The sequence below is a fragment of the Cannabis sativa genome, chromosome 9 (assembly GCF_029168945.1).
Source record: "Cannabis sativa cultivar Pink pepper isolate KNU-18-1 chromosome 9, ASM2916894v1, whole genome shotgun sequence".
Classification (NCBI taxonomy): domain Eukaryota; kingdom Viridiplantae; phylum Streptophyta; class Magnoliopsida; order Rosales; family Cannabaceae; genus Cannabis; species Cannabis sativa.
Window position 1 is genome coordinate 11,316,502 of NC_083609.1, and position 72,089 is coordinate 11,388,590.

The 72,089-nt window shown below is 30.6% G+C and overlaps 1 protein-coding gene across 1 annotated transcript; it reads right to left on the bottom strand.

Annotated features, from left to right (window-relative positions):
- Window positions 1-767: 767 nt before the first annotated feature.
- On the bottom strand, window positions 768-4,287 carry LOC115722121 (ATP sulfurylase 1, chloroplastic). Its single transcript, XM_030651245.2, has 5 exons — window positions 3,367-4,287; window positions 2,026-2,431; window positions 1,619-1,879; window positions 1,436-1,522; window positions 768-1,286 (listed from the first exon to the last, which is right to left on the bottom strand). Exons 1-5 carry the CDS (start codon window positions 3,870-3,872, stop codon window positions 1,143-1,145), a joined length of 1,404 nt encoding a protein of 467 aa, XP_030507105.2. The 5' UTR covers window positions 3,873-4,287; the 3' UTR covers window positions 768-1,142.
- Window positions 4,288-72,089: the final 67,802 nt, after the last annotated feature.

Sequence of the window (72,089 nt, forward strand, 5' to 3'; positions counted from 1 at the left end):
TCCATCATCTCAGCCTTAAGGGCCAGAGCACGCATCATCTCGACCCAGATGGCCTCAATGTGTCATCTTGGCCCAAAGTGGGGAGTGCCTCACCTCAGCACGTGCTTCACGCGACTTACCAACATGATCTCAGCATGTGTTCCTCGTGACGAAAAGAAGCTACACGTGTGGATAGAAGATATCTTCAACTTTTATCATTTTTCTAGGTATTTATTTTGAAATATGATTGTTGTTATCATTTTCTATTTAAAAACCTAACCCCGACCATAATTAAAGGAATGTGCATTTGGGGTTAAGAGATTTTAAACTCTAAGAAAGTCCTAGATGAAAACCTATATAAAGGTGATATCGATGGTAAAGAGGGACAACTCATTCTCACAAACCCTCACTCTCATTCTAAAAACTCACTTGAGGACTAACTCTTGAAAAACATAACTCTAGAGAACTCTCTTTAAGCATTGAGATCAATATCAACCCAAGTGAACTAGCGTTGAGATCAATAAGAACCCAAGTGAACTAGCCTATTACCAACAAAAGGAGGTGAACCATGATAAAATTCTCGAGTTCATCTTTGTCAAATTTTCTTTAAACAAACCGGTTTACTTTGATTAACGATTGCTTCTGTTAATCTTGCTTGATTACAATCTTCTTAAATTCGTTGACAAAAAACAGCGTCAACTTTTTCTCCTTCAAAAAAACCCCAAAATTTTATTTGGAAAGGAGCTTAAACAATTTATTAAAAAAAATAGTTGGTGGGAACATTTGCATTTTAGTAGTAAGTCTTGATTGATGTAGACCACATTACACACCCTTATGAACAGAATCAATTGATTGAGCATTCCATATTGAAATAAAAGAAATTGCTGCACAATCAATCGTTTTTCCATGAAAAGCAAACCCCAATATATGATACAATGCGCCCTCATGCAGAAATGCACTAGAGTGCAAGATGCAATTTTTAGGCACTAATTACAGATGAGGCAAAGTATTGTTTCTGTACCAGAGCCTCACATGCTTATTTTATTAAGAAAATCTGGACACAAAACTTGTGGCAACAACCTGAATTACACAAAAGGAGAATATTAGCAATTAAGGTTTCTCCCAATCAGATGGCATTACATATTATGTTGCAACAAAGATATCTAAGCTGGAACAGCTTGCGGGATGACTTTGCCGTTCTCTGCCGGAGCAGCCAAACTATCGTAGTATTCAACCAGCACCTGCCAACCACCGGGACACATGAAACCTTCTGGTGGATTCTCTTTGTTCTTCGCAAGTGTCCGCATCTGTAGATACGCAAATCCATTTTCAGAAGCAATACAACTTTCATACAGAAAAATCACCATAGTTGCATAATATGCTGCTAATGTTTTTTCCATGACTAACCGAGTAAACAATAGAATTGGCTAAAATAACAGTTTTAAGAACAAAGTACCTTGGTGCCAGATATGAAGATAAAGTCCTGATGTCTTGATGGATCAAAGAAGGCCATTTTACCTTGAGTTTTGTCATATGCAGCAACCTGCAATGGCAGCAGATTAGTGATTGTAGAGGATTTGAAATTGTGAGAAGTGAAAAATATTTCAAATATATCATGGCATTGGTATCAGATGTTCACCTTGAAGGGAAGAATGTTAAGCCGCTCCAGTCCAGGCGCCATGCTCAATACTTTCTTTCCATGGTCAGCATCATATAGATCTCTTTTCTCAATTGGATGTCCCATACCTGCAGGATCACGACCTACAATGTAAAAGTTCGCACCTGCATTGATCCTGGCCTTTGCATGCCATTGCACTTCCGTTGGGCCAGCATAGTGCATTGGAGAGGGGAATATGGACACCACAGTCGTTTCTGGATCAAGAACACCATCCTCCAAAACCTGAATGCATATTTGATCAGAACAAAAATCAACTACACTAACATTCAGATTGATGCAGACTAAGAAAATACCATAGGTAAATTTGAATGTTAAAATCTCAGGACGCGCTAATTCAAGAGAAATAACATAGTTGACAAAAAGCAAACCTTTTCATGTTGCTTCATACGCCAACTAAGTGGAACATCATCTGCCTTAGTATACCCTCCCAATGGATGGAGCAAGAGGATAGGATTCTTGTAACCCATCTCAAGAAGTCGGCGACGGGTATCAGTCATCAGCAAAGCATGGCCATTGTGCACAGGATTACGAAGCTGGAAAGCAAACACAGCATCAGCATTGCGCTTTGTGAATTCCTCACGTAGTTCAGCAGGAGACAACCGAAATCGATCGAGGCCGTCATGGTACTTGATGGGTTCTAAAACCTCAAGATCACCGCCAATTAACCAATTCCCAACGTTGGTAATAGCCTGATCAACGTAAGGCAAGCCAGGGGCAGTAGTTCCCCAAGTTCTTGCTATCCGTTCTTCTTTATTGTGCTTGTAGATCTCAATACTGAGATGATCAAATAATCAAACCATGTTGTCAATAGAAAACAAAATGAAACTAAATAATCTAGGAAATAGGTAGTTAAGAACATAAAATAGCCCCATTAAGTAAAGCACAAAACCATTGTTCATTCTATTTTCCAACATCTTCATATTAATAAAAAAAAAAAATCAAAACTAATGTTCATCCGAAGACTCATGGTACCTCTAAAAGATTTGGTTGACAAATAAAATTTACGCATAATGAATTAATGATAATCAGAGAAGTTAAAAAATATTTATATAGATATACATATTACCTATACACTATATATTAAATACCAATTATTGAATTGTGAAAGTATGTGGAAAAAGTCATTACAATTTCAAACATTTTATACCCCACCATACAGAAGTCCAGATATAAAGAACACAAAATCATATTTGAAAATGACCCATGTAGAAAGACTAAAACGCTCCCTACTTTTTCTTAGTATCTTTCAACTAAACTTCAAACAATAGACACCCGTTACATTGAATCTTCAACATTATACAACGATTCTTAACCAAGCTATAAATTGAGACTCACTATTAACAACCGTGCACGTTTAATGTGCTGTAAGACTACGATTTAGACTAGCATATCCTCTATATATAAAAACAAAATTCAAGTTCTTTATCATCAAAACCTGAGCCTCATAATTTGCAGTATTTATTCACATAAAATTCAATATAAGTATACCAATCTGACATCACCAAAATTAACCAAAACAACAAGACCAAAAAACTAATTCTATAAATTTCTTCGAAACGAATCTCTCCAACAACTTCATGAATCATGACAAAAAGGTTAAAACTTAATTTAAAAAAAAAAAAAAAACATCATATGAGACATAAACGAATTGTTCTTTAAAAACTTGTGTAATAAAAATGAAAACTTTAAATGAGACATAAACGACTTACTCGTTGAGAATCGCCACAAGTTGATCGTCCGAGTCAACAAGAGCGACCCGGGTCGACTCGCCAATACGGCGTTTCTGAGAATCATCGATGGCCAAAACAATCGGCACCGACATGTTCACTGCCGACCCGTCATCGAGTCGGAGCGAGTTGAAATGAAGCGTTTGGAGGAACTCGGATTCTCTCATGAACCCACGAAGAGGGCTGGCCCAACCTTCGCTGAGTACATGGACCCATTGGAGATCGATCCGGGAGAGCTTGATTCTGGGCAAGTCCAGACCTTCTTTCTTCTTTTCTCTCCTTAGAGACTCATCAACGAAGAGCTCTACGAGCTTCCCACCGTCCGGTTCGATCAAACCGCAAGAAACGCGTAGCCTCCTCCCAACCCGCGACCCGGAACAACGGGAAAACGAAACTTTGAGACTTGGCACGAAATGGGTATTGAATGTTTTTGGAAGAGCTTGAGATGGGAATGGAGTTTTGGCGAAAAGGGTCGCCATGGACGCCATTGGAGGTGAAGACCAAGGCCTGGTTTTTTTTTTTCTCTCTTTATGTGTTAGTGGCAGTTTTAATGGAGAAGGGGGCTTTTATTATTAAAGTGGAGAAGGGTGTTTTGGCAAATAAAAAGATGGGATTAGACCCTAATCTGCAATTAATAATTAATAAATGAATAATAATGTGCAAATGTGCTAGTGGTATTCTATTTTCCTTTGCTAAGGGATGTTCTGGTTTTCTTATAAAGGAAATTAAGAGGATCATTTGTTAAGGAAATAACAATAGGCCATTTGGTCTCTATTCAAAAGGATGAACCTAGACGCCTATTTGTATTTTAGTGTGCTTTTAACAACTTGGATTGGAAACAACTTGAAAAGCTCACTTTCCCTCGAAAAAAAATAAAAAGAAAACTGTCTATATAAAATGGAAAGGATACCACTTTAAGGTTAATAATGATATTTTAGAAGTGCAATTATTGGAACTTTGATACAAATGCATTTTTTCTTTTTGTTTGATAAATTTCAGTTACACTCCTAATGGGGTTATGGCTTGCATTTTTGTATAACAAAGCATTTAAGAATAACTTTACTGTTATTTCTATGTTTGTACTCAATACAAAGTTCACCAAGATATTAATGCAGTCTTTTTAGGGATGGCAATTATACCCGCAGGTTCGGGTGGGTTGACTTTCGGGGGCGGGGGTAGGTGTGGGTTTAAAGATTCATACTCGAGTTGGAAACGGGGCGGAGGCGGGAGAATAGATACCCGCCCCGATATGATATATGTATATATTTAAGTTTTAAAATCATAACTACTATAATTAAAATAACTTCATGTTTTAAGCTTTCTTTTATTATACTTTTTTTTAGTGTACACACTATTCCACTTAAGTTTATTATTTTACTAAGTTTTTATGATTATTTTTTTTAATTCTCTTTGAAACATCACTTTTTTTTTTCAAAATATATATATGTAATGGGTACCCAATGGGAATCTTTCCCCGTCGAGTAATCCCCGCCCCGCCCCGCTTTAATTTAAACGGGTATGGGGATAAATTTAAGAAGCGGGTATGGGGGTAGGGGAGCAGCACCCACCCCGCCATGTTTACATCCCTAAGTGTTTTGTTCTTTTTTTTTTATTTGAAAAATTAATGATAAACATATATATTTATTGAAAATTCTACAATGTCCTTCCTTAACAGATGCACCGAAGTACTATTATTTGTTTCGATATTTCAAATAATTTTTTAGAAAAAATTTTCTCAAAATTATGTATATTATTATTATTATTTAAAATATTTTTTAAAATTTTAAGAAATTTAGAAAATTTTAACACATTTTATCACTCTCTTTTTTTTTCTATTTTATTTTATTGCAATTGTAGTTTGCAATTGGCTTTTTCTATCTTTGTACATTTAAGTAGGAGTGTTCATCTGATCCAATCCGCACTTTTTTGGTCAAACAACATCCAATCCGCACTAAGTGCGGATTTCATATTTTGGATCCAATTCGATCCGCATAAGAGTTTAAATCCAATCCAATCCAATCCGCAATAGTGCGGATTGGATCGGTTATTTTTTTAATAATAAATTATTTAATATTTCATAGAAAAAAATTAAAAAAAAGACTACTGTTTCTTAATCTCTAATAATAATCTATTTCCATCTCTATTTATATACAAATTAAACCAATATACATATATATCAATATATATATATATACTTATCTTTAAATTTACACTAAAATATATATGTATCTAATTACTAAAATAAATAAGCTAGTATATATATATTTAAACTTTATGTGTATGTGTCTATGTAAATAAGAATTATTTTTCTTGTGTTTTTTATTACAAAATAAATAAAATGCACCAACTCAATATATTACTAAAAAAGATTAAGAAATTAAAAGTTTGTGTCTTTTTTTAATTAATATATATTACATATTATAATTTTTTAAAAATATATATAATTAAGTGCGAATTGGATTGGATCGGTTACTTTTTGAGGTCAAACAACATCCAATCCGCACAAGTGCGGATTTTAGATTTTTCAATCCAATCCAATCCGCACAAGTGCGGATATCCGCATTTTGCGGATTGGATTGGATTGGATCGGATACTTTGTGAACACCCCTACCTTTAAGCATGTGCTTTGATTTTTTTTTTTTTCTAAATTTATATAAAACTTCATTTAATGAGAGTTCTACTTTGAAATTATTTTTTAAATTATATTTATATTCTCCATTTTATTATTTATTTTATTCCTCATCAATCTAAATTGCAATATAAAATAGAGAAATAATAGTTTAGCATTCGTTCCAACATCACTCTTTATAATTTTTTTACATTATTGTTATACTATGTTATTTTATATTTTTCTTCATATTTAGATATATTCTCAACAATAATATAATATACATAGTATATATATATATATATACTAGTATATATATATAAATACTAGTTGGGTCCGTGAGCCCATAGTTTAAATATTTTTTCAATAAATTTGCAATATGTTACTTTTTTAGACCATCTCTAATGAGAGATGTAAAAGTTGATTTATATTTGGTACAAATAATGATTTTGTGATATTTTTGTATCAATTTTTACTATTATGCTCCAATGTATTATTATAAATTTTAATGCAAAATTTAATATATGATTAAATATTCATCTAACAATTCATTAAAAATATAAAATAATAATGCAAATAAACATGCTAACTAAACTTTTATAATAAAATATTAAAAATAGCATAATAGTAATTATAAATCATAGCATTCATTGTAATACAAATTTTGCATTATACTATATTGTGATCTAAATTTAGATCACTTTTTGTTATGTGAGATACTTGCATCATAATTTGACATACCATGAGTAGACTTTTGACAAAGTATGCTATATTTTATATTTGCATTACTTATATTTTGTATCTCCATTTGAGATGTGTTCTTAGTCTTCATTGTTTTTTGTAAATTAACAATGGCCAAAATTATTGATTAATTTTGTGGCTCTTAAAAATATTTAGAATCTTTTACACACATTCTATTTTTGTAAAATCGAATACTTTAGATTTTTTTTTAAGAGAGAAATAATTAATACATTAAATACCTAATTAATTTTATAAAATAAATAATGCATAAGGTTTTTACTAAGTTTGATTTTTTTTTAATAATGAAGTGTACATGTGTAAATAGAACTTCAAAATTATTAACAATTTTATTACAATTATACATTATAGATAAATATTGTCTCAAATTAATTATACATACTAATAAATTCATTTATTATATGGTATGATTATTAGTATATATATATTGGTTATATAATTATCAAATGCAAAATATTCACTTCAAAGAATAAAGAAACCTTATTAATTTAAAATTATATTTATAATTGAGAAACTTTGATAAAATAATCACCTCCACAAATATTTCACATAAGACAAAATGTCAATTAAATGACAAACTTATTTAGCATTAATCTTAAGAAGTAGTATAGTGTAATGTGGTACTTGTTTTATCAATTTTTTTTTTTTTTTTTTTTTGTAATTTAATATGTGTTGAAGGCTAATTATGTAATTCAATTAGAGGATGTCCAAAAATATTTTCATTTTTTATGTATGATATAAATATATAGTTTTCTTTTTTTAAAAAAAAAAAAATTAACATCTTATATACACTAATTATACATGTATAAGCAAACTTCTATTTTTTTTTAATAAAATAATAAATAAACCATTTCCTAATTAGATGTAATTGAGTTAGATGATTATAATATAATATTTTATTTTTGAAAGCATAAAAACATATTAATGGGTTTGTTGTTCATCAAAAAAAATTGTAATTTAATATTTAATGAAGGTTAATTATGTAATTTATATAGAGAAAGCTTAAAAATATTCTCACTTTTATAGTAGTTATAGATAAATTTATGTGTTAAAGATTGTAAATTTATAAAAGTGCCTTAGATTTTTGTATTTCAAATCTTTAACACTTTTAAAGATTACCTTGAATAATAAATAATCATCAATATATCAATCAATATATATATAAATATATATATATTCAATGGTTACATTTTTATTGTAACCATTTGGTTGCATTTTTTTTTACCTGTAATAGCAGGTTACCAATAAGTAAAAATTTCATTTTTAGAATGAATTAATTATAATTAACTATTTTTTAATTAATTAAATAAATATTTAAGAAGACCTTTTTTAGCAATTAATTAAAATTTATAAATAATCTTTTTTATTTATATATAAATCCCTTAGCTTAATTATTTTAATAATTAAGCTATTTAATTATAAAATTTTAATTATGAAATTATATGTGTATAATTTTAAATTATTAAGAGTTTTGTTATAAAAATTAAAATAATTTAAGTGTAAAAAAAATAAATTGCTAAAAGATCCTTATTTAATAATAAATTGCAAAAAATTAATTAATAATTATACTTAATTTAATTTTAAAATATAATTAATCTTAACTAAAGTTTTAAAAGGAAATAAATTAACAGGTTAATATTAGGTTACAAGTTATTTTTTATTTTTTTTATTTAATTTCCAAATTAATCACAACCATTTAATAGTGATCGAATGGCTAAAAAAAAATGTGACCATGATGGTTACAATAAAAATGTAACCATTGGAACCTCCTCCAATAAAATATATATGAAAATTATAATTATAATTCGGCGAAATATATGTAAATATTATAAAATATTTTTATCAATTAAAATATCAAAAATAAAATTCATATTTATTTTTTATTTTCAAATATATTAGTATTCTAAATTAATTATTATTTTTGTGATAGATTTTAATTTAAGGACTAAAATATAAGATTATTTTTTGAAATGAAATAAAATAAGGGTTAGAATGTAAAAAAAAAAAAAATTACACCAAATTATTTTAGATTCAAAATTCAACACTATTAATGGGATAGTATTTGGTGCAGACCAATTCAGTGCATAATTTAGTGTACTATTTGAGTGAAATTGTGTGAAGATTCTACACTAATTTGGTGTAAAACTTTTTTCTTGCATTCTAATCCTTATTTTTAATTTATTTTTAAAAAAATTTATATTTTAGTTCTCAAATTAAAATTTATCACAAAACTAATAAGTTATTTATAACACTAATATATTAAAAAATATAAAATTACAATAATAATAATATTAACATTAATCAAAATAAAAGAACATCATTATTAAATTAATCATATGTGGAAACACTACAATAATTTAGAAAATTAAATTATGTAGGTGTGATTTTATTTAAGTTTTTTTTTAAAAAAAAAATGTGTAATGTTTAATTGATTTATTTTAAGATTTTAAATTTTTACTAGTAGTCACTATATAATTATATCATAGATTAGTTATTTTAGGTTATTAATGTAAATAATATAAAATCTTAGATTTTCTAAGTAAAATATTTTTATTTAATGTAAATAATATAAAATGTGAATCTACACCAAATTAGTGTAACTATTAGAAATATTCGGATGAAAATATATTCATGGGTAGATTTACTTTTGTTTGCACAGCTCATAGTAAAAAAAATTACATTAAAAATTAAATATTTTCTATTTAATTTGATAATTATAGAATAAAATTTTAAAAAAATCACACGAAATTTAATAAATTATGATAATTTTTACTTAAAGTAGATTTGAATATTTTTTTTTTTAACAACTAACTTCTCACGCAACAAAAATTTTAAGTCTGTCACTAAATTTATTACTTGTATATTAAGAAAATTAAATAATAAGTTTACAAAAAAATTAAAGGAAAGGTCTCCAATCTCCAAAAGCCGCCGGGTACACTAAGTAGTAATTCTGTAATTGTATATAACAAAGTAAAAGATTTAAGTTCCCCTCAAAAAAAAAAGAAAAAAAGTAAGGATTTAGCCTATTAAAAAAAAAAAAGTGATCTAAGCACGTGCTTCAAGTTAATAATCAAATTTATCAAGGAAACACAACCGGAATAACGTCACTTTCACAATCATTAGTGGACTAAACAATCATCCCAACTTAATATTATTTGTCCACCAATAATGCCCTTTAATAATTAAATTAGCCTTAATCATAGCTTAAACCATCATATAATATAACATAGTGAAAGTGATTATCATGTATTCTAGAATTGCAAGTATAGTAAAAACAAACTAATATTTGAGAGTTATTTTTTTTTTTAGGAAATTACATTGTATACTCAATTTACTTTATTTGTTTTAAATTTTATCTCTAGTTTTATATTTTTTTAGATATACTCACTTTTATAGATGATGTTCCTATTAGACTCCTTAGGTTATGTAAATTATATACTAGACTTAAGTAGAGAGTGAGGGTATATTAGACAATCCACTAAAAAAAGTGGGTATATTTTAATAAAAAAATAATATGTAAGTATTTTTAATTAATGGATACAAAAAAGAGATATTTTTCAATTTAAGTAGAGAGTGAGAGTATATTAGGCAATCCACTAAAAAAAAGTAGGTATATTTTAATAAAAAAAAAACAATATGAAAGTATTTTTGATTAATGGATACAAAAAAAAAATATTTTTCAATTTATCCCTTATTTTTTAAGGGTAAGTTTTGCGAGATTCGCTATCGCAAAGACAACTATATACTCCTTTGAGACATAGTCCATCAAATCAATTTTAGAAGAAAAGTCTTATTGTTAATTTCTTGGATTATTTACTCCACATGAAATTTTTATTTTTTTTACTTTTTTTATTGTGGGGCGGAATTTTTATCAAAAATATTTTATTTTTTTTTTCAAAATATTGTGTAAGTTTTATATTGTGTATTGTGTTAAGTTTTTACTACTGCTCTACGGTTGTTTTTTAGTTGTTCTACTTTTGTTTTTAGTTATTCTCCTTTGTGTTCTACTGTTATTTTATAAAAACACAGTATTTTTGAAAAAAAAAATTCATGTGACAGTATTTTTGTAAAAGTTTTCAGTATTTTTGTAAGTCTTCCTAACTTCTTATAGTAATTAAATTCTATGTCCAAAAATATATGTAAGAATATTTTTTTTTACATTTTTTTTGTGGTGGTGGTCGTTAATATCATCTCTGTAAATTTTTAAAAATTTTCGAGTAGTTTTATGTTTAAAATATTTTTTATTTAGTAAGAAATTAAATATTTTATTTGATTTGATTTATAAAATATAATTTTTTATTTAATAATTAATTAAAATATTTTAATTATGGTCAGTTTAATTAACAAATATTTCAGTTACCTGATTTAATTTCTAGAATTAATTGTTAAAATATTTTTACAATAAATGTGACAGAGATTTTGATAGAAGTTCTCACATACATAAATATAAGGGCTCGGTCCTCGAGCTCAATACTCATTCTGTGAAAACAGTAAATCCATCTAAAGATAGTAGAGAGAAAATGAAAACTCAATTATCCACACTAATCAATTTCCTTTTCTTTTACACATTTAAAGTTCGTGTGTGATTAAAACTCAAAGAATCAATAGATGGAGATATTTCGATCCTTCAAATAGTAACATGTATATGTTTGTGATAGTCAATAGTCTCGTGATCCGTAAAGGGAAATACTGGGTAAGTTGTGCAAGCCCACATCGCTTGAGAAAGGTCAAGTGTGATGATTCTGAGACTTTTTTTTTTATGAAATGATTCTAAGACTTTGTAGGTGTTGAACGAGATTTTTGACAACCAATAATTAGAGTTGTATGAAGTAATTAATGAATATTAGAAGATGAAATTTTACGTGGTCGGGCATTAATGAGCCTTAGTCCACGAGTCACTGTATTAATAAGAATATTTATTACAGAGTGTTTTTTCGACCGATCCCCTTTTCTGTATATCATTTAGGTATTTATAGGCTCATAATGGTGGTAAAAAGACCACTATTATTGTGTTTGATTGCACTATGCTTTGCACAATTTCCCAAATTTGATCTTAGGATATGATTGCCTACTTTGATGATAGATTTTAAGCTATTTATAGGCGTTTGGTGGGATTTGACTTATCCTTCATTTATGACTTGATGGCCCATTTATACAATTGTCGATTGATGTATTGGGTCTCGTGAAATCACAAAATGATGGGCTTTAACCCTTAAACACGTTTGTTAAAGTAAGGTGTCGAATGCTTTTCCCCATGCCAAATTAAACGTGTGTACAATATTTTGATACTCGAGTGACATGTTATGGTTCATCAGTTCTCTTGTACCCTTCTTTGGGTAGACTTCACTTACAGAGAGGAAAAGACAAGAGATACTCGTTGTCCAGCAAGACCCACCTGGATATAACTGTTATATCTTTACTCCTCTACAATAATAGACTCCGGGAGTAATTGATGTGATATTTCTTGTTAGGTGGGTCCTACCGCCATCTAGCTCACTCCTGGTTTGCAATGTATTTTGGGAGAAATTCTAGGCAACATTTACCCCCAAGTATTTTTTTTGCAATTTTGCAAGATGAGACATGTGATGTGCCTCTTGGAGTGTTGACGTCACGCTGTGCATGACCATTTTAAATGCTGCTCATTATTTTCTCTCATTTTTGATGAAGACGATTCAATTTCTTAATCAATTCTGATGCCATTAATTGTAGGATGCCAGAGGGGCATTGAGTAGTGTAAATGTCCTTTTGTGCTTGTCCATATGCCAACTGCTTCAGTTGTTGCATCACATGGTTTTCAATCTTTGAATTAGGATTGTTGGATGATCGACGATCCATGTTGCCTTGACTAGTCTATAAAAACCCCTCATTCTTCTTCTTCAAAAATTCTACTCTCATATTTCTCAGAATCCTCAAACCAGCCAAAATTCTAGGCAGCCCAGATTTTCTTTTACTCTTTCTTTGACATTATAAAGCTCGATTTCACTGGCGTTTTGCACTAGCATCTACAACTGCTCGATTTCACCCTATTTGTATGTTACTAGTCGCAAGAATTTATTCTTTTCCTTGTTTTATTACTGCCACTTCATTTGATGATGCTTGCATGAACATGTTGTTGGCATTGTATTAGTGATTTTGAGGGTATTTCCCAAGGCTGTCTTCAGTTTTCATCTTTAGACAAGAGATTCTTATGTTAGGGCTAGTAAAACTTGCTCTTTTCCTTTTCCATCCTCTGCACCATTGCTTTTCATCATGGTGCAGTTAGCACCCGATGTGTAGCATATGAAATTTCTCTATTTTGGGATATGCTAGCATTTTGAGGGGGCCTCTTCTCAGTGGTTAGGGGACCCCATTATATTTTTTATTTAGGGTTTGATATGAGGGCTAACTGTTGGGTTAATTCTTGTCTTTTTAAATGAGCGACATCTTGAGCGATCTCCATAAACACAATTTCTGTGCCTTCAACAAAGAGATCTTAGAACTTCACTCAGAAACTAGAATGTCGAATCTTGAAGCTCTTGCCCCACCTTCTTCTCAGGCCATGGTATCATGGTACCCTGTGGTGCCAGTATCAGTAGTGAAGCAAGGTCTAGTTCCAGTCATGAACTATGTACACTGAGCCACCAGTTGGGAGGCTGAGGAACTGCATTCGCCCATGGGTTGCATTCATCACTTGGGTTCCATCGCTAGTAAAATGGAATTATGCCTTAGGATCAATGGGTCGTCCACCGTTTACCCTAGGAGACTAAAACTCTCAATCATTACTACGGTAGTTTTAGGGCATGGAGCAAAACACATCTCATGTCTGAATAGATGTTGAAAAAATTATTTAAATTTAAGTTGAAAAAATAAATTTCAACTGAAAATAATTTTCTATTTAATTAATTGTCATGAAAAAGAAAAATTTAAGTATCATGATGAAAATCAACTTAGATATTTAATTTTTAATTTAATTAAAAATATTAAATTCAAGAAATAAATAATTAAGTGTAGAGAAGGCTTAATTATTAATCTCTAGTTTAATACTAGGAAAAAATATACTTAACTTAATTGTACCAAAATTAATTATTTAAATAATTAATTTCACAATGTATAATATTTTCCTATTTAATATTAGAAATAATAAGTAGTCTAGAAATAACTATCTAGAAAATATCTTATTTCAACTAAGTATCTTTTCAACAAAAATTTGAAAAAAATATCTAATTTAAGTTGTTATAGAAAAAATCTATAACTTAAATATTTTCAAATTTAAATTTAATTAAATATCAAAATTAAGTTGTAACCACTTAATTTGAAAAATATTCCATTTTAAGTTTAAAACTAACTTAAAAAATATCTTAAGAATCTTTAATAACTATGCCTAGAATTCCTCAACTTAATTTTAAATTTTAAAAAAAAAATATTCAAATTTAAGTTAGATAAGAAAAATCAGTTAATATAACTAATTTATAACTTAAATAGGAATATTTAATTAAATAAGCTTCAGAAAGAATCTAGTTAGTTAAAATTCTTTATTTAATTAAATATAAGAAAAATACAAATAGTTTGTCTAAAAATAATATCTAAAACTAAGAGTGTTTTTCTTAAAATTAACTTTAAAATATTAAAATGAAAAAAAAATTCATATATTTTAAAAGTTAATTATGTTGCTAATCAATTTTATTAGGTTAAACTAATTTAATTAACCTAGCACAGTTGTTCAAATCAGGCAAATGGGCCTTCACAATTGGGGTAGTTCATGTGAGGGGGAGCTGGGTTCAGTATGTCGTACCCACTTCTATTGGCCCCCAACTCTCACACAAGGCCCAAAAGAGAGGAATTTAACCATAAAATAAATAACTGTTATTAATTGAATAGGTCCAAAAACTAAATGGACCTAAATAAAATCTATCATGGTGTGACATTTTATTTAGCAACAACCTATATGCATCTATATAATAAAATAAACATATAGGCTCACACAGGCACACATTTGGATGGATCCTATCATGTTGCTAGGTCATACACAGATGAAAGAAGATTGTAAAATTTACCTGTTACAAATTATTTACTTGACCTATTGACAATTGAACCATGAGTTAAAATCAGATCATTAGATCTGTCAACAAGTTAGCCATAGCAATTTAGATCAAGCAATATAGGTTTTATAAAACTTACACATAAGCTAAAACACATACTCCTGCAACAAGGTTAACTGGATAGTTGGATGTAGGATTTATTTAATTTTAAATAATTAAATTTCAAAAATTAAATAATTAAATAATAAAAAAAATATATATTTTCGAATTATAAAATAAATAAAATTAATAAAATAATATTTAAAATTAAACCTACAATTCTGAAAAATTAGGTTTCAACTAACCTAAATATCATTTCAAAAATTTGCTAACTACTTTTAAAAAAAAATTATTGTTATTTTATAAATTAAATATTCAATAAAAATTAAAAAAGATAAATAAATATCTTTTTCAGATTTTATGATTTAATTTAAATAAATAAAATAACAAAATTTAAAAGTTAGCAAAATATCTTATTTCTATTCAAAATATCATGATTATAGTTATCTTATTTTAAATTTAAATAAGGTCAAATTAAAAAAAAAATATTTAATTTTAAAAAAATTTAATATCTGACCTTAAATTTAAAAATAAGATAAGATATAATCAAATTTAAAAATAAGATAAAAAATCAAGCAAAAAGATAGATTTTTACTTGTTTTCAAATTCAAATTACACTAATATCTAAGATTAATTTTTAAAAAATTCAAATTAATTTATTTATGATATTAGATTTGAAAATTAAAAAATAAAATCTAAATACAAAACTACACAAAAAATCGGAAGTTAATTCCATGAAATAGCATGAAAAAACGAAGAAAAACGAAAAAATTGCGAGCTGTACGGACAGTATGCATTGCATACTGTCCGCGCGCGCAAGGGAAGGTGCATGGCCGAGGTCCCTCGGCGTAGGAGGCTGCATGCAGCCTGTTCCGCGCGCGCAGGGACGAGTTTCAGACAAAAACTCGTGTCCTGACCGAGAAAGCTTGGTCGAGCAGCTGTCTGAACGCGTGTTGTCTGAGGGTTACCCCTCATCCGCGCGCATAGGTCAGTTGCATCTCCCTGATATTTTTCGAAACTTTAAAAAATCATTAATTCAAATTAAATCGAAATTGAGTTCTGTAAAAAAGTAAATTGCTTAATATTTTTCATACTATCCAACAAAAATAATTCCAGAAACAAAATTTCAATTATTTTTCACGAAAATTCACAAACATCAATCAATCATCATATAACACACAACACAACATGAAAACCATCCAAAACACAAACATTCGTTTTAAAGTCCAAATTTCTTGCAAGCAAATCAATTACCATGGCTCTGAGGCTAGTTGTTGAAATTTATTTTACCGGAATCTTAGATCTACTCACAAGTATGTTGTTTAACACCCTAAATATGAACTTTCTAAAACGATAATTAAACACATATAAAGTTAAGAAAACCTTACATTGATGCAGCGGAATAATGTCTCCTTCCACTCAGATCTCTAACCCTTGTATCCTTTCTGTCGCAGAGTATTATCAAGATCTGAGCCCGAATGCCCTTCTCTTTGTGTGTGATCCTTCACAGTCTTCCAATCTATGATTGAGGTACCACTTGCTGTGTGTGGGCACTACTCTATCACTAAGGTTCGAAATTGAGAAGAGAAAAAGAGAGAGTTATAGGGTCGGCTATAGAGAGAGAAGTGGAAGGCTCAGTTTTTCTGAAAAAACAATTTTCTGACAGAAGGCTTGAAAAACTTATTATTTGACTGAGCCATCACTTTCTATTTATAGGCAACTACTAGATTTAGGTTAGTAATTATTTGGCATTAAAATAATGAAAATATTAATTGAAAAATCTCATCCAAGTGGCTGGCCATAGGTGTTAATGGGCCTTACTCGGATTTTGCAGTTTTCACAATTTTTATTTCTATTTTCTCAAAAACGCCAATTTTCCAATTCTAACCTTTTAAATGCCAAAACTAATTATTTAATAACTAAAATAGATTATTAAATAATATTGTCATTTAATTTAATTATTAATTAGACATATAGAGTCTCTTAATTAATAAATAAACCTAGAATATCTTTTCTTTACAATTTCACCCCTACTTAGTGAAAATTCACAAATTAGACATAGTCTAACTTTAGAATTATAATTGATTAATCACAAATCAATTATTGAGTCTTACAAGCGGTATAGTCTCAACTAGAATGGGGACCATGGATCTATATGCTGAGCTTCCAATAAGTGAACCAGATTTACTAAGTAAATCCCTACTTATTAATTCCTCGTTGAATCCACTCTTAGAACTTAGAATTGCACTCTCAGACTTATATAGAGCATATTATATGTTCCACGATATAGATATGCTATCTCATTTAACCATTGTTATAATCTTATTGTGATCAAAGATCCTCTATATAGATGATTTACATCGAGATGGGATAATTTTACCGTTTTGACCCCTCAACGTATTTTGCTCCTTAAAACACTTAGCTACCTATAAATGATGTTTAGTGATCTAAAAATTAGTCACTTAAACAAGAGCTCATCCATTTACTATTATTTAGCTAAACTCGAAGGGAATCATCACTTGACTTCTATACACCAGTAGAAGCTATAGATTCCATATTTATGTTCAGCACTCCCACTCAATCATACTATCATGTTCCCAAAATATACGTATCATCCTGACCTAAAAGTAGGCTTAACTAATAAATCAAAGAACATGAATAACACTCCTGAGTTGAGCCTAAGCATATCAGGATTTAGATTCTTTTAATCTTAATATCAACTACTGACATTGACTTGGAAAGATACAACGGTAAGTTTATAATATCTTAACTAAGTTTATAAGCATGTAAAATTCATGCAAACATAAATCACTTCAAATTTCTTATATTGATAACTAATCAGATTGTAAAGGGTTTTATTTAGGGCACAAAACTCAACACACTCCCACTTGCACTAACATAAAACAAACTGTGCAAATTAATCAATTTGATGTCTTGATCTTCAGATCAAGTATAGTATACATGAATCCAACCAAACTTCTCGAAAATAGTTCATAAAAATAATATGAAACATCCTTTACTATATGCATTACTCATCAAGGGATACTAAAATCCTTACTGGTTAAAGTACATCTGAATAAACAGAAGACATATCTCTCATATTTTAAAATATGGAATTGAGATAATACAACGTAGACTTTTCTTCAGTAAAATAACTTTCTGGTAATTTCGAATTTACAAAGTTATAAATCTTCTCTGGTAGAGCTTGAATTATTATAGAATAACTCTTCCACCCCCAGAGTAACCACCATCTCAAAATTTTGAATGAGTTGGGGTAGATATAAGGATAACTGATACACAGTTCCTTAATATCTAACATATATATCACTTTCATAAATCTTTCTTGAATATTTTCTAACGTTCCTTATTTGATTACATATCAGATAGCTCCCACTCAATAGCAGATGTCTGGTTAAATTATATTTTTAACCTCTTATTGTTTGGAGAAATATCTAGTTGTGACTTATTGTATTAGTCTGAAACTATGAGTTTCTTTAAGACTAAATCATCAACATAGCATACTAGTATTTGAAGTGAAAAATACTTGCCAAAGATTATGTAATCAAAATTAAGATACCATAAAATGTTATGAGGATTAAGAAATCTTGGCTCAAGTCATTCGAATAGACTGAACTAGAATTCTTTTATCTTACCCTCATAATTCTGATAAGTTATTTCTATCCACATGAATGGTTAGATTTTCTTTTCAGTAGTGTTCTTAAGTTCTTATCACAAGTGTCAACCTAATGAAGATGGGTAAAGAATTTTAAAATTCTCCCACTCAATTAAGGCAGTGTGATACATTATCAAAAAACTTTTATAGGTATCATTATTTACTACAACAGTAAAACTAAATTGGAACATACAATCAAGATCAAGGATTTATACTGATAATAGCTAATTCATTATATTACTTCCATGTTTAAAGAAAATATGTGTTGCATAGGGTATTGTGGATAAATTCCACCCCTAAGTATATAGAGATTATGATCCACCCCTAAAGGTTATAAAGATCATGATTCTCTAAGTGTTATAGAGATTATGTGGAGTTGAATACAATCCAGAGTTAATTAGATATAAAAGATCGTTGAACTGCATAGTTTTCTTAACTTTTCTCCACCCCTATCAGATCAAAAGATCCCTTTATTAAACAAATTCTCAATAATTGTATTGGAATTAACAATTATTAATAAACATAGAAATAATTCCTAGTGTTTATTTAATATAACTCTATGAAGAGTTGTAAATATTATAGAATTTGTATCAATAATAAAAACACTTACACATACAAACATATAAATATAATGTGGTAATTGTGGTTTAAGATAAAGTAAATGAAGCTCAATCTCATAAATTGCAATTTATTTGTAATAGAAAATAAAATATTATTAATAAAAAAAAAATGTATTGTAACATTATGAGAAAAACAGGGATAAAAATCTCAAACTAAGATTCGAAATCCAAATTGTTTTTAAACTAAAACAATTAATTCAAATATAGATAAATAAATGAGCTTCATCTTCATCTTGGACGATTTTTACCCTTTTGTCCAGCTTTCCGATCCAACTCACTAAGATAGCATCTGAGTTCAAGTAGCTTGGCCTATAAGAAGAAGAAACAAATAAACAAAGTTAGTCCAGAATTAATAATCCAATTGGATAATAATTCACTAAAACTCTTAAAGTTTATAGAAAGAAATACCTTGTTTCTTTACAAGAAGTTTAGGACATTGGGGTTTCTAATGACCTTTCTCATTGCAGTAGAAACGCTTTCCTTTTAGAGCATCACCAGAAGCAGCAGCCTTTTTGTTTTTCATGGCTTTGGCTCGCTTCTTGGTGTTTTTTCACTTCTTCTTAGATTTGGGTTTTGAAGTAGAGGCAACATTTGCCTCAGGTTTAACCGTCCCATTACCATTGCCAGAATTTTGAGGTTTACCCCCTTTCTTCTTAGGGCCTCCAATCAAATTTTCATATGTCTAAAGGTCATTGACTAACTCATTAAAGTCTATGTCCTTTTTATTCATGACATAATTTGATGTATAGGGCAGAAATGATGGAGTCAGACTATTCAAGATAAGGCTTACTGGAGTGTGATCCATTTCAGCACCATGATCCTGGGCTTCTTGGAAATAACTTGCCATTAGGAGAACATGATCACGCACATTTTGATGGGGTTCCATTCGTGCATTGATGTATTTCTTAGTCGCTTCAAAGCGAGACTGAAGAGATGCCTTACCGAATAGCTCAGTTAACTTCGTCATAACTTCAGCAGCCTTTTCGGTTTTAGAAAACCGAGTTTTAAGGGTGTCAACCATGCTGGAAAGCATGAAGTATAGAGCTTTATTGTTAGCATTCTGCCAACGCTCGTACTTCTCTTTAACATCTTTGGTTGCATTGTCACCCAACACTTCAAGAGACGGCTCAGTTAACACAAACAAGGCACTTTCTCCTATGAGAGCAATATTAATGTTCTCATTCTATTTCAGAAAGTTAGATCCATTTAGCTTATTTTCGGTCAAGAGTGATAACATGGGATTCATCATGGTTATACAGGATACTACAAAATAATAAATAGATATCAATAATGGTTTAACACAAAATCAAATTCAGAAATTATAAGCACATAGCATGTAGGAATGATAAGAGAAAATACTAAAAAATACAATCCTAAATAATTTCCAAGGTTTTCATATATAAAGTGCCTTAACTCAACCCTAAGACCCTAAGTCATAACTAAGTCTCATTTAAGCCTAAAGCTCTAAGACTGATAACTCTCTCTCTCTCTCTCTCTCTCTCTCTCTCTCTCTCTCTCTCTCTCTCTCTCTCTCTCTCTCTCTCTCTCTCTCTCTCTCTCTCTCACACACACACACACACACACACACACACACACTATCTCTCTCACACACACGCCCACTATAGCTTCTCTTAACACTTGAGATTTTCTATCTTTGATTCCTACTTTGTAACCTTACGAGAGCTATATCAGATCCCACCTATAGTGATCTGAATAGTATTATCTCTCGGTATTAATACAACTAAATGGGAAGTAGGTCATTACCTGCTAACTAAGGGGGCTGAACCTCAATAAAAATCCTTATGTTTTTTTACTTTCTAGTTCTAATTATGTAACATGTGGCAAGCATCAGTTTAATACGACTCTGCTGTCAGTTGATCAAATCTGAGGTCAACAGTTTGGTGCTTTTGTTGAGAGCAAGTTGATATCATATCTGATCAAACGCCATGGTTAACACAAGGAGAACTCCAATTGCATCATCTGCATCATCGAGTCTTCTTCAAGCCCCTCTAACTGTAGATCCTAATGTCCATGTTCCCACCACGACTGGAATTCCCATGAACATTATAGATGTGGCCAATCTTGCCACATCCGCAAGCACCTCGAATATGGCTACTACAGCTAGCAGTAAATTGAAACTGTAATGCATAGTGAAACTTAAAGTTTTTAGGAGATACCATTATAACACCTGCCTCGAGCCATTCTCATTCGAAGCACCATCTTCAAACACTTTCCACACTTCATGATCTATTCCTATTCTGGAGTAGTTTACTCCTTCCATTAAGTAGTCGTCTAAAGTCTGACCCTTGATGGTTACTCGAGGATGATATGTTGCCCAAATTCAATCAACCACTTTATCAATCTTCTCAATGCATCCGGTTTTTATAATACTTGTTGTAGAAGTTGGTCTGTCAGAACTTTGATGGGATGCACTTAAAATAACGTCGTAATTTTCTTGAGGTGTGTACCAAGTTGAGTGCGAGCTTCTCAAGTGGAGGGTACCTCGATTCTGCTCAGTAACCGTTTACTTATATAGTAAATTGGTTTCTAGTTTTTCCCCTCTACTTGAATTAATACTGACTTATGGCATTTTCTGAGACGGCTAGGTAGATTTACAACACCTCTTTAGTTATTAGTTTTGCTAATACTGGTGGTGTTGAAAGATGTCTCTTGATTTTTTGAAAAGCCTGTTCGCATTTTTCGTTGCACTCAAACTTTTTATTACCTAGAAAAATATTGAAGAATGTGAGACTTTTATCATTTGAGTTTGAACTAAACCTGCTTAAGGCTGCCATTCTTCCTGTTAGAGACTAAACCTCATTTTTCTTTCTTGGATAAGGCATTTTGAGCAGTGCTTTTATCTATTATGGGTTATCTTCAATTCCTCTTGTATTTATAATAAAACCAAGAAATTTTCCTAAGGACACCTCGAACGGTATTTTTAGGATTTAGCTTTATATTGAATTTTTTCAATATTACGAAGCATTCCGCGAGGTCTTCTACATGGTCCTTTCTCTTGACTAATTTTACTAGCATATTATCTACATATACTTCCATGCTCTGACATATCTAGTTTTCGAACATACCGTTCACGATGCATTGATATGTGTTGGAATTTATTTTACCAGGATCTTAGATCTACTCACAAGTATATTGTTTAAACACCCTAAATATGAACTTTCTAAAACGATAAATTAAACACATATAAAGTTAAGAAAACCTTACATTGATGTAGCGGAATTAATGTCTCCTTCCACTCAGATCTCTAACCCTTGTATCCTTTCTGTTGCAGAGTATAATCAAGATCTGAGCCTGAATGTCCTTCTTCTTTAAGTTTGATCCTTCACAGTCTTCCAATCTATGATTGAGTTACTGCTTGCTGTGTGTGGGCACTTACTCTTTCACTAGGGTCACGAAATTGATGAAGGGAAAAGAGAAGAGAGGGTTTCGGCCAGGTATAGAAAGTGGGGAAGGCTCAGTTTTCTGAAGAGAGAAATTTCTGTCAGAAAAGGTTATTCAAAGATGTGTTTTTGACTGAGCCATCACTTTCTATTTATAGGCAACTACTAGGTTTAGGTTATGAATTATTTGGCATTAAAATAATGAAAATATTAATTTGAAATCCCACAAATAGTGGTCGGCCATGGTGTGTTAGTGGGCCCCACTTGATTTTGCAGTTTTATCAAATTTTATTTCTATTTTCTCAAAAACGCCAATTTTCCAATTCTAACCTTTAAAATGCCAAAACTAATTATTTAATAACTAAAATAGATTATTAAATAATATTGTCATTTAATTTAATTATTAATTAGACATATAAAGTCCATTAATAAATAAATAAACCTAGAATCTCTTTTCTTTAATATTTCACCCCTGCTTAGTGAAAATTTACAAATTAGACATAGTCTAACTTTAGAATTATAATTGATCAATCAAGAATCAATTAATGAGTCTTACAAGCAGAATGTTCTCAACTAGAATGGGGACCATGGATCTATATGCTGAGCTTCCAATAAGTGAACCAAATTTACCCAGTAAATTCCTACTTATTAAATTCTTCGTTGAATCCACTCTTAGAACTTAGAATTGCACTCTCAGACTTATATAGAGCATATTATATGTTCCACGATATCAATATGCTATCTCATTTAACCATTGTTATAATCTTATTGTGATTTAAAGATCCTCTATATAGATGATCTACATCAAGATGAGATTTCTTTACCGTTCTCACCCCTCAATGTATTTTGCCCCTTAAAACACTTAGCTACCTGTAAATGGTGTTTAGTGATCTAATAATTAGTCAGTTAAACAAGAGCTCATCCATTTACTTCTATTTGCTAAGCTCGAAGGGAATCATCACTTGACTTCTATACACCAGTAGAAGCTATAGATTCCATATTTATGTTCAGCACTCCCACTCAATCATACTATCATGTTCCCAAAATATACGTATCACCCTGACCCAAAAGTAGGCTTAACTAATAAATCAAAGAACATGAATAGTACTCCTGAGTTGAGCCTAAGCATATCAGGATTTAGATTCTTTTAATCTTAAGATCAACTACTGATATTGACTTGGAAAGATATATATAACGGTAAGTTTGTAATATCTTAACTTAGTTGCAATATCGGTCCAGTCCAATGTATACTCCATACATTCGAAACTAGTATACTTTACTAATGTCCTGGAAAGAACATAACGCTTACTCAAAGTGTAAGTACACATCATCGCTGATTATCACATTAGTGTAAATCCAAAACACTGATGAAACAGGGACTTAGTCTTTTGATTCATATGATCACAATCACATTCCACTGTGTTGACGATACTGTAATTGTGAATAAACATATGATCTGGATTTAACTGATTTTGTGTGTGAATGTAATAAACATATTAAACCATTTAGCATGTAAAATTCATGCAAACATAAGTCACTTCAAATTTCTTATATTGATAGCTAATCAGATTGTAAAGAGTTTTATTTAGGGCATAAAACCCAACAATATATTGCTCCAGCATTTTTGAGTTTGAATGTCATGACCTTGTAATAATACAGCCCCATATTTGTAATGAAGCTTTTGTGTTCTTGATGTAAAATATGCACCTTAATCTAGTTGTACCCAGAATATGCATCCATAAAGGTCATCAACTCGTGTCCTACTGTTGCGTCAACCAGCTGGTTGATATGTGGCAACACAAATCAGTCTTTTGGACATGCTTTATTCAAGTCGAGAAAGTCTAAGTAGGTTCTCCATGTCCCATTTGGTTTAGGAACGAGAACGGGATTCGAGATCCACGAGGGGTAAAATGCTTCTCTCATTAAGTTATTTGTTAACAATTTTTCAACTTCACCTTTCAAAGCATTTTGTCACTTGGAATACAAAGGACGTCTTTTCTGGCACTTCGATGGATAAGAGGTATTAATGTTGAGATGGTGGAAAATAACATTTGGATCAATTCTGACCATGTCTGAGTGGCTCCAAGCGAACTGGTCTTGGTTTGCCTTCAGAATTATGATTAATTACTATAGTTCTTCCCCCAAATCCTTTCCAATGTTAACACATTTGGTTGGGTCATTTAGGTCTAAATATATTTCTTCCAACTCTTCAATTGGCTTGAGTTAGTTGTACTCATCTTGGATTCTAGGATCTAAGTCTTCCATCTCGCCTTCCTCGTTCTACTCTACCAAAATTACCATTAACTGGTGGTTTGCCCTTCGTTTCTTTAATTCTACATCATTACATTATCTGGTTGTCAGCTGATCGCCTTTCACTATCTCGACTCAGGAATGAGTTGGGAATTTCAAGGATAGGTGCTTTATCGAGCGTATTGCCCGTAATCTTGTTAATGCAAGATGACCCATTAGTATGTTGTAAACTAAAAGGATATCCACCACTAGGAATTCTTTTATTTGGGTCGCTAACAATGGCAGTTCTTCCATAGTAAGTGGGAGTTCAATGGTGCCAAGGCTCACAACACTATTTGCCGTGAAGCCACATAAGTTCACCATACAAAGTCTTAATTTGGCCTCTTTTAGACCCATCTTCTTCAATGTTTCTTTATAAAGAATATTAACAGAACTCTCATTATTGACAAGAACTCTTTTTATTCTTTTGTTCACGAGCTAGACTGTGATAACCAGAGGATCAAAGTGAGCAAATCATACATGTGTTGCATCTTCCTTAGCAAAGATTATTGGTGGTTCCTCAAGCTTCACACGCTTGAGTGGATCTGGTGCGAAAGCTAATTCTTGATTTTATACTTGATTCATATACCATTTTTAGGCACTATTGCTGGCTCCCGTGAGATACAACCCTCTAGAAATAACCAAGATGTCCTCGCCCTCAACTAGGGGAGGTTGTACACATTTGTTTTGATTCTAGGTTGTTGGACTGGTTTTGTTTATTCCCCCTATTTCTTACATACTGCCTTACATAGCCTCATGAAATAAGTCCTTCGATCTCGTCCTTTAATTGGTGAGTTTCCTCAATAATATCCCCAATGTCTCTGTGGAACCGAAAATATTTGTTCAGATCTTGCTTACTTTTTGAGTGACTCATAGGTTCGGGCCTTCAAAAAGTGACCCGATTCTCATTTACGAGATAGATATTCTCACGAGTTTCATTTAGCTGTATAAATAGTGTACATAGGAACATACTTATCTTGTTTCTTTTGTTTCTTCTTAACTTTTGATGAATCTTTTAATTCATCTTTCCTTTTTCCATTCAACCCATTCTAGCTCAAATTATCCATTTTTATTCTTACAGTACTTGCAGTTGCAGTACTCGAGCTGGTTTTATCTCCCGAACCCGATTTGAGCATTTTCATCTCGTTCTAAGCTTCTTCTTTCCAATTGAAGACTAATGCTCTATCATTGAATTCATTGATTGTTCTGACTAGGGGAACCTGCAGATCAACCCACAATTTACCTCTCACAGTTTACAGATCAGTGGTTATTCCAGCCTTGAGAGCTGTTAACTGAATACTATCATTCAAGTTTCTTACTTTTGCTAATTCTGTAATGAATCAACCTAGATAAGCCTTTAACTACTCTCTTGGCTGTTGTTTGATGTTCGTCATCAAGGATCCTTTTAGCCTTCTGTCTCTCGTAGCTTAGAACTGTTTCTTAAATTCCTCGGATAACTGTTCCCATGAGGTAAAGGAGTGGTTGGTGAATTTATCAAACTAACTGCTCACTGCTACAGTCAGAGATGTTGGGAATAATATGCAACGCAAGTATAGACATTACTTGCTTGCATTATAGTGTTGAAGTTATTCAGATGTGCAACCAGGTCAGTTGTTTTGTCATACTACGCGACATGTGGATTCTTGAATCCTTAAGGAAATCGAGAATTGATTATATCAGGATAAAAAGGTTCTTTCTCCTCATCAAAATAATACCCTAACTTTCCTGTATTCCCCATCTTGGTATCACTTGAAATTATCCTCCAACCGAATCACTCTCAATTGAATTGGATCCCTGGCTAGCTGCTCGAATTGTTGCTGACGAGCTTTATTCTAATTTAACCGATCTTAAAGATCTAGAACATAACAGTTCAGATGCTCCCGTAAGTTAGGCTATCTACAGTTTAAGTGTCCACGAAGATTAGGGTTGCATCGCCTTTCATTCCTTTGGTCATAATTGCTAACCGACCTTATTGCAGAGTAACATTCTAATTGATAACTCTGAGAATTCCTCATGCTCTCTCGTTCATCTTGATAATGGTGACATGTATCTTCCCCATTCCATGTTTTCCTTTCACATGCATGAATTCTGGTCGATCTACTTTAACTAAGCACCCTTGACCTTGACCCACTAGGACCAGTGCTTGATCTTATTTCTTGGGGTTCCTCTCGCACTGGCATCCATCTTTGAAAGAGATTTGACACACGTCCTCAACTTAAGTAGGTATGCATGCTATCTTTGTCATTTTAGTTTGGTCTTTGTGAGTGTCTTGGTGGATGACCTAACCCAGGTCGTCTCCCTACACCCATCGCATCATACTGAGTAAACCCCTGGTCTCGAGGTTGTGTTTGCCTAGCATCTTTGTTCATGCGAGATGACTCTGGGTTGTTGGGTTGCACATTCCCACAATTTGTGTTTTTGCGGGAGGTTTTAGGATTGTTGGGTCAAGTTTCTCTATTGCTGATGTTTCCTAGATTTTAGGGCCTCCTCCATTCAATGGAATATCCCTTGTATTCCCTGGTTGTTCATCCTGGGGATTCGTGTGATGTCCATGGTTATCACCTCTTGAAGTTTCCCCATGTCTCCTATCCTTGATCCTCTAGGTCTTTCCCAAGGTCGCCTAGTGGATGTGTTTGGTTGGTTAGGAGGTGCATTGTTGCGTTCAGCCCTTTCAGCCATAGCCTTGCATTCCAACTTAACATTCCTCTGATTTGATTCGACCAATCTTTGAAGGAGTTGTCTATTTTCCAATTCCACTAATGGCACGTATCTGGTGGGATTGTAAGCGTCCTCACTACATCTTTCTACGATTTCACCCCTGGTTTGTTCAAATCCTCCACAATTCCCCCCACTCCCGAGCGAGGAGTCTTAGTCGCATTTGTCCTATGTGAATTTTGATGGATGCTGAGTTATTTCTCCTAGTTGAGTATCTTCGTTTTGAGGAGTGTCGTATGCCATGGATGGAATGTTCGAATATATTTCAATGAGGGTATTTTTTTGAGTTTTTTCTCACAAGCCTTTCAATTAAAGCACCAAGCTGTTAATACAAATTTTGTTAACCAATAAACAAGCCTTAAAGTAATAAATATACTTTAGAATAAGCAATTAAAAATAATAATAACCATAATAATAAATGACAATAAGGTTTTTAATGTGGTTTTGAAGTTAATTCTTCATACTCCATGAGTCGATCTTATTTTTGAGATTTTATGAAGTGTATTTGAAATACAGAATACAAGATATGATTTATGAATTATATTCTTTCTCTCTAAAAATTGGTCGTCCCTTATATTCCAAGTTCTATCTCTATTTATAAGAGTTTTAGGGTGACAGTTATTCCCTTGGGATCTCATTCTTGTAACCGTTCATAAAACGTGGACATACTCCATGTTTCATATTTACATCACACAGGATAATAATAAATAACTACTATAATCGCTCTTTGTCTTTATCTATAGAAAATTATGCTGACTATACTTCTTTATCTTGCAATACAAACAATCCTCTAAGGTTGTTTTATTCTAAAGGTAACTTTTTGCGCCTAAGTATACTCTAGTTAGTACTTCTAACATCTTTCTGTGAATGTTGAGATAAGCACACGTGAGATACTATCATAGTGTGTGAAAATTTCGAGATGAATTATGATGGGTAAATTTCTCTTAGTCTTTCAATATACTCACGAGTATGTGGGTCAATAAGTTGCAAGCTCTTAATGAATTCATTATCTACCCTTTCCACCATACTATCGTTCTGTTGGGTACTCTGTGTATCCCGAGATGGACATTCTACGTTGGTTGTTCATCTCGCTGGTATTACGAAACGGTAGTTATTATTCACGACTCGTCATTTTCTTTAAAAAGACGAGTTCAAATATTTCTACCAAACATATTGTCTGAGGTGAGTTTATTAAACATATATTTACTGCTTTCTAACACGAGCTGGTTTATTTTCTAGCTTTTTTACACGTGTCTCACTATACTATTTGGTCGAAATATGAGTATAAAAATTATTAAATATACTTTAACCATAAATATTAATTTAAAAAATTAAAGTATTAGATTATGATTCAATGATAGAGAAATTTAAATTTTTAAGTTTAATTTAGGTACTTAATTAAAAAAAAAATTAATAAATATATTTTTTTTTATATTATATAAAAAATATGTATATAAAAAATTATTTAAGTCAAACTAAATTTTTTTATCTTTTTTTTTTTTGTCGATTTTTTTTTTCTTAAACCGGTGGAACAACCCAACTTGTATAATGCAAAAATAAGATTTTTTTTTAATTAGATAAAAAAATTATTTATAAAAACTTAAATTTTTCTAACACTACATATTTATAGATAATATTTATTAAAAGTGTACTCATATAAGTGTTCTATATATATATATATAAGGTTTGATTTGTTTATTAATTTCAAAAAAAAAAAAAATCTATAAATAATTAACAATATTCTATAATAATTACTAAATTAAATTATATTTGTTCCTTAATTATATGCTTAATAACAGTAATAATATAAGTAGTGCTAGACACTCAAAATGCCTTCTATATTAACAGAATATATTTGACTGACAAGTTTCATGGTGCATTCGATGAATCTTTCACATATTCAATTCAAAGATGCACAAAACACCACCAATGTTGAAAAAATCGATACCACTTTCCTCTCAAATTATTGTTTAATTAAATGTAGCTCTAGAATAATTGAACATTACCCATATTAGGGCTACATTCATTTTCAACACTTGTTAAGTGTTCAAGACAAAATTTTCCTACTCTTTCTCTTATATATTACACCTTATTATATATGATATGACATATTACCTTACGTCCCATACTGATAATTCCAAATATACCATGTAACACGTTCATGGCTAACGCAGCAAAAGTTCCATTCCATTCAACCCAAAATAATAATTATAATAATATTAAATTATTAATATATATAACTTTAAAAAACTCATTCATCTAAAAATAAAATGAATCAAATCTTTTATTACATATTTAATAATATTATTCGATCCATACCATTTGCACACACCAGTCAAGTGTTAATGAACGTTAAATATTTTTGTTCAATAAATATTATATATATAACTTTTTGAGAGAGAGGGTTGAGTAAAGTTAATGGAATGTATGTTCGGATGCTCACGAGAACTGAAGTTATATAAAAATTATTATATTTAATATTTAGAATTTATTTTATAACTTGATATCAGATCGGACAAAAAAGCATGCAATCCTTAAGACAATGGCCAGCTCTGATATTTTACCGAATAATTAAAATATTAGTATTTTTCATTTTATAATTAACTGCATGCAATAGAACAAATTTTGAGTGGAATCATATTTCAGCACACCTTAAAAAGATATGTACTTTATATATATAAATATATGTATGAAGCTATATATTCTCTATATAGATCAATGTAGTGGTTAACCACTTGGGGTTAGCTCAAGTGGCCATAGGTGGGTGTGTGAGTGTTGGAGGTCCTGGGTTCGAGTCCCAGGTAAAACATGATGTAATATATAAACGCTTGAATCAAAAAAAAAAGATCAATGTAGTGGTGGTTGTAAAGAAAATCACATTATCTAGTGTCTAGTGAGCTAGGCGAAGGATGGGGCCGGCTAGGCCCTCGCCCAAGACCTCCACTCTAGTATAAAGGCCCAATTATTTTTCAAAGTACTATTTTTAAATTTTTATCACTTTTTCTAGGAAACTTATGAAAATACTAAAAAATAGGAAAAATTTATAAAAATACTGAGACACAGAGATTTTACAAAAATATTGCGTTAAAGTTTCAAAATTATAAAAATATTGTGTTTCAGTAAAATAAAAAAAAATAACTCAAAAACAACTCTAGAACAACTTAACAAATAACATGAAAACAACTATAAAATAATAATAAAAAAAAACTACAAATCAATAAAAAAAAAACAAAACATTCATATAAAAAATCAGTCTGCTATGTCTATGATGAGATATACTGTATTGTGGTGATATTAATACTTCCTCTTTGAAATAATTATTAAATATGTTGGCTTTCCCTCGTTGAAATTTGACGTTTACGAGGAAATTACATTGTATATTTATTTTATTTTAATTATTTTAATATTTTTAAAATATACCTACTATTATAGATGATGTCCACATTAGATTCTTTATGTTAATGTAAATTATATGCTAAACTTAAGTAGAGAGTGATGATATATTGGGTAACTCACTCATAAAAGTGAGTATATTTTAATAAAATATAATATAAGGCTATTTTTAATTAATGGATACAAAAAAGAGGTATTCTTCAACTTATCTCTTTTCAATATTGAGGTGCATCTAACAATTTATGTTCTTAATTGTATATCTTTCAACTTAAATCAACTCATGCTAAAAAACATAACGCTTAAAAAAAGTCATGCTTATACTCAAAGCCGACCCTGAAATAAAGTGGGCCACAAAAAAAAAAATATTTTTGAAGCCTTATGTTAAAAAAAAATGATATTTTTCAAAATCAGTAAATAAATATATATATATATATAATTTTTAAAGGAAAAAATAATTTTTGAGCCCATAAACTAGGTGGGCCTAAGCACAGGCCTAATCTGCCTATGTCTAGGGCACAACTAAATAAAGTAATCAGATCATTCTAAGAAAAAAAAAGGAAAAAATAATTAAATAGAGTAAGGAAATAAATCTCATACACATACTGTAATGGATATTTTGTATACTTCATTTTCTTTAACTTGTGATTGTTTTAATTTCTTCTCCTGAGGTAAAGACAGTAGCCTCTACCATAAATTTTCTGTATATATATATGCAATGCAATAATCGAGAAGTATTAATTAGATCTGGAATACGTACTTGACAAATAGTGATTGATAAATTATATATATAGGGAGTGATTAGGTTAGTTATTAGTTAAGCCGAAGAGGGCGATCAGTTAATAATATTAGTATATGATTCAGACTTTTCAGAAGAAATAGTAGAAATTTCACTGCTCATAAACGGCGCCACCGTAGCATGCATGCCAGTGTAATAATAGGCAACTATTGAAGAATAACAGTTATTTCTGGGCAAGAATTATTAATTTAAACACTGGACATATTGCTGAAAAAATAATTCACTGTACTTATTAACTATAATATCTCTCGCTATAAATATATTTGTTACTTAAAAAAATAAGATATGTAATAAACTGTATTTGTTTGTATCTGTATAACCACCAACATTAAAGCACCATATATATGAAGAGGATAATTAACAGTAATTCTTGTTATGTTTTATTTTCTGAATTTTTATTTTATACACATATATTGAGGTGATGTATGTCAACAGATTTAAGAACATCGTAAACCAACAAAATCTACACAAGCAAATATTGATCAAAGTAATCCAATTTGTAAAATAGAGGATTTACAATAAGGAACACACATTACTAAGTCAAAATTCGCGATGATTTCAAAAATGAATTTTTTAGAGGACCGTCACTAATAATATTAAGTGACTGTTTTAAATCGTTGGGAAAAATTGGATTTTTTTTACAGTTTAGAACACTCAAGAGGAAACACTACAAAAAATAGTTACTTTTAGTGACAATTTTTTAGTTAAAATATAATTGTTTTGTGACTAAATATGACTTTTAGTTACAACAAAAAGTTACTTGTTACTAAAACATAGTATTTAGACACAAGTTGTCACTAATTTAGTTTTAGTCACAACAAGTATTGTGACTAAAAACACATTTAATCACAGCAATATGTTATTTTTGTGACTAATATTTTCAGCCACGGACTTTTTAGTCACAACATAAGAATAGTGATTTGTAATTAGTCACAACTATTTTACTTTTAGCCACAAGTTTTGTTGTGACTCAAAGTAAGATTTTTTGTAGTGGAAATCCACGATAAATTTATGCGTTTATCGCGATTTTGAATAGTCGGTTATACCCACTGTCGGGTATTACCGACGGTGTTATACCCTAGCTAAATCTCTCTCATTTAGTCTCCTTCCTCTCATTTAGTCTCTTCTCTCTCTCTCTCTCTCTCTCTCTCTCTCTCTCTCTCTCTCTCTCTCTCTCTCTCTCTCTCTCTCTCTCTCTCTCTCTCTCTCTCTCTCTCTCTCTCTCTCTCTCTCTCACACACACACACACACACACACACACACACCAACGAGGCCGATACCCCAAGATCTCCTTCTCTCGTCTCTCTCTTGATTTTCCTTTGAAGCCCCAAAGACGAAAGCCATATCCACCACCAAAGGCGGCCATCCACCACTGAGAAACCTCATTCGGAGCGACATATAACCACCAAGAAACCCCCATTTGAGCGATACTTTCTCTCACTCTTCTCTCTATCTGTTCGCTCCACCACCGACCATTCCAAACCACAGTCGTCGTCCTCCTTGTGGCCACTGGTGCCCACCACCTCCTATAGGTATATATTTAATTCTTTATTAAAATTAATTTATATATATTTTATATATACATACATATTTTTTTTATTTAATACATAATTTTAAATTTAATTTTTAGATTAATTGTTTAATTTGTTTTAGATTTAGGTAATAATAAAAATATTTAGTTTAGTTTAATTTTTTAGTTTTAGATTTAGGTATTATAAAAAATATTTTGTTTGATTAATTGTTTAGCTATGAATTTTAGGTGATAAAAATATTATTTGGTTTAGATTATTTGTGCAGGTATTAATTAGTTTTTATATAAAAAAATATTTAGTTTATACATTTATACCTATTTATTTAATTAATAGATAGTTAGATGAATTGTTAATTAATTATTTTTAGATTTGGTATTTAAAAAAATATTTAGTTTAGATTAATTATTTAGTTTTTGATTTAGGTATTTTGAAAAATATCTAGTTTAAATTATTTGTTGTCATGTAATAAAAAAAAATTATTTAGAAATTTTGTTGTTAGGCAATAAAAAATATTTAGTTTAGATTATATTAAATATTTAGGTATTAAAAAAAAATTAGTTTTTATCAATTATTTAGCTATTAGTTTTATTTCCCTTTAAGTTTTTATTTAGTCGTTTTGGATTTTTTTTTTGTTTAGATTATTTATTTTTATTTAAATTGTTATCGAAACTTTTTTTATACATATATATATTGACTTTTTTAGCCATTGTCAAATTTCATCGAGCTCCTTCTTCTTTTTTTGGCGGTCTTTCGAGAGAGGCTCCTTATTATTGATGATATATATATTTTTAGTTTATACATATTTATATATAGATGTTGATAAAAGCTGTAAAATTTAGAATTTAATCAATATTAATTTTTATTATTTTTTAAGTATTGAATTTTTGGTGTTGATTGAAAAGCGCAAAAAGTAGCTAGCTTTATTAGAGAAAGTTAAAATCACTAAAACCTTAAAATTCTTTATAAAGTGGAGTTTGAATATCTTAGATATTCATCTGTTGCAAAATAGATACCGCGATGAATTGTTCTACGGTCAGATGGGTAGATAATTTTTGTATTAAATTGTTAATGTTATTTTATTTTATTTTTATTATTTTGTGTACGTTTTGTTTCTTATTTTTTGCATATTTACAATTTTTAGAAACGTCGATTACAGTTGTTATGCTACCGAAATTTTTGTAAAATTATGATAGATTTCACAAAAATACATAAATATTAGAGAACAAGCGTTATATTGGGGTAAAATGGCATAATTTTTTTTTTTTCATATTTGTAAATATTTTGATTTGAATGCATAATTAAATATTTTGATTTGGTAATTTTTTTAATTAATTTTTTATTTTTAAAATTATAAAAGTAAAAATATTTTTTAAAATCATGTTCTATAACTGTTTTTACTTTTTAATTTGTTAATTAAAATCTAAATTTAAAAAAAAAAATCACTTTCAAAATTTTTTAATTAATATTTTGCACTCCAACCCAACTTAGACCTTGGAAACTGAATCTAAACCCGACCCCAGACTTGGACCTGTCGGTCTCGACCTCGGACCAGGCCGCGCGCGAACCCGTCTTAAATAAAATCAACAAATAAAAATAAAAATAAAATTTACAAAATATATTTTTGTTTTTATTTTTAAATTTGAAAAATAAAAGTAGTTATAGAAAATATTTTTATTTTTCAAAAACAAAATTTTATTTTTATTTTTGTGATTAAAAAATTTAAAAATAAAAATTTTATCAAACGCCATCTTAGATAAGTAAGTACTAATCAGTAACTACAAAGATTTAATTCTTCATTTTAATTTTAATTTAATTTATTTTTTTTTACTAAACGAGGGAAGTTTTATCTATCATCCAACAATTTAAAACCTATCCAACACTAGTATAATAAAACAAGCATGCTCCTCTATTTACAAAATTCAAACCATTGTCTAACTATGTAACTTATCTTCTTAGGTAAAAACAATCTTGACCTATTTTTTATATTCTCTTTAATTCTTTGTACAAGAGTCATTATGGTTAAACTTTTTCCATTCCATAGACTTTATTTTTTTTCTGTTTTTTTTTACATCATAATATAATATGATTCATGAATGAATAATTTTGAAAATCAAACTTGATAAAAATTATAAAATGGATTTTAACCCACTCAACCAATAATGTAGTTATTAGGGCTGGGTTGTACTTTAAAACTATTTAGCTGCCTCATTCAAATTCCATCAACTCCGCCAATCATCATATGCAACCAATTGTAAGATATCTTTAGTATCGAAACGTAAGTTACTCAATTTTAGTTTGGCTAATTAGGATTTTTAGCTCCCGAACTTTGACATATACCAAAGCATGTCCATGAACTTTTCTGATCGTTAAAAATTCCCTTGAACTATTGAGATTGTTAGATTTAAGGACTTTTGTCTAATTTCATTCAGTTTTACTATTTCAGTGATTGTTTATATACTAAATCATACTCTCCAGACTTTGATATCTACTAAATCATGCCCCTCGAACTTTGACATGTACTAAATCATGCCCCCTAAACTTTCATCCATGTTAGATTTTTTCTTACTAAAATTAGACAAAAGTCCTTAAATTCAACAATCTTAATAGTTCTGGGAAAATTTTTAACGACCTTAAAAGTTCAAGGCGCATAATTTAATACATATCAAAGTTCTACAGAAAAAACCTAATTAGCTTTTTAGTTTTTAATCTTCACACAGTAAATAATAAAGTACTTAAGAAGTTTGGAATAATATTTCATGTCAAATTGACACTGGCTTTTCTTTTTATCAAATCAATTAGGACAACTCAGTTATTTTTTACATTCTAGCTACTAATTCATGTTTTATAACATGAAGCATGGAGATAAAGAATACCCTACATATAAACCTAAAAAATATAAAAATAAGAAATTCCATTTTTTTTAATTTATTTTTTTTTTAATCATGATGAGAGGACATTAGTAGTACAGGGCACTCAAATATTTTTATGAAAGAGTCAAAAGAGTCGTAATTAAGAGATAATGTTTAGTCAGTCTTACTCTTACACACACATCACCACTATGCTCTGCTATATCTTTGGTTTGCCCCCAACAACAAACACCTTTTGCCATCTCCAATAAAAATATAATGTGAAAGCAAAACTCTTTTCAAAGTTTCATGCACTTTTAGCTGAAATGATGCTGCAATTTTGCTTTCTTTCTTTTTTTTTTTTTACATGCATGATTGAGGGTTTTAAGTAGACCCAGGAAGCTTTTTTATTTTATTTTTTTGGTTTTGATAATTATCATTACTTAAAAATAAATGTATATATATATTGAAGGATATTATTGAGCTTTGAAGAATATTCATATTGATGAAATATTTAGCTCTCTTTTTACATTCTTTCGAAAAGGTGTTGTTGAAGGTGAAATATCAGTCAAAAGTAGGATAAAAATATACTGATCGAGCATGATGAGGTTGATGGGGCCTAAGAGATATGCCATGCTAGCCCACTATACAGTACCGAGGAGGAGATTAAATGGGCCCCAACAACGAGCCCACTAACTTTATGAGGCTTTTGTAGGCCCAATACGACACCTAAAAGACAAAAAACTGTTCTTGAATTTGTCGTCTTTTTATGACCAAATTAGCCTTTGGTGCTTGGCTTTCTTTTTTGTAAGGGGAAAAGTTCAAAGGGATGGTGGATGACGGCGATTAAAGAGGGTTTTGTTGTGTGAAAGTACTTTTGTGCTTTGGTTTTGAGTTTTTGAATGTTTTTGCTTTTTTGGTGGCTGATATAAGCTTCGCCTTTGGATATGCTCAACATTACATAGTTTTACCAATAAGGATAAGTGGAAGTTTTATTACTGGTTCTAATTCATATCTTCATCCTGAAACATTCCTATTCGATCGCGTTATTTGTGTTATGTAAATTAGTCTCTTGAATTGGTTAATTCTAATTCAACTTCAAGAAATGTAAACTCTAATCTCACATCTTGTGTTTGCATCTCAATCGCGTGTCCACCATTCATCACTACTACTAAATAACTTTTTAAAAACATTATTTTTGAGAAAAATAATAAAAGGTAGCTAAAACGTTCAAATATTCTCACTTATTAAAAATAAACATTTAAATGCGCTTATTTTATAAAAATTGTAGTTATAAAGTTTATCAAAATCCTATGGCTACGGTTATTTAATCAGAAATAATGAACTGTAAAATACAGCTTATGGCATCGCTTATTAGAAAATAACCGACGACATAGGTATCATTTAATTTTGACACGTGTACACTATGTGTAATTGTTGACCCCTGAAAATTAGTAAGTGTAATTTTTGAAGATCTCTAGATTAATGAGATAGAAGATCCTAAAGTATACTAAAAGTGTATGGGTAAGAAAATAGGAGGTTGACTAATAAGGTGAGACACCACACGAGAGGAAGAGCTAGCACGAGGAGGGGCCAAGGCGCGAGTTGAGCTCCCCGCTCATTCTCTCTCCCTGTTACTCTCGTTCAACCAAGGGAGCTCCCTGCTCCCTTCCTCTCTCTCCCCTTTACTCCCTGTTCAACTAAGGGAGCTCCCTGTTCCATCCCTCTCTCTCCCCTTTACTCCCCATTCAACCAAGGGAGCTCCCCGCTCCCTCCCTCTCTCTCCCCCCATTCAACCAAGGGAGCTCCCCGCTCCCTCCCTCTCTCTCTCTCTCTCTCTTTCCTCCCCATCCAGATATGGGAGCTCTACGCTCCCATTACTCCCCACATGTACCAAGGGAGCTTCTTTCTCCCAACACTTAGTCAAATTACCAAGTGTTACCCCCTCTCCCAACACTCAGTCAAATAACCTATAGGTGGTGATGGAAAGAATACCAAATGGTCGTACGACTAAGGGTGAGCCCGTTAAAGCTAGCACGCCTCTAAAAAAGTTTGGAAAGAGAAGATGGTTGTACAACGAATATAACAAGTACAAGCAGTGGAGATATCACCAAACTAGTACAATTCACTCTAATTGGGGTAGTTTGGCATAAAAATAACATCATAATGTCAAGAGCAATATTTGGCGCCTAAGTGACCATGCGCTCAGGTGGTGCATCAGTCACCACTCGAGTGACCACTGTGTGCTTAATGAGGCAACTAAGGAATTTACGTTAGCAATTTCCCAATATCACATTGGCAATCCAATATATGCCAAGGATGAATAATTATTAAGAATTCTCACTCAAATGAACCAAAAATCTCACCTACTCATTGGTTTCTAGGATTGATACACACTACAACATTTCTTATGCATATTTCACTTGATAAAATTTGAATTACATGATTTTGAGTGCATTAGAAAGCCCTTTTGATTTTCTTTCGATTTATGTCTCACAATGATATTGAAATTCAAAATCATTCCCATAAAAAATTGAGTTATAAGGAGAAGTTAGAATTTAGGCTATCAAAGCTTCGAAATTCAATCAATGGACCTTGTTCAATCTTAGAACCAATGGTCCTCATTCCAACCAAGATGGATGAATCTCAACCATTCATCAATAAACAAGATCAATGGACAATATTCACCTGAGAAGATCTAAGGTCACCAATCCAATGGTGTGCCCTTATTCATCGACTTAGATAAAAGAGAATATTCTTGATATTTAAATCACTACTAAAAAACTTGAAATTTTCAATAGTTTTACACCGTTGAGTAAATATTTCTTGATGGTCTATAAAACCGTCCCCTATACGAGCGTTGTGAATACTTGATAGAATAGGTGACGATAGAAAAATGTCGGTATAAAAGAATACTTGACGGTTTAAAATCGTCGGCTATAGTCGATACTATAGGTCATGATTTAAAACCATCACTATCGTGGATTGCCCCAAAAAAATATTATCGTCTTCATCCTCCTCGAAACCACTTCTCGCATATGTCGTAGCCGCTCCAAAACCTTTGCAAGCTTCATCCTCTTCCACTGTCGTTGTGCTCATCTTCATCCTCAAAATTTTCTTTCGCAAGTTTCAGATTGCTTTTCACTTGATGATCCTCAAAATTTTCTTCGATTTGCAAGCTTCAGATTTATTTTGAACATACACAAATTAAAATCAAAAAACCAAATCATCACGTCTTCTCGAGAAACAAGTGGGCTATTTCTTTGCAAAATTGTGCTCAATTTCATATGTGGCAATTCCGCCAAGATCTCTTCTTTAGTTGGGGGAAGAATCCGCACGAATCGGATTTTTATAGAAATTTAAACAATAAATAAGAGAATATTGTGCTTACCTTTGTGTTGCCACGAGAGAGCAGAGGAGAGTGACATAGCGAGAGAGAGGGTGGAGGAGAGGGATGACGTGGCTCGTGATCGCAGAGAAGAGAGAGTCTGGAAATGAAATGAAATTTACAAATGACTTTGAAAAAATAATATATAATTTTTTCGAGGAGTTTATATCTTAAGAGGAGGGAAATGAAACTTAAGATGGGAAAAATAAAATTTAGAAATTTAAGATGCGGAAAATAAAATTTTAGATCTAAAACGCGTGAAATTGAAACATGGAAATTGCCTCGGCTATACTTTAGCCGTCTGTTTTAAACTGTGCCCAATTCCCTTATACAAATATACAAGATTTTTTAAGGCACGTTTAAAAACCGTCGCCTATACCTCCCGACAATTTAAAACTGTCGGGAATACCCTATTTTTCCCGACAATTTTAAACACTCACTTAATTTTTTTAGTGACGGTTCCCCAAAAAAAGTAATTTTAGAACCGTCGCGAATACTCCTTTTTGTAGCAGTGAATATTTTATTATTATTCTAAATTTAAATATTCGTCCATCCTTTCCTATAAATGAGAGATTCATTCAATTTATTTTTTGCATTCCCAAGTCTTCGGAGAACTAAATCTCTCAAAATTATAATATTGAGAGTTTTTCTTGACTTCAGATTGAACACTTCAAGTCACGCTTTCTATAATGAATATTGCTTTAATCACTTAGACCGAAGTATTCTAAGTGTGTTGAATAATCAATAAAAATTTAAGTAGAAGTAGCTCTATTAACAATCAACAGGGTGAACTATTATAAATTAATTACTTGTGTTAATTTATGCTCTTTGTTTACAACTTTTGCTTATGAGATGACATTTTTGTTGGCTACTTTTGAGAGTTGACAAATACAATACTATATAATACAATATTGTGTACCAAATATTTCCTAAAAAATATTAACCTCATTCCACTTAACGTGATTTTTTGAAATCCATATAATAATTGTCACTAAATTTTAATTCCCAAACCCGGTAAGTTTACAATACCTGTTAAAGGAGTCCTTCGGTAGACTCTATCTGTTTTAGCACCAAAAAAAAATTTATATTTAATTTTTTTCATGATAGTTTATGTTATAGTTATTTATAAGTAAATTTTTAAAAAATTATGAGCAATTTAAAATGCTGAGTTTAATATTTACATATTATGTTGTAGGCGCAACTGACAACTGTTTAAACTTTATTTTCAGCACTGTAAAGTACTATTCCGTATTTTCAGAAAATTTACAAGTAAGCAATCATAAATAAAAAAGTTAGACTAATTTTTTTTATATGCCAAAATAAATAGAGGGTCAACCATTACTACAGAAATTTTCAAAATTATTTTCCCGAACTTGTAATTTTTCCAAGAGTGGGATGGTAGGTAAAACATAAGAAAGGGTATACTAAATATGAAAAGGACTGCAGCAATGAACTATTATTAATGGTCATAGAAAATCAAATCATGACTACTTTCAGCAATTATTTGATTAGGGCCCTACTCCAGGCTGCATTATGAAGATAACATTAGACAATTATTACAACATTTTCTTTTTGCTGCTAATAGGGACAAAGACCATACTAATTAAGACCCTTTTGGTTGAGCCTTAATTTGGCCATATCTTCCCACCAGAGGCTACACACCACACAAAAAATAAAACCATTTAATGGTTCTCACTCCATTCAAAATTACTTAATCATCATCATAACTACTAGACTAGTCCTTCACTTTTTAAAGTTATCTCTCTCAATTATGGGATCAAACTTTTTACATCATATCCAAAACTCTCCGGTTTAAAATGATTTTCGAATCTTGAATTTTAATTTATATAATTATGAGAATATCACCAAACAATTTTAAAAAAGTATATATTGTTTGGCTGGAATTCTATGCTTCTGAGTTCTGACTCCATCTTATAAAAGGCAAATCCTTTCTATTAAGCTTTACCCGAGCATGATAATCCTGGTAGGGTAATATGGTTTTATAACAACCTTGTTTTGTTACTCAAATTTGTGGCATTTGTATATATATGTTGTTACTGAAATAAATTATTTACTATAAATTAGGGTGACTATTCAATGGTTACATTTTAATTGTAATTATATAGTTAGATTTTTCTTTGACCTGTAATAGCAGGTTACTAATAGGTAGACTTTCCTTTTTTAAAATTAATTAATTATAATTAACTATTTTCTTAAAATAATTAATTAAATAGTAGACATTCTTTTTTTAGAATTAATTAATTATAATTAATTATTTTAAGAAAATAATTAATTAAATATTTAACAAGACATTTTTTAGCAATTAATATTTATATTTAAGTCCTTACTTGAATTATTTTAATAATTAAGCCATTTAATTATAATATTTACAATAAAATTTATTTTTTTTACAAAAATTAAACTTCTTTTGACACAAATTAAATTTTCTTCTTATAATAAATTTTCAAATAATTAATTATTTTTAAAAGATATTTAATTATTTTGTTACAATTATATGAACTTAGTATGAGGCCTCAAGCTAATCAATCGAAAACAAGTGCAGCCATTTTTTTTCTAAAAACTCCTTCAACTTATTTCATTTTTTACTTTTTAAATATTTAAATAAAAAAATTAAATAATTAAGTGTAATAATTTAAAATTAAGATTACAAGTATAATAAAATTTAAATTATGAAATTATATGTGTATAATTTTAAATTATAAAAAGTTTTGCTATAAAATTTTAAATAATTTAAGAATAAAAAAATAAATTGCTAAAAGATCCTCATATAGTAATAAATTGCAAAAAGTTAATTAATAATTATAATTAATTTAATTTTAAAATATAATTAATCTTAATTAAAGTTTTATAAAGAAATAAATTATTAGGTTACTTTCAAGTTACAAGTTATTTATTATTTATTTTTATTTAATTTCCAAATTAATCACAACCATTTAATAGTAATCCAATGGCTTACAAAAATTGTAACCATTGAAACCTCTTCCTAAACTATTAAAATATTAATGTTTCTTTTATTTGGAAATAAATTGTAGAGTTTGAGTACCCATGTAAGCAAGACAAATACCAGACAACGTTTGTTTATTATATACGGAAACCCATAAAAATTCATAATCAAAATTATGATTACACACTCAGTTATATAATCTCCATTAGAATTACACAGACCGTTGCCTAGGTCTAATATGTTCTAATATGATCACTGCATAATAAAATACGGAGTAGACTGACAATTTAGGTCACAACACGAAACATAAACACAATGTATGTATTGGGTTACGATTGAGATTTCTCGACACTAACCATACATGAATTAGGTTTGCGTTGACTAATTAAACTTATCAACCTACATTATATAAACACGGATATAACACGAATATGAGATGATGGATAACACAAATTGTCACTCTGAGGTGTCCAAGCCCAATACTAAAATTCTAAACCTAACACATATAATCATAAAACATGCTGAAATTCACATACAACTATCTCATAATTCATAAACCTATCACAATTAGATTAAGGTTACTAATCACTTAAATAAGTCTTAGCACAAATTTTACATGTCTCACCACTAAAATTTAGGAACAACGTTATTGGTAAATAATTGACTTTTTCAAAATTAGAGTTTCCCTCTTATATAGTGGACGACATTAGTCTAAGCTTTGGTGTCAATGCATAGCTGACGCTATTAGTATCATAAGCATCGGTCTAAAATCAACGCTATTGTAAAGATAGACATTACTATAACAACGTGCTAGGAAATGTGAGAGTTGCCTATGATGGCAAAAAGACTATCTACACTGATGGTTCTTAGTCCATTTAGGAAAGCCATTAAGAATTTAGAATTTTCACTGTGAAATTATAAACTACCTTATGATTATGCTCGAACCATCCCATGATAGAAAATGTCCTACTTTTGTTAGATGATTCAACTTTAATAAAACAAGGTAAATCAATATTTTGTGTGCTAATTGTCGTATATTCAATAAATCCTAGTTCTTGTAAGTAATTTACTTAATCATGAGATTTGAGTTCGAAGTATTATTATCCAATCAATAAACATATATTTCTTACTAGGATAAATTAGCTCAAACCAAATCATGAAATTTCTATAAAATTTTGTACTCGTTAGAGACATACAGTCCATGTTTGGCATCATAACTAAAAAATAGTTTTTTGTTTTTAAAAACAGAAAATTGTTTTTTGAAAATAATTTAACTTGTTTGACCTTGTTTTTTGAAAACAGTTTTTAGAAAACAAAGTTACAAAAAACAAGAATTTTGAAAACAACAAAATGTTGTTTTCTGTTTTAAAAACCAATTCACTTTTAGTCAATATTGTTTTTAAAAAAACAGTGACCAAACATGACTTGTTTTTAAAAACTTCAAAAACTATTTTTTATTCTCATTTCTAAAAACAATTTTTTGAAAATAAAAAACAGAAAACAATATCAAATATGCTCAGATATTTTCCCTTTTCAAAAAATTTCTTAATTATACGAAGCAAATTAAGCAATTATCTTATCGGAGAGGAGAGGAGAACTGGATTCCAAACCAAATAGAAGAACTTGAAAATTGAATTAGTACAATTATGAAAGTTCTCAATCAAACTTGTTAATTCGATCGATCTTCAAGTTCTTCTACTTGGTTCGGAATCAAGTTCTCTACTTCTGTAATATACTTTGCATAATTAGATTCGTATAATTAAAAAATTTCTTTGAAAACAGAACACTATGTCTGCAACATTTACAACTTTTATGAAAATTTCATAATTCTGGTTTGAAGTATTTCATCTAGTCAAGAAATATATATTCTTCTTTATTGGATAAGATTTTTTCAAACTTTAGTGTTATAATAAGCTACTTACAAAAATTAAGGTAGCGTTTGGTTGGAGGTAATGAAATAGAATAGAATGGAAACGAAACAATTTTTATTCCATTCTTTTGTTTGGTTGCATTTTAAAGTATTGGAATGACATTCTAATAGAATGCTCATTCCACTATTTTGGTGAAATAACTATTCCATTTTAAAAGGAAGGAAAATATTAAAGGAGGTGCTAAATAGTGATATGAAGGGTAAATAGCGGCATAAGTACCCAAAGTTTTATGTTTGTAAGCGGCATCAACTCAATGTTTATTTTTAGCGGCATAAGTACACAATATTTGTAAAACTATAATTTTCTTCAAGTTTCGTCAGTACAGATTCTGTTTTGAATTTATTAAAAGAATATTTAGAAGTAACTGATACTACATATTTCTATTTAGGCCTAATGATCTAGAATTTGGACTGTAAATGTGTCCTGTTTAAAATAATAACAGAGTCTGTACTGACAAAATTAGAAAAAAATTACAATTTTACAAACATTGGCTACTTATGCCGTTAAAAATAAACATTGGGTTTATGCCGCTTACAAACATAAAATTTTGGTACTTATGCCGCTATTTACCCTTTATAATAGTATTTAGCACCTCCTTTAATATTTTCTTATGAATGGCAATTTTTTTACAGCAACTTCTATGAGATTTTTTTCTTAATGATCTTAATTTTTATTTTGTTTTTTTCTTATGAATGATTTTTTTTTTGTACAATATTTTTTTTCTGGTAAATTATTTTTATTATTATTAATAATAGAATATTATTATTTCGCACCTTAAGATACCCAACAATATACAGACATGATACTTAATAATTACTTAACAGTTTTTCATATTATTCACTAAATCAAAATTTGTGAGATCCGATAATGAAATGCACCAATAACAATATGTCACCATTTATGGTGTTTAATTAGTATCTCTCTTAGTATTTTGCTTATCATCTCCAATATATTGTGTATACTTTAAGCTCAAAAAATAAGCTAAATTATATTCGGCCTAAATTTTATAATAGTGCTTCAAAGCATTTATGATAAAATTAACTCGTTTTTTTATAGAAATATATAAAAGAAACTAACACATTAAATTTTTACTGAAATTATAAAAAAAAAATTATTAAATATATAAAAAAAAATGTATAAAATAATTTTTTTTTGAAGGAAAAATGTATAAAATAATTAATTACATTAATAAGTGAGAAAAAAAATAAATAAAAGGTAATATTTTTTTGTGGTATAAAATTCAGCATATGTTATATTTTGTGGTAAATTTAGCACAACTTTTAGCATGTACTAAATATGGACCACTCTATATACTATAATTAGAGTTTACTTTTATGAAGATGGTTTGAAATATGCACATACGTTATATTTTTAGCTCTCTATTAGAAATACTCTTAATATGCACATATCCTTAATCACTCTAATTATAATTTTAACTTTTTTCCAATTATACATAATTTTTTAAGCTTCTTTTTTTACTTATTGCTGTTGGGTTTTATGCCCTAAATAAAACTCATTTCAATATAATCAGATTTACTTATTAATATAAATCAGAAATAACATTTAATGTTGCATGGTTCACATGATTTATTTCATGATTATATGTACATAATGTATAAATTCATCTGAAACCCTTTTCACATACTTGATCCTGTTTATTGTGCCGTCAACACAATGGAAAGTAAACATGACTATGTGAATAAAGTTTCCTAGATTTATCAGACACAGGATTTTACTGATATGATAATCTACACCAGAGTTTACTTGCATTTGGAGAAGTGCTATGTTCTTTCCAGAGCATTGGTTAAAGTAAAGCTCAGGTTGGATGCATGGAGTATGCATCGGAAGGGACCGATATTGAACTTTGACTTAGATTTAATTAAACTTACCGTAAAATCTATTCAAGTCAATATCGCCTAGTTGATCCTAGATCAAATGATCTTAATCCTGTTATGATTAGGCTCAATCTTGAAAGGCTATTCGTGTTCCTTGAATTGTTAGTTAAGCCTACCTTTTGGTCAGGGTGATACGTACTTTTTGGGAACACGGTAGTGCAATTGAGTGGGAGCGCTAGCATAAACATGGAATCTATAGCTTCTATCTGGCGAATAGTAAGCAAAAGGATGATCTCCTTCGAGCTTGACCAAACGAACATAAATGGTGGAGTACTCATTTCACATAAGCTGAAATATCATTTATACGGCGTCAAGTGTTTTAAGGAATAAATACATTGTAGGGTGTAACGGTAATTTAATCCCTTTACGGTGTAGATCATTCATATAGAGGATCATTGATCACATTAGGATTATAACAATGGATAACTAATGATGTGTCTATATGGTGGAACATATAGAGCATTCTATATACTGAGAGTGCAATTCTAAGTTCTATGCGTGGATTCAACGAAGAATTAATAAGTTAGTGAATTTTAGTGCTAAATTCTTGATCTACTTATTGGAAGCTCGGTTATATAGACCCATGGTCCCCCCACTAGTTGAGATAATATTGCTTGTAAGACTCATGTAATTGGTTTTGATTAATCAATTATAATTCTCAAACTAGACTATGTCTATTTGTGAAATTTTCACTAAGTAAGGGCGAAATTGTAAAGAAAGAGTTTATAGGGGCATATTTGTTAATTATGATACTTTATATGGTTCAATTAATAAATATGATAAATGACAATATTATTTAATAATTATTTATAGTTATTAAATAGTTAGAATTGGCATTTAAATGGTTGAATTTGAAAATTGGCGTTTTTGAGAAAATCAGATGCAGAAAAGATAAAACTGCAAAATTGCAAAAAGTAAGGCCCAAATCCACTTGTATAGGGCTGGCCACTTTTGTAGGAAATTTAAACTGATATTTTCATTATTTTAATTCCAAATAATTCAAACCTTACCCTAGTGGAATGCTATAAATAGATAGTGAAGGCTTCAGGAAATTTACACTTAAATTTCTACACTTCTGATTCAGAAAAAACTGAGCCTTCTCTCTCCCTATCTTTGGCTGACCCTTCTCTTTCTCCTTCCCTCTTCAATTTCGAAAATCTTAGTGTGAGAGTAGTGCCCACACACAGCAAGTGATACCTCAATCATAGTGAGGAAGATCGTGAAGAAAGACTTTCAGCAAGAAGGAGTTTCAGCATCAAAGATTCAGAGAAAGAGATCCAGGTTCAGATATTGATAATGCTCTGCTACAGAAAGGAATCAAGGGCTAGATATCTGAACGGAAGGAGTCATTATATTCCGCTGCACCCAATGTAAGGTTTCTTAAACTTTATATGTGTTTATTTTATCGTTTTAGAAAGTTCTTATTTAGGATGTTAATAAACATACTTGTGAGTAGATCTAAGATCCTGGTAAAATAAATTTCTAAGAACTGGCCTCAGAGCCATGGTAATTGATTTACTTGCAAGAAATTTGGACTTTAAAACGATTGTTTGTATGTTCTTTGGATGGTATCATGTTGTATTGAGTGTTATTTGATGATTTATTGATGTTTGTGAAATTTTCGTGAAAAATAATTGTGATTTCGTTTCTGGAATTATTTTTATTGGATAGTATGGAAAAAATTAAGCAAGTTAGCCTTTTACAGAACTCAATTTGGATTTTATTTGAATTAGTTATGATTTTTTGAAGATTTGACAAAATCGGGGTTGTGCTGATATTTTCCTGCGATCGCAGAACTGTCCGTACAGTTTCGAATTTTTTCTTTTTTCTTCAATTTTTCATACTTTTTCTTGGAATTAACTTCCAATTTTTTGTATGGTTTTGTATATATACTATTACTATTCCTAATTCAATTCTAATTATCATTTTGAATTAATTTAATTTTTTTTAATTTAATTCAAGATATTAGTGTAATTTGAATTTGAATAGAATTAGTATTTATCTTTTTGCTTAAAAATCTATCTTATTTTTAAATTTGATTATATTTTTTTTTTTAAATTTAAGGTCAGATTTTATAAGATATTTATAATATCTTTTAAGATATTTTAAAAAAAATATCTTATCTTTTAAGATATTTTAAAAATATCTTATCTTTTAAGATTTTTTAATTAAATCTTTTTAGATATTTTGATCATATTTAAATTTAAAATAAGATATTTATAATTATGTAATTTTAAATAGATATAAGATATTTTGCTAATTTTTTAAATTTTGTTATTTTATTTATTTAAATTACATTTAAAATTTGAAAAATATATTTATTTATCTTTTCTAATTTTTTATTTATTTTTATTTATAAAATAACATTTAAAATTTAAAAGTAGTTAGCAAATTTTTGAAATGATATTTAGGTTGGTTGAAACCTAATTTTTCAAAAATTGTAGGTTTAATTTTAAATTTTTTTTTATTTAAAATTTCGAATTTTTTCAATTTTTTTTTAAAAAAATTTCGAAATTTTTTATTTATTTAATTAATTATTTTCAAAATTAAATATTTAATTTAAAATTAAATAAATCCTACATCCAACTATCCAACTAACCTTGCTGCAGGAGTATGTGTTTTAGCTTATGTGTAAGTTTTCAAAACCTATTATTACTTGATTGCAAATAGCCATGGTTACCTTTTGCCAGATCTAATGATCTGATGGCTCCCTTGGTCAAGATAATAATTTGTAACAGGTATAATTTACAATCTTCTTTCATCTGTGTATGACTTAGCAACATGATAGGACCCATCCAAAGTGTGCCTGTGTGAGCCTATGTGTTTAATTTGATTATAGATGCATATAGGTTGCTGTTGCTAAAATAAATTATCATAGTTCTTGATAGAATTTATTTAGGCCCATTTAGTTTTTGGGCTTATTCAATTAATAACAGTTGTTCTTATTAAGGTTAAATTCCTCTCTTTTGGGCCTTGTGTGAGAGTTGGGAGCCATAGAAGTGGGTACGACATACTGAACCCAGCAGCCCCTCACACAAACCACCCCAATTGTGAAGGCTCATTTGCCTGATTTGAATGACTGTACTAGGTTAATTACACTAGTTTAACCTAATAAAAATTGATTAGCAACATAATTAATTTCATTTATTTTGAAATTAATTTAAGAAAATTATAGTTTAAAGAATTTTTTATTCTAAGCTAAACTATATGTATTTTCTTATATTTAATTAAATATAGAATTATAACCATCTAGATTCTTTCTGGAACTTAATTTATATTTTTCATTAAATATTCTTATTTAAGTTGATATTTAGTTATCTACAACTAACCAACTTAAATCTGAATATCTTTTAAATTTCAAATTTCAAAATTAAGTTGAGGAATTTTAGGCATTGGTTATTAAGATTCTTTAGATATTTTTTAAGATAATATCTTTTCGAATATTAACTTAAAATGGAATATTTTTGAATTAAGTGGTTACAACTTAATTTTTGATATTTAATTAAATTTAAATTTGAAAATATTTAAGTTCTAGATTTTTTCTAGTACAACTTAAATTAGATATTTTTTCAAATTTTGTGGAAAAGATACTTAGTCAAATAAGATATTTTCTAGATAGTTATTTCTAGACTACTTATTATTTCTAATATTAAATAGGAAAATATTATACATTGTGAAATTAATTATTTAAATAATTAATTTTGGTACAATTTATTTTAAGTATATTTTTCCTAGTATTAAACTAGAGATTAATAATTAAGCCTTCTCTACACTTAATTATTTATTTTTTGAATTTAATACATTTAATTAATTTGAAAAATTAAATATCTAAGTTGATTTTCATCATGATACTTAAATATTTCTTTTTCATGACATTTAATTAAATAGAAAATTATTTTTAGTTGAAATTTATTTTTTCAACTAAATTTAAATAATTTTCAAAATATATTTTTTCTTTATTTTATTAATCAATTTTCGAAATTGCATTTCTTAAATGCTAGAATTTCGAATTTTATCTTGAAAAATAGATTAAGTTGTAAATTAATTATTTATTTTAATTAATTCTTGGATCAACTTAAATCAATGAATTTTTCATTTATTGATTAATTTAAAATAAATTGAATTAAAGCATATTATTAGAAATTGAATTAATTAGTCAAAGGAAAATCTAGATAGATGATATTTTGCTTGAAGTATTTTTCTAGTGTATTTAATTAAATAGAAAATTAATATTTAAGTTGATTTTCATCATCATACTTAAATATTTGAAATTTTTCTTATATATTTAATTAAATAGGAAAATTATATTTTTTGTTGTAAATTAATTTTATTAATTAATTTTGGGCCAACATCAAATTAGAATAATTTTTCCAGGATTTATTTTTTTATTTTAACATGCATTTTTGAAAATTGTATCCTTGAATACTTTAATTTTTCGAAATGCAATATATATTTATAGAAAATTAAATTTGAGTTGTAAATTAATTTAAATTAATTTTGTAACAACTTAAATATTTTTTCTAAATATTTATTGGAAATTATTACTAAGATGGAAATAATTCATGTTATTTTCATATCCATCTAAGTAAAATTTATAAATATTAAATTAAAATTTATATTTAGAATTTTTCATTCTAAATTAGAAATTTTAATTAAATAAATATATATTTAAAATAAATAGAATAAATAAAGAGAATCAAAGAAAATACAACTCACTTTAAATAATGAGCTTGATTATTATTAAGATATTCGATCTCCATTGTGGGTTTTACACCGCGTTTGTTTTAGTGAGTAATCCTCCCTAATGGAGGAACGTTCATTAGCAATTTCGCACCGTTTAACCTCGCATGATAAGTAATTTGTAAGTGTTTTGTATGGTATGGATCACCCTAATGGTGGCGACCATACTTGACTTGCAAATTATGAAACAATGGTGGAAGCTCATAAGATAGAATTGCCTTGACTCTCGCCTAAACGGGACAACGCTGAATTCCAATCTTGATCGAATAAAAGGTTGCTAGAATGGTTATCATTTTAGATGAGCTGACAACTCTATTCAATGGATGATGCTTTGACTCTCGCCTAAACGGGACACTGTATCAGTTTGTTGAAAAACCTTGGAAATTATTTAGGATTGTATGTTTTAGTATTTTCACTTGTCATTCCTACTTGCTATATGCTTATAATTTCTGAATTGTGTATGAATTTATATTGAACCATGTTATTTTCTGTTATTAAGTTGTAGTTTAATTTCGAATCTTCATTGTTGGTCTAACATGTTTGTTTTTCTAATGAGATAAATCCCTAATGGATTTTCACCATTAGACATACATAATAGTGTAAGATCTCGAAAGATAAATATTGTATATGCAACATCTAGCTGTTCATCAATTGATGACACCTTAGACTAGTATTTTTACAATATGAAACAAGAAGATTACATAAATAAGATTACTTTGTCTTTCGCTAATCGAAGCATCGTTGGATTCTTATTTATAAACGAAATTATCCTAATTCCTCTTAGCTTATTCATTTCGAATTAGCTCCATAATATATCATTGGATGAATGGTCTATAAATCATTTCATGTCATTATATTTTCTCTTAAGAAATTAAATGACGCTTATGATTATAATCCCGAAATTCTATTCCCAATTGATATAAATCCTCAATCTTAAAAATCTCCTACTTGTATGGGCAAATCTGACTTAGACTTTGTATTAGTAGTGGTGGTCCAAGATAGAATTACTCATAATATTTGGTATAAATTTAAGTCTTTGACTTTAATTTTAGAATCCAAACAGAAATTTTATTATATTTCTAATTCCAGAATACAATACAGTTACACTTTCTCAAGTGTTTAATATCCATCTTCTATTATTGGATTAAAACTGTAAGGAATATGAGTTAGGTATTCTGTGACCAGGATCCACTTGCAGTATTCTAAGAACTCTTTGATGTAACTAAACCTATGTCATCATAGACACTACCACATTTTCTTAATCTATGGCATTTGTATCTTGTTCATAGTGGATTTGACAAGATCAATCTCTGCAAAGAGTTAATATGCCTATATCCACCGAAAGTAGTTCATCTCATTCGCAGATGGATGTACATTCAGGGGTGGATATGAGTTTTTCGTTGTATTCTTAAAAGGATCACTCTAGATTATACCTTATGCAAAGAAATTTGAAATGTTTGAAAAATTTCTTAAATTTCTAGCAATGGTTAATACCATTAAGGTAAGTGGTTAAAGATCTTGCGAACTGATAGGGGTGGAGAAATAGTTAGTTGATATGCAGTTCAAAGATCATTAATTTGATTTTTGAATTATATCCAAACTTACCTCCCCAAAAATTTCGAGTTGCATGTTGATGATTAGTTACTAGTCGTTGCCTAAATCCTTCTATGGTAATACAATTTCCAAATGATGTAATGGTTGTATACTTAATGTAAATCATTACTAGATTCATGGATGACCTAATCAAAATCTTAAGAAAAGCTAGAACTGTTAACCATGGTTTCTTAGCTATTCTAAGTGATTAGGGGTGGACCATCCCATTGTCAATAGATAAGAAAGTGTTTGTTCAAACAAATACTACTTTTCTAAGAAAATGACTAAGTCTGAAAAACAAGTAGCAAATAAAGGAGATATTTAATTCTTGATTCCAAAAGTGTTCTATCATCTTATATAATATATGATGATCCCACTGCCTCTGTTGTCTTGTCACAACCAAAGAGGTTAATACCATTTAGTTTTCTTCGACATAATTCACGGTACCTCGTCGTAGTGGGAGAGTTTCTAGGAACTCACCTTCTTATGACTTGGGAGACACTAGTGATTAAAATCCATTGTAAGTTTAAACAAGTAATGGATTGTCAAGATAAGAAACTAAGAAGAAAGCCAATAGAACTATGGTTTAATCCATTCACATGGAATAACCTAAAGTTTTCTATTACAAGGACATAAAAGGAAATTTTCGTTTATAAGTCTATTCAATGGACTTAACAAACTTCCTGTTCCTAGTACTATAGATTTGAGTTTATCTAAACCTACTGCTTGTGGTATACCTGGTAATTACTTACTCTAATGCAAGCAACTTACTTTAGTAAGATGCTGAAGCATTTTCTTTCCAATGGCAATCTATAGAAGCTTCACAACTTCTTAGACACATAGATTTTATTTATCTAAGGAAAAGTCTCAACTATTCCAGAAAAGATAAAGCCATGAAAGAATTTCTTATATCAACAGTGAGAGGTCTTAGATATGCTTTTGTATGCCTTAGACCAGACACCTGCTGTTGAGTGGGAGTAATGAGTAGGTATCAGATTAATCCAGGAGAAGAACATTGGAAGACAATCAAGTAAATCTTAAGATAAAGAAGAGGAACTATATGTTAGTCTATAAGAGTGTGTTTAAAACTCTTAGACTACACCACATCAGATTTCGAAATTTGCCTTTGTGCTAGTAAATCTTTCTGATAAGATGGTGGTTACTCTGGGGGTGGAATAGTAATTTTGGAGAAGTGTAAAAACCTATCTGAAGTCTCTAGGTCTACCAGAGAGAGACTGAATGTTAAAGCTGCAGGAAAGGTACTTATTCAGTCTAAGGAAAGTTCTATACATCTTTGGCATCATTCCAAATTGCCTTAAACTACTAGTGTTAATTTCCTGATTAACCAAAAGTAGTTGCCAAAGATATAGAATCCAGTATCCCAAGAGAGTAGACATATAGAGAGGAATTTCACATTATCAATGATTTTGTGATTAAAGGAAGAGTAATAGTGGAGAAAAGGTTGTGGTTAATTCAACCTTTCAGATCCTATTACGAGGAGTTTACTACTACTACACTTGATTTGTATATCAAGGTGTTGAGATTATTTGAAACGCACTTTTTGTTTTATATTAGTGCAAGTGGGAGTTTGTTGTGTTTTATGCCCTAAATAAAACTCATTTCAATATAATCAGATTTACTTATTAATATAGATCAGAAATAACATTTAATGTTGCATGGTTCACATGATTTATTTCATGATTATATGTACATAATGTATAAATTCATCTGAAACCCTTTTCACATACTTGATCCTGTTTATTGTGCCGTCAACACATTGGAAAGTAAACATGACTATGTGAATAAAGTTTCCTAGATTTATCAGACACGGGGTTTTACTGATATGATAATCTACATCAGAGTTTACTTGCATTTGGAGAAGTGCTATGTTCTTTCCAGAGCATTGGTTAAAGTAAAGCTCAGGTTGGATGCATGGAGTATGCATCGGAAGGGACCGATATTGAACTTTGACTTAAATTTAATTAAACTTACCGTAAAATCTATTCAAGTCAATATCACCTAGTTGATCCTAGATCAAATGATCTTAATCCTGTTATGATTAGGCTCAATCTTGAAAGGCTATTCGTGTTCCTTGAATTGTTAGTTAAGCCTACCTTTTGGTCAGGGTGATACGTACTTTTTGGGAACACGGTAGTGCAATTGAGTGGGAGCGCTAGCATAAACATGGAATCTATAGCTTCTATCTGGCGAATAGTAAGCAAAAGGATGATCTCCTTCGAGCTTGACCAAACGAACATAAATGGTGGAGTACTCATTTCACATAAGCTGAAATATCATTTATACGGCGTCAAGTGTTTTAAGGAATAAATACATTGTAGGGTGTAACGGTAATTTAATCCCTTTACGGTGTAGATCATTCATATAGAGGATCATTGATCACATTAGGATTATAACAATGGATAACTAATGATGTGTCTATATGGTGGAACATATAGAGCATTCTATATACTGAGAGTGCAATTCTAAGTTCTATGCGTGGATTCAACGAAGAATTAATAAGTTAGTGAATTTTAGTGCTAAATTCTTGATCTACTTATTGGAAGCTCGGTTATATAGACCCATGGTCCCCCCACTAGTTGAGATAATATTGCTTGTAAGACTCATGTAATTGGTTTTGATTAATCAATTATAATTCTCAAACTAGACTATGTCTATTTGTGAAATTTTCACTAAGTAAGGGCGAAATTGTAAAGAAAGAGTTTATAGGGGCATATTTGTTAATTATGATACTTTATATGGTTCAATTAATAAATATGATAAATGACAATATTATTTAATAATTATTTATAGTTATTAAATAGTTAGAATTGGCATTTAAATGGTTGAATTTGAAAATTGGCGTTTTTGAGAAAATCAGATGCAGAAAAGATAAAACTGCAAAATTGCAAAAAGTAAGGCCCAAATCCACTTGTGTAGGGCTGGCCACTTTTGTAGGAAATTTAAACTGATATTTTAATTATTTTAATGTCAAATAATTCAAACCTTACCCTAGTGGAATGCTATAAATAGATAGTGAAGGCTTGAGGAAATTTACACTTAAATTTCTACACTTCTGATTCAGAAAAAACTGAGCCTTCTCTCTCCCTATCTTTGGCTGACCCTTCTCTTTCTCCTTCCCTCTTCAATTTCGAAAATCTTAGTGTGAGAGTAGTGCCCACACACAGCAAGTGATACCTCAATCATAGTGAGGAAGATCGTGAAGAAAGACTTTCAGCAAGAAGGAGTTTCAGCATCAAAGATTCAGAGAAAGAGATCCAGGTTCAGATATTGATAATGCTCTGCTACAGAAAGGAATCAAGGGCTAGATATCTGAACGGAAGGAGTCATTATATTCCGCTGCACCCAATGTAAGGTTTCTTAAACTTTATATGTGTTTATTTTATCGTTTTAGAAAGTTCTTATTTAGGATGTTAATAAACATACTTGTGAGTAGATCTAAGATCCTGGTAAAATAAATTTCTAACAATTGCATACCACTTCAGTAAGATTTTCCTATAGTCCTTACTCTTTTGTATTTTCTCAAACTAAATAAGATTATCATAGTAATTTGTATTTTTTATCATGTTTGGAGTTGTGTGTTTTGTTTTACTAGCAAAAATTACGTGCGAGGCACGTATACTAAATTTTATGCTAGTTTTTTTCTATGTTATTTGAAAATGATACAATTAAAAATTAAAGAAAAAATATTATTAGTTATTAGGTGAGATTATTATTATGTGTATTTAAATATTATAGTTTATAATGCTGTCAATTAAAAGTGAATACCGAATGTAATATATAGGAATAGGAATGGGAATGGGAATGGGAATAGGAATAGGAATGGAATGGAATAAAATTTAAAATGCATAAAAAAAATTATAAAAAAATCATTAATTTTTTTTTCTTGTTACATTGGAATGATCATTCCTTTCTTTTTAAAATGGAACAACCATTCCACCAATACTTTAAAATGCAACCAAACAAAGGAATAGAATGAAAATTATTTCCTTCCCATTCCATTCCATTTCATTACCTCCAACCAAACGCCACCTTAGTGTTTAAGAAAGCTTGATGATTTAAATATGTTCTTAAGTTAATCCAAAAATAAATTAAAGGTGATGTTCCAATACTTAAAGAAACATTACTTAAATGGGTGTAAGATAGAAAAAAAAAATTAAAAATCAATCTCTAAATTGTTGATAATTGAAGATAGCATTTGTTTAAAAATTGTAGATAAGAAAACTAATGATAGTTGGTGGATTTCAATCATCATTTGCTTCGATAGAGACAATAGTGTAATTTTTGTATTTTGCACTTTTCATTCTAGCCGGGTCCGCATATATCTGGAATGTCCATTTTTTCATTGATAAATTAAATATGGTAGTGTCGACAAAGCGGCGGTGTTCCTACAAATCGTGATGTATTTTCATTTAAAATGATTAGACATGGTGTGCATAGCTTATTTAATTAAAAAAATCAACTTATGAAAGGCATGTAAAACTATTTTATTTTTTTAAAATTACACATTTGCGGTATATTTCATTAGTTGGGCAGCAGTACACGAAAATATTTTTTCCACAATATCTGCGAACATGACAGCAGATAGGCTCTTTGTATTGTCATCAAGTTCAACATATGCTATAGCACTGTAAAATGCATAATAAGATTGTTAGTATCTTTTTTTTATTATTATTTTAACTTAATTTCAATAACATCATATGTTTTTTGTAATATATCGTGGTGTAAGAAATCCTTCCTGGCTGCATGATGGCTTATCACATATAATTTTTTCATTGCGATTGTATAAATCTATTTTTTTATGACATGCGTCACATAACATGTAATAAAAACTCTGGACAGTATCAATTATTTTTATTGCCGCCTCAATCCAAAAACATTTTTTCTACATCCAAATTAAATGGTGTTAATAATAGTAAGATATTGAAACAAAAGTTTTATAAAGTAAATATTGTAGTAGTCTTTACCTCATTTAGTTGCAGATTTTTCATCAACTCTGAAATTTGGATGTTAGTCACTATTTCGCTAATTTATTTAATTGTGCTTTTAATTTATGAGCACGTGATCAAAAAAAATGTTGTAATGTACTCTCTGATTTGTTTTTTTTTTTTTTTTGCATCTAATGCCTCGAGTTTAATTATGATAAGTTTTGGTGGGTTTTAGTAAATGTTTTTCTTTTTCTGGTTTGCATTAATAGCTAGAACATGGAGAAATTAATAAGATTGACATTCCTTTTTGTCGCAGCATGTACAAAGCAGCATAATTATAATAATGCTTCAAGTTGCAATTATTTTTATTTAACAGAAGACGAAATTATAAATTTTATGACTTCTTAGTTATACTGTATGTGCTAAAATATAACTTTTTCTTTTAATGAGTGTTTTTATAGGAAAATGGTAATTCTAGAAGAGAAGAAGAGAAGAAGAGAAAAATCATAAATGTACAACAGCAATTTTTTTTTTAGATTTAATGGGATTTATTTTATTTATTTTATTATATATAAATAAAAAGTGATCCATGAATTTCTCATAAACTATTTTATTTTTAATAATAAATTATTTTATTTTTAATATAAATAAAAAGTGACCCATGAATTTCTCATAAATTATTTTATTTTTAATAATAAATCATTTTATGTTTAATATAAATAAAAAGTCTCCCACGAATTTCTCATAAACCAAGAATTCGGTTATATAGGCACACTTTATATAGAATAGATTTATATCAATTATTAATACTTTTGCCAATCAACTTTTTTTTAAACCTCAATTTTTTTTTTTTCAAAAATTTTCATTCCCATTTTGCTTTTAAAATTTTTTTTAAGTCTTTTTTACATTTTTTCTCCTGTTTATTTTTTTAAAAAATATATTTTTTATTTTTTATTTTCTTTCTTATTTATTTATTAGTAAATATATAATAGTGTAGAAGATTATACTAGTATACATATGATATTAATCTTTTTTTTGTGTTATTATTCTTTTTTTTTTTTTGTTAATTATTCTTTTTTTTTAAAAAACTTTGTTTTTTAGTAGATAATAGTAGAACAAATAACATGGACTTACATTTAGACAGGACCGCTAATAATCTTAATTTACAATAAGTGAACCTATATCACTATATCATTGTTTAAAATAACTTCATTTAGTAATTATTTAAACATAAGTAAGATATATAATTATAATCCGTTAATGAATTTAGTGGGAGGTTTTGATCGGTCCTCATTTTCTACGGAGCAATGTACTGTCGTCTATGTCTATTTCTTTTTCCTTTCTTTTCTTTCATTATTAATTTTAATGATTTCAAAATTATGTAGTAATTAATCTCTTTAAGAATAAGATATGATATTATATTGCAGAAAAAAGAAAGAAGGGAAAAAGAAAGAACAGCTTTACCTTGTTCCTTTTTGAAAAACAAAAACCTTATAATTAAGTATATTAAATTATTAATAATTATGGTTATAAGACATTTATACCTTTTTCGTCAAAGGTAATAATATTGATACAACAAGATTACTTCTTTTCACCTTTATCAAAACTCCTTTTTCAGCATAAACCCATTTTACAACTTTTACTGTAAAAGAAGAGAACCACACATTTATACATGTTGACTGAATCAATGAAGATATAAACCCCATTTTACAACTTTATATGAAATCGATATTAACGATGAGTATTACCTTTGTCATAAAGGCCACTAGTGTGTCCTCATTTCCTCATGCATATCATACCCCCTGCTTTTTCTTATCAATTATATATCACCTTTAATTATACCAATATATATTTATTATAATTATACATTGTTATTTTTAATTAAATTTTTGGAATCGTTACACATTCCCACTTGTTGTATATCTAAGCTAACACAAATATCACAACCCTACGAAAGAAAGAAATAAAGAAAGAAAAGAGGTTCAAAAGCAGTACAATAATATATATATATATATATGGAACACGTATATAATTACACAAAGCAAGAATGCACGCATGCAGACCCAAAATATGAGTCAAAATGAGAAATAACACCCATGGATGAGTCACGCGTGCCTTGGCAGACCCAATATACCACACAATATATATATATATATATATAATGTGTATATATTATATATATATGTACATTTATATATAGTAGTTTTTTGCAGAGGAAGAGAACTTATAATATCACATAAAATAACAAGAAAAATCTAGGAGGATCGAAAACAATAAATGGTAGGCATGTACTCTTGTTGCTATATATATACATAAATATATCTCTAACGTTTGTTACATATATTTAATTTTTTAAAGCATACTCCCTTATATTTTTTATATGAATATGCTGAGTGACTAATTAACTAGTCTCTTTGCTTTTCATTCTGACCCCTATATTTTCTTCCCAAAACTTTTCACAATAATTAAATAACTAATTGAATAGAAGTACGTGGTCTCTGCCCACATGAGTAGAATTAGATAATAATTTTCGGTTTTATCTTTTTGAGTCTAGAAAATGTACCTTTTTTTTTTACAAAAAGATAATAAGAAAGAAAAAATAAAAAGGTTTTCTCCTTCTTGTTTTAACCCATTTCAATGGACAAATGCAACTAGGGCTATTAATTTCATTGACAGTTAACATCATGAAACACAGTCAGATACAATGCTTCTTGCAAGGAAATGACCAAATTATTCAAGAGTAATCAAATCAAGCACATTCATGATAAGAGTATAATTAACTTAAGAACTAATAAAGTATTGGTAAATACTTATTTTGTATCTCTTGTTTTATCCAAATGCAAATTTAGTACTTTATATTTTTTTTAAAATGCTCATTTGGTATCATCTAACTTAAAAATTAATTATACGGTAGCCTAAGAATCAAAACTATGATATAAAAGTAAATAAATTCTATATATGTTAGATATTGATATATAAAACATAAAACATTAAAGCATGTGAACATTTTATTATTGAAGAAAATTTAAAATATATAATTCTAAATTTTATATTTCAAAAGAGAAATTCACACAAGTGTATAGGCACACCACAAAACTTTATTTAATTGAGACTACAACAAAATAATTCTCAATAACAAGACTACAATATATAAGATTAATTGTCTTATTTTATTTACTTTTTCGATATCAATTTAACATCTAAAGAAATAGGTATTTATAATAACCCAAATAAAATACAAACCACATATCTTAATTTAATTAGTTAATCATATCCATACATGATTATATATAAACTTAATTTACACATACTTAATTTATATATACTCAATATAGATTTAGTTTTATTTAGGAGTTAATATTGATTTTAACACTCCCCTCAATGTTAGCTCATTCTTTAAACTATTCTAAGTTGATGGCGAAAGTTTTCAAACTTTCTAGTTGCTCATATGTCTTCACTTGTTTCATTAAAATCTCATCTTGTAGAACTTTTTCTTGAAGAAAATGATAGTTTCCACGTGTTTAATCCTTGCATGGAAGACTAGAATTTTTGCCAAACGAATTATTGATTACTTGTCACAGTACAATAACATTGCAAGAACTCTCTTTAGCTGTCATTACTGCTGCTCGATATTCTGTTTCAGTTGTTGACAAAGCACAATCAATTTTCTCTTACTATATCAAGAAATCATTCAAGATACAATTAGCATCAACATATATCCCATACTTGATCCAAGTATCATGATTCCTTGCATAATCAACGTCACAATAATCCACAGTTTACAATTAATTGTCACCTTTCTTGTACATAAGTCCATAATCCATTGTACATTTTATATATTTGAACATCCGCTCAACTACTTCTAAATGAGACTTCTTTGAATTTTCAATTTTGCATGTATCGACTCATGACTCTAACTAAATAAGAGATATCAAGGTGAGTTAAGGTCAAATAGCTTATACTGCCTGCAATCTATCAATGCATGGATGCATCGATCCTCCAAATTCTTTTTCTTTGTGCACACATACACTACAACATTTGACTTTATTAGCGGCGGACAACTCCGCCGCTAATACCCCTAAATTGGCCGCTATAGAGTATTAGGGGTGGATTTCGGCCGCTATTGGTCCGCCGCTAATGCGTGGCCGCTATTATAATAGTATTAGCGGTCGAAATAGGGTCCGCTGCTATTAATAGCATTAGCGGTGAGATCCCACCACTAATACTCTTTGTCAGTTTCGTGTTGAGAGAGAGAGAGAGAGTGAGAGAGAGAGAGAGAGAGAGAGAGAGAGAGAGAGAGAGAGAGAGAGAGAGAGAGAGAGAGAGAGAGAGAGAGAGAGAGAGAGAGAGAGAGAGAGAGCAAAATAAGAAGAAGAAGAAGAAGAAGAAGGGGGTGGCGGGTAGGGCAGAAGAGAGAACGAGAAGAGAAGAAGAGAAAGAGGGAATTAGGGTTTTTTTTTAAAAATTATTTTTAAATTTATTTTTTTTTTTTGAAGAAAAAGAAAATTTATTATTTTTAAAATAATTAATTTTTTTATTTTTTAAATATTTATTTATGTGGACCAATAAAATTGTGCCACGTATACACTGTGTACACATAGACATTCCACCATGGCAGTTAACAGTCAAAAATGTATGGAAAGGGCTAAGTGCTAACAGAACTTGGGTTTAGGAGGTTTTACCACCAAAATTTTAGAATTGGAGATTAATTGCAAAAACCTAGCCATTTAAGGAGGTTATGCCGCAAATTACCCGTAATCTTAATGGTTTAAATGTAATAAAATTAATTGTAAATTAATAATAAATTAATTATAGGTAAACTAAAATAATAAATGAGATAAAAATAAATATATTAATTTTAATATAAAATATGTAATTTAAATTTTAATTAAAATGATATATTAGAAATTAAAAAAATTAATTATAATTTAAATATTAATAAAATAAATTATACCTTAATTATAATATGTGATATTATAAATTTAGTAATAGTAATTTTTAATTTAATTAACAAATGAAATAAAATTATAATTTAATATTAATATGTAATTTAAAATTAAATAAAGTGATATTATACATTTAGAATATAAGTAATTTAAATTAAAATTATAAATGAAATAAAAATTAAATTATAAATTAATATCAATATGTAATTTAAAATTTAATAATGAATAATATGAATCAAAGGTAGTCATTTAAATTAGCATAAGATATTAAAAATGAGCATAAAATATTATAAAATAGGATAAACTGAAATTTTATATTAGCTTGATCTCTTTGGTTATAAACCAAAGATAGGATAGAATAACTGTATTTGTATTATCAAAAAGTGATAATTTTTTATTTAATTTTTTGCACATGCACGAAATACCTTAGACCCGTTTGGAGAGACTGAGTCAGAAAAGACTCTTAAATACGCTTCTCCAAATTATCCAGGACTTTTTTGTCTACATAGATAGTTTGGAATTGTTTTATACTTATAGTATGATCTATTACTTATTTGATTGTTTCATTAGTAGATATTTTGACATATCGTCTCCTTACGTGTTCTTGTATGTTGGAAAACTTACTATAACTTTGTCTACTTATGAGAACTGTGCAGAGGTGCTACCGAAATTTTTATTAATGAAATAATCTTAAGAGCATAGATTGTACTATATGTATATTACAAACATGAATGGGATAGGTTCTTTACACTTTTACTAATGGAGTGAGAAGGTGGATTAGGACACTTGCATATTTTCTTGTTGTATTTTAAACTTTTTTATTAATTACTTTGTAAAGGAAGATGCCTACCAACCGAAGTTGGATGTAGGCAAACCAGTGCTTAACTGAGTTTTGAAGTGGCGTTGACGAGTTTATTGCGGTTGCAATGAACCACGTAAATTCTATCATATTATCTCAATGCCTTGCATGTGGTGTTTGAATGTGAATTTTTACGTACCAGAAACTATAAGGGTTCATTTATTTCTCATTGGGATCCAACCTTCATACAACCCCTGGTATTTCCACGGGGAGACTTTTTCTCAGCCCGCTGTTGAACTTCTTGAAAACGGTAAAGACGAAATGCCAGATGTGTTGGCAGACATGTTAAGAGGAAATCCTGAGTTTGACGACTTTGCTAGGACTACTGATTCTTTCAATAAACCCCCAATCAATAACAACAATAAGTTTGATGGCTTGTTTAAGGAGATGGAGTTTGAGTTGTATCCTGGTTGCGCGCAGAAAATCGACCCTCAATACGCTGGTAAAGTTTATGCACTGCAAGGTTTTTAATAGGTAGAGTAACTACTCTTTTGATATGTTGTTGTCTATCTTAATTGAACTATTTCTTGAGGTAACAAAATTACCGAAGTCACACTATGAGTCAAAGATGCAATTGCGCAATCTAGGTTTGCGTTACGACTCAATAGATGTGTGTAAGTATAATTGTGCCATTTTTTGGAAGGAGAATGAGAAGAAAGAGTTTTGCCCTATATGTGGCGAATCACATTGAGTGAAAAAAAAGGTAAGGGAAAAAAAATTCCTAACAAAGTTATGTGGTACTTCCCACTCACACCGAGACTAAAATGATTATATTGCTCAAGACACACCGCTGAGGACATGCGATGGCATTACTCACAGTGACTGAAAGAAGACGGTGTACTAAGGCATCCTATGAATGCTAAAGAATGGAAGTGGTTTGACTGGCTTCATCCGTACTTCGCCATCAAACCTAAAAATGTCAGGCTCAGATTGGCTACTTATGGTTTTAATCTATTTGGGAACATGAGCAACTCTTATAGCCTGTGGCCAGTTATTTGTGTCCCATATAATTTGTCACCCTAGAAATGCATGAGTTCTGAATCGTTGACATGTCCCCCCTTGAAAATTATGCTGTGCATAATGGGTAAGTATCCAATTTAGGACTAGAGTCTCAATTTCATATTTGAGGTTTGGACACTCATTGGTTGTGTGGCTGATGTCCTTATGGTATTGACAATATCTTGAGGCATCTCTCTTGGCTCGATCATGCTTCATGGGTTTAGGAACTCGGAATAGAACTCAGTGCTCATTCGCCACATGGATGGTCTCTTGGGTTTTTATTAACTCAGTGTAGATTAAATACATTGGGCGATAAGGGCCATCACTCCTACTCTTCTTGAGACTTCAGTCCTCGCCATCTATGCTTTCTCTTTTGTTGTTGTTTAAAGATTTAGCAGCCTTAGTGGCATTGGTAAGTTCTAGCGGTGCTAATGCGGCTTGAGTGGGCTGCAAGGATTGAAGAGGGAGGTTGTTTGCTATCCTTGCCTCTGTATTTTTGTGCCCGCTTCATGAATTCTTCAATGGTGCTTGCGCTCTTGCCTTTAAGGCTATTCTAAAATATGGAACCATGGGCAATGCCTGCCCCCAGTGCCATTAGTCTTGCACTATCGTTAACGCCATGGGTTTTGGTAACTTCAATGTTGAAGCGGTTGATGTAGGTCTTCAAACTTTCTCTTGGCAATTATCTCACATTGGCCAAGGAGGAACATTCAAGCTTGCGGGTTCTCACGGCTCGAAAGTCCTTTTTGAAAGCATCTGAGAGTTGGTCCCATGACACTATGGAGAGTCTTTTAAACTTTTTGAACCACGAGGATGTGGCTCCAGATAAGGTAGTAGGGAATAACACACATTTTAAATCTTCAACCACTTGGTGTGCTTGCATGAGAGTATTAAAGTCGCTTATGTGGATCCCAGGGTCAGTGGTCCCATCATACTTGGTTGTAGTTGGCATTTCATACTCTGGAGGGTAAGGTAATGCCAAGATATAATGCACAAAAGGCTCTCTCTCTTCATCAAATTCATACTCCTCCATTTTATTGTTATTCAAAAGTTGTCGGAGTTATTCCTCAAGCATTGTTATGCGAGGATTTCCATTTGGTATACCATAATCAACTCCTACAGGGAGAGGAGGATTGTTGGAATGGTTACCGACATATAGAGTGGCTCCTTGATGAGGAGAAATGTTGGTACGGTTACCAACATGAGGATTGACTCCTTGAAAAGGAGGAATATTGGCGTGGTTACTAACATGAGGATTGGCTCCTTGAAAAGGAGGGATGTTGGCACGGTTACCAACATGAGGGTATGTGAAATGAGAATCTTCTCTTTGGAGATGCCCTTATATATAGTTTTACTTGGTATTTCCCCATGGTATTGAGGATTAGTGGAATGGGCTTGATATGACCAATGTTGAATGTCATCATAAATACTTATGGAGCAATTTAGCGAATCGATGATGTCATTATCTTTGAGAAAGATTTGTTGATGATTTCCTTGTGCCCCGAGTTAGGAATATGTAGTAGTAGCTTGTGACCTTGAAGGGTAACTCGCCTCTTGAGTAGGTTGTTGCCTTTCTCTGTGAGGGTTCTCCCTTTTTTCCTCGACGTTGACCCCTATATTTCTTGGAACATGAGGTGGTCGAGGAGATGGGTCATGGCCGCCATGTGTGGCACAGTTTTGATTACCTAATGCATGATTTGCATCATTATCGGCACGAACTCCCATGTCACCTCTATGGAGGTTGTTACTCAAAGGTGGATGTATATTGTTTTTTCCATGAAGATATTCTATATTTCCTTGGGATTCATGCAGAGGAGGAAAATTATGTGGATTGGGTCCTCCTTAATTCCTCATGGGATCATATGTGGCACAACTTTCCATGGAACATCCTCTCTTTCTCTTTGAATTAGAGGGTTGTCTTCTTTCTTCTCTTTCCACGCCCATGTCTCTAAGGAGTGGCGTTAGAGACAAATTTTGTTTATCATGTGGGACATCTCCATGCAATAGTGCATGAGTGGCATGAGTGTGTTGGATACGCACTCCAATGTTAGGTATTGACAAATTGGTATTGCCAAGAGCATCATTGGCTTTGTTTGCTTGGTTATGGGTACCTTCATGGTGGGCCAGAGCGCCAAGGCCGTCTCCATGCAATAGTGCATGGGTTGTATGTGCATGTCTGGCATGTACTCTAATGTTTGATAAAGTTTGGTGGTCCCATCTCCTTGGTGGATTGGTACTTCTAGGGACACTATGGAATTGGATCCCTTGGTGTGCCATGGTGGCATGTTCTTTTAATGGGCAGCCTCTTCTTCTCCTAGGGCGAGAAGGCTCACTTGGTGGAGGAGTTTGGTCCCCACGCCTTTGCGCTTACTTTTGGAGTTCTTTGTTGTGGCGGAAGCTTTCTACCAACTAGACACGTAGGCCCTCATTTTCTTGGAACGTATCATGCACAGTCATGGATCTGATTGGTGGGCGCTCTCTAGATTGTGATGAAGAACTTTCACATGCTTGGACCTATCCCTCATCTTCTAGCATAGGTGGCATGGGACACTTTTCTTGGTGTCGAGAAGTGCCCTCTTCATGTGGTGTTCTTGGTTGCCTTTAAGTAATTTTTAACGAGAAGGTCACGATGAGGAGGATCCAAAAAATCAAAAGAAAAATGGTCCCAAAAGGAAGAAGCCAAAAAGAAGATCCCTTTCTCAACCTCCTACTTAATGTATATATAGGCTAGAGGGTTTGTTAGTGATCCCTCATACATCGAGATATCTCATTAACAAATCCCGTATACCACTCTTTTTTATGAATAAAATATTACAAATAAATAAATATCAATAAAAGTCTCCTTGTATCGAGGCAAATATCCCACAAATATTATACAACTGGTTATTATCGGTTGAGGATGCACCAATTTGAAATGGAGTGCTGAACACATGAGTTTTGGAATTCTGATGCTCACGCACAATGGCACATAGGTTGTGGCAGTGTGCTCCACCAACCCTCGCTTGGCCACATTTCCCAATTCTCGAGTAAAATGTATCAGCTTTCCTTGTAAACTAATTTTGGACTTGATAACTTCATGATTGAGTCATGGCTGTGAGACACACTTTGATCTGCCTCAAAATTATCTTCCCCACGCAAGTTAAACCTGGTCATTTGGATAAAAATTAAGAGAGTTATGCCTGTTTTACTGAAGGTAGTTTATGCTGTCTTGTACCAGTTGCAAGCACTGCCATGGCCAAATGGCAGAGGTTGGCTATGCATGTTCTCAGACCTCTCGGGGTGTGTTTCGACTTGTTTTTTGATGGTGAGTTATATTTTGGAGGTCTCAGGACCCAAAAACCTCATTTCGACGTCTGACACCCTAATAGGTTACCAGTGCCACCAATTGGGGCTGGATAATGGCACAGGTCACCCATGGCTTTTGGGAAGTCATGGGTGGTGTATCTCACTTGTATTTGGTACATGGATGCTGAAAATGTAATTTGGTCAGTAAATTCCTCTTCCTTGTGTTAACCGACCTGCAGTGGTCTCCAATTTTGGAGAGCACTGCCATTCTCTTATGGCACAGGTCACTTAAGGCGACTCCTAGGCTTAAAATAACTTTTCTCACTTGTTTCTTACTCATTGATGTCGTGGGAACCCACTCAGACAATTTTCGTCCCATAGTTTGCGAGGAGTGACCTGTGTCATTCTCTTATGGCACAGGTCACCTAAGGTGACTCCTAGGCCAGAAATGACTTTTCTCACTTGTTTCTTACTCCTTGATGACGTGGGAACCCACTCGGACAATTTTCCTCCCATAGTTTGTGAGGAGTGACATGTGCCATTCTCTTATGGCACAGGTCACCTAAGGCGACTCCTAGGCTGGAAATGACTTTTCTCACTTGTCCTTTATTCCATGATGTCGAGAGAACCCATTCGGACAATTTTCCTCTCATAGTTTGCAAGGAGTGACCTGTGCCATTCTCTTATGGCACATGTCACCTAAGGCGACTCCTAGGTCAAAAATCACTTTTCTCACTCGTCCCTTGCTCTTTGATGTTGAGGGAACTTGTTCGAACAAATTTCCTTTCATGGTTTGCGAGGAGTGACCTGTGCCATTCTCTTATGGCTTAGGTCTCCAAAACTAGAGATCACTACCATTTCCTTGTGGCAGTGGTCACTTATCCTTCTTCTCTTGTGGTTTTAGTGCTATTTTGACTTTATGCATAAATCCAAGTCATTCTCATGCCTAAACAAGTCAAGTCCTTATTGGTTTCCTTGGCGGATTGAGGTCTCTAAGGTGAAAACGCTTGCCCGTGCCCATGAACCCTAGTTTGGGCACACTTGGGGGTGTGAGTCCCGGCGCCAAATTGTTGGTTGACGTTTTTGAACCCTCCAGAAGTGCCATGGGGCCCTCAAGAAGGATGTCTTGATTTATTTGACATTTATGAATCTTGGTCAAAGTCGCAAGGTTGACTTTAGTGTCTTCAAGATACTCTTGGCATGTGGGCCCTTGTGCAAAAGTAGCCATTTTATTTTTATTTTTTGGGGAGAATTAGGTATAACAAAGTATAATTTAGATTCAATCTAAATTTGTGCACAACTTTTTAGCTCTAGAATTAACACTTAAAAGGAACCAACATTATTTGATCTTAGTTCTTTGTACAACTACAAGTTAAAGCCTCATATATGAATAAGGAATTTTTAAATATTCATATACTTATTCATTAATAAATATTAATAATGTAACATTCATGCATATATTAAAATGTTCAACTCTTTATTAATAATTAGAAATATTTTTATAGGTTTTTTTAGGGCATAAATCGTAACAAAAGTTAGTCATATATGAATAAATTCTTAGAATGCCAAACAAAGGAGATGATCCTCAATAATCTTACGATGTGAGTCGTGGATGTGCTCAGTTAGACAGGGGGTGTGCTCTGGATAGAGGAGTTGGCCTGAGAAAGCGCAAGGATTCTTGAGGTAGTGGTGGTGCTCCATGCAGGGCATGCGCACCAACATATTGGAGAGAAATATACACTAGTTGGTGGAGAGTTGATGGAAGGAGGATTGTTTGAGGAGAGGTAAGGTGGACCTTTGTTGGAGGAAAGAATTGTTAAGTGTGCATTGTGCAACCAAAGTCCCATATTAGCTAAAAAGGGGAAGGATCATGAGTATATAAGAATAGATAATACTTCAATTGGTATGGGATTTTAGAGGAGTGCTACCGTTAACCTCCTGTTACAACCTCTTAGTCAACCTCCACACCCGAAAGCATATGTCGAAATATTTATTTTCAATTTTTTTTTCACGACGGTGTTTGTTATGCTTACAACATAATCCCTGTAAATTTTTTAAAAAATTCGAGTAGTTTATAGTGCCAAAAATACGTTTGAAGTTTTTTAAACACGCGTGGTAAATTGGAATATCAAGAACTCTGTTTTTCGGTACTGTCAACTATTTAGAATTTTTTAAAAAATTTCAAGGATGATACTGTAATTGTAACAAATACCGCTATAAAAAAATTGAAAAAAATATTGCAACATGTGATTTCGAAAGTGGAGAGCATGAAATATACACTGTTGGTGGAGAGTTGATGGATAGAGGATTGTTTGATGAGAGGTCAGGTGGACCTTTATTGGAGGAAAGAATTGTTAAGTGTGTAACCAAAGTCTCACATTAGCTAGAAATGAAAAAGATCATGAGTATATAAGAATAGACAATATCTCACTTGGTATGAGATTTTATAAAAAGGTATCTAAAAACAAAATCATCAAAGCTTTGGCCCAAAATATTAATGTTGAGATAGATTGTGTCCAATATCCTAACATCATACACCATTTTTTGACATAATTATTGAACGGGTGTTGTTCAAATCGAAAATATGTGTAATTCATAGGTGTCCACACGACAAATACGCATTAAACACACATTGACACAATGACACCCCTAGATGTTCGTTTTGGTATTCATGACCATGGATAGTTGTCTACTACTACTACTATATGTAGCTCTAGCCATCTATATAGCAAGCTTTTAATTTCTTTTGTTCTTTTTTTTTTTTTAATTTTTTTCTTTAAGGATCTATAAACAAGCAAGTTGCAGTTTTTTTAACCGTTCATATACAAGTACTTGAACTAGGCTAGCTATACCATTGTATTAGTGGAGGTATGTATAATAATAATAATAAGTTACACATAAGGCTGGCTAAGCATGCATGCAAGAGGGCACGTGTGCACCACAACTACTCATTCTTCCATATTATTTAACTAGCTTTTTCATAATTTGGATAGATCTATAGGGCAAGTATTCCTCTTTATATTTTTGTAAAAAGTCTTTTATTGTTCACATGCAAATTTAAAGCTTATTCCCTTGAAAGGGAACAAAACTTTCTTTGCGATTAATTGTTCTTTATGAATCCACCACTATTTCTATGTGTACATCACTAAGCTTTCAAATCAAAAATCATCTTTTTAAACAAATAATTTATAAGTGAGGGGTTATAGATAGACTTATAGTACTAAAATGTACTCTTAATATTTAGCCAAGCATGATGAATTAAGCTTTAATATACATAAAGTTTACTTTTATAAGCCAGATATGGGATTTCTCACATATCACAATATTAAGCCATGATAGAAATACTTGAATATGATAATAAAAACAACATGAGTATATAATTATATAATTATTTGAGTCTCAATAAACAATAATATAGTATATTTAATTAATAGCATATACAGTTGATCTCATCAAATGGGGTTCACATGATAGCTAGTTTGGCAGCAATTTTAGAAGCATTCCATCTGCAAATCTGCATGATGGGTTTGTGAAGTTGTGTTCTAAACGCACTCCCAAAGCGCCTAAGGAATATAAATATACATAATTATATTAATATGTTTGTTTATAAGAGCCATATAGTATATATTTTTTTTCTTTATGAAAGGGTATTATGAGTAGCTACTCTACAATAATATATTATAAACCATACAATATTTTAATATTTTTCTATTTCTTTTTCAGAAACACAATGTTCCCAACAAAGCACCCAACATTGAGATGGGTGGAATCATAGGCAGCAATGGAGCAGTGCAAAATGTGCATTTGTTGGGATGTGTTAAAAATATAATGTTGAGTTTGGGCCCCACCACTCTCTCTCTCTCTCTCTCTCTCTCTCTCTCTCTCTCTCTCTCTCTCTCTCTCTCTCTCTCTCTCTCTCTCTCTCTCTCACAAACCCATATATCTATTATTCTATAATTAGTTTTTGGACAAAACATTTACTTGGGAACTCCCCCTAGTCCCTACACATCTACCACCACTACAACCCATCCCATTCTAAATATCCTTTTTTCTTGTCCACAAACTAAGCATATGTATAGTTACTCTTATTAATAATAGCTATCCTCTTTTTTTTTGTTCATTGGTGACTAAGGAAAAATTAATTAGCCCTATACTCAAAGCAAAACAAATTTTGCCCATATATCTACCATTTAGTATATACATACAATATATATTTATTATTATTCTCCTTAATTCACTTCACATATATTTTTTTGATGACACAAAATGGGAAAAAGAGTCACTACTATCCCAACCCCCACCTCCCCTATATGCCAAAACAAAACAAGCCCATGCCCCACAAGGACCTTTTCCTTTGTGGGAGAAATGATTAATTTGGTGCATTCATTGAATACATAATTATAATTTGG

Coding starts and splice junctions, on each gene's coding strand:
- LOC115722121 (XM_030651245.2), bottom strand. CDS start 3,872: ATGGCGTCCATGGCGACCCTTTTCGCCAAAACTCCATTCCCATCTCAA. Junction 2,432..3,366: donor CTTGTGGCGATTCTCAACGA/GTAAGTCGTTTA, acceptor TGATCATCTCAG/TATTGAGATCTACAAGCACA. Junction 1,287..1,435: donor TCTTCATATCTGGCACCAAG/GTACTTTGTTCT, acceptor GCGTATCTACAG/ATGCGGACACTTGCGAAGAA.